Source organism: Mustela putorius, unplaced genomic scaffold (assembly GCF_011764305.1).
Source record: "Mustela putorius furo isolate JIRA1106 unplaced genomic scaffold, ASM1176430v1.1 tig00000450_pilon_pilon_pilon, whole genome shotgun sequence".
Lineage (NCBI taxonomy): Eukaryota > Metazoa > Chordata > Mammalia > Carnivora > Mustelidae > Mustela > Mustela putorius.
In genome coordinates this window covers 258,655-328,667 of record NW_025421385.1, presented here as the reverse complement: position 1 = coordinate 328,667, position 70,013 = coordinate 258,655, and the positions used below count along the sequence as shown (strand labels likewise).

At 58.4% G+C, this 70,013-nt stretch overlaps 1 protein-coding gene across 1 annotated transcript; it reads right to left on the bottom strand.

Moving 5' to 3' along the window:
• Window positions 1–56,168: 56,168 nt before the first annotated feature.
• DLL1 (delta like canonical Notch ligand 1) lies at window positions 56,169–64,497 on the bottom strand. Its single transcript, XM_045079976.1, has 11 exons — window positions 63,933–64,497; window positions 63,453–63,749; window positions 62,782–62,842; window positions 62,288–62,545; window positions 60,337–60,397; window positions 59,701–59,831; window positions 59,439–59,608; window positions 59,085–59,301; window positions 57,255–58,041; window positions 56,974–57,091; window positions 56,169–56,846 (listed from the first exon to the last, which is right to left on the bottom strand). The coding sequence occupies exons 1-11, from the start codon at window positions 63,984–63,986 to the stop codon at window positions 56,841–56,843; spliced, it is 2,160 nt and encodes a 719-aa protein (XP_044935911.1). The 5' UTR covers window positions 63,987–64,497; the 3' UTR covers window positions 56,169–56,840.
• Window positions 64,498–70,013: the final 5,516 nt, after the last annotated feature.

Genomic DNA, 70,013 nt, shown 5'->3' with positions numbered 1-70,013 from the left:
TAATCTGAAAGATTCTGCCAAAATACTACTAGAACTGATAAAAAAGAAGTTCAGTAAGGTCACAGGACATAAGGTCAATGTACAGAAATCTGTTATATTTTAATACACCAATAATGAAGCAGCAGGAAGAGAAATTAAGAAAACAATCCCATTTGCAATTGCACCAAAAATAATCCCATACCTGGGAATAACCCTAACCAAGGGGGTGGAAGACCTGTCCTCCGGAGACTGTGAAACACGGATGAAAAAAAGTGAAGATGATGCAATGAAATGCAAAGACATTCCATGCTTACAGACTGGAAGAAAAATATTGTGGGTTTTTGGGTTTTTTATTAACATATATTATTTGCCCCAGGGGTACAGGTCTGTAAATCATCAGGCTTACACATTGCACAGAACTCACCATAGCACGTACCCTCCCAAATGTCCCTGACCAGCCGCCCCATCCCTACCCCCAACTCCCCTCCAGCAGCCCTCAGTTTCTTTCATGAGATTAAGAGTCTCTTATGGTTTGTATCTCTCCTGATCCCACCTTGTTTCATTTCTTCCTTCCCTACCCCCCACAACCCCCCACCCTGCCTCTCAAATTCCTCATATCAGAGAGATCATATGATAACTGTCTTTCTCTGATTGACTTATTTCACTCAGCATAATACCCTCTAGTTCCATCCACATCATTGCAAATGTCATTGCAAATAGCAAGATTCTGTTGCTTTTGATGGCTGCATAGTATTCCATTGTATATATACCACATCTTCTTTATCTGTTCATCTGCTGATGGACATCTAGATTCTTTCCATAGTTTGGCTATTGTGGACATTGCTGCTACAAACTTTCTGGTGCACGTGCCCAGAAAAATAAATATTGTTAAAAGGTCTACACTACCCTGAACAGTCTACACATTAAATGCAATCACTATCAAAATAGCATTTTCACAGAATTAGACCAAACAATCTTAAAATTGGTATGGAAATACAAAAGATCCCAAATAGTCAAAGCAATCTTGAAGAAGAAAAGCAAAGCTGAAAGGCATCACAATTTCAGATTTCAAGTGGTATTACAAAGCTGTAGTAGTCAGAACAGTATAGTACTAGCATGAAAAATACACATAGATCAATGGAACAATAGAAAATCCAGAAATAAACCTACAACCATATGGTCAACTCATCTTCAACAAAGTAGGAAAGAACATCCAATGGGACAAAGACAGTCTCAAACAAATGGTGTTGGGAAGACTGGACAGCCACATGCAGAAGAAAGAAACTGAACTATTTTCTTTCACCATACACAAAAATAAAGATGGGCTAAGTGGGTGATGGCTAGGAGGGCACTTGGGATGAGCACTGGGTGGTCTATGTAAGTGATGAATCACTAAAGTCTACTCCTGAAACTAATGTTACACTATATACTAACTAACTGGGAATTTAAATAAAAACTTGAGAAAAAAATTAATTTTAAAAATAAAAAATAACTATAAATTCAGGATGGATTAAAGACCTAAATGTGAGACCTGAAACCAAACACACAAAAAAATCATTGAAGACAGCAATGCTTGACATCTACTGTAGCAACTTCTTACTAGACATCCCTCCTGAGGTAAGGGAAATAAAAAGCAAAAAATAAACTATTGGGACTACATCAAAATAAAAAGCTTGTGCACAATGAAGGAAACAAAACTAAAAGGCAACCTATAGAATGGGAGAAGATATTTGCAAATGATATATCCAACAAAGGGTTAGCGCCCAAAATATATAAAGAACATATACAACTCCACACACAAAAATCAAAAAATCTGGTCCAAAAAAATGGGCAGAAGACATGAACAGACATTTCTCCAAAGAAGACATATGGATGACCAACAGACACATGAATAGATGCTCAGCATTACTCATCATCACGGAAATGCAAATCAAAACTACAAGGAGATAATTGCCTCACACCTGTCAGAATGGCTAAAATCAACAACGCAAGAAACAGCAGGTGTTGGAGAGGATGCAGAGAAAGGGGAGCCTCTTGCAATGTTGGTGGGAATGCAAACTGGAGCAGCCACTCTGGAAAACAGCATGAATTTCCCTCAAAAAGTTAAAAACAGAACTACCCTATGAACCAGCAATTGCACTACTGGGATTTATCCAAAGATACAAGAAAACAAAATCAAAGGGTATGTGCACCTGGGTGTTTACCGCAGTAGTAGCTACAGTAGCCAAGATATGGAAACAGCCCACGTATGCCCAATGACAGACGAGTGGATAACGAAGACACGGTAGATATGCACTGAAATACTACTCAGCCATCAAAAAGAATGAAGTGTTGCCACTTGCAACAACATGGATGAAATTAGAGGGTATTGTGCTAATCGAAATAAGTCCGTCAGAGATAGACAATATAACTTCTGTCGTATGTGGAATTTAAGAAACAAAACAAACGATCATAGGTGAAAGAAAGAGAGGCAAACTCTCGGCTATGGAGAACACACTGATGGTCACCAGAGGGCGGTGGGTGTGGGGTGAGGGAAGTGGGGGATGGGGCAGAGGAGTTCGCCTGTGATGAGCCCTGGGTGTTGTACGGAATTGTTCAATCACTGTAGTGTACACCTGACACTAATAAAACTCTGTATGCTTAAAAAAATAATAATAAAGTCCTTTTCTAGTATGTATCTGTCATTAGAATTTTTTTGGAGGCAGTTTTCATTGAATTTTTTTTTCCTTTGAATGAACCATGCTTTCATGTTTCTTTGTATACTATTTATTTATTTATATATTTAACCATAGAACATTTGAACTGCGTAATGTGCTAACTCTGGAAATCAGATTCTCCCCCTTTCCCAGAATTTGCTTTTTGTTTCTGTTTGCTTGTTTTTGCTTTGGTTTCTTGTGGGTTGTGTCTGTGCTGAGGATCAGCGTGAGACATGAATTTAATGTCTTCCTATGACGTGATGACCCATCTTTTCTGAGCATCTTCATGGGCGCGCACGGGTACTTTCTCTTTCTATCCCCATATATGCAGTTGTGTTTGACGTCTTAGTCTTTGATGCCCAACTTCTAAAAGAGGAAAAAGCAAAAACTCAAGGGGGAGACAGGAGCTAGAGCTTTAAACCCCCTTGTCCCTCCAGCCAAAGGGAGATGGGTTTACAGCAATGGGGGGGCACCAGCGGTGGCTGCGCTCCTCGGTATCTGAGCCTGTGCGCAGAGCACGGGGCTCACATTCAGAGCACAGGCTCCTTGCTGCCCAGCTGGGCTCCCGCAGTCTGAGTGCACGGCCGTCTGCCGCGGGGGCTGAGGGAGAGGCATGGGTAGCTGCCGCTGTGCTAGGAGCTGACAGCCACAAGTTCCCCACACGTCACTGCCCGTGCCTCCGCCGCAGGCCTTGCGGGGACTCCCGAGTTCCGAAACTGTCGCATCAGACAGCCTCCACCTGAGCACCTGCCACACAGGGGGAGGTCGACGCCTGGTGCCCGCTGCGCACCCTCCCAGAACCCTCTGGAAACACAGCCTTTCCACAAAGTGGTGCTTGCCAGTATTCACAACTAGTATCCTTAGAGACGTCTTTTCTATCTGTTCCTGCACGGAGATTATTCAATGCAGCACATGCGATGGACACGCTCTTTCACGGAAACTACCGTTTGGAGGCAATGACCTCCCAGTCCTCAAAAACTGTTTTATTGTCGCTGCTCAATAGGTAAATGTTTGCTGTGATGAGAGAAAACGATGACTAGCGTATTTGTGTGTATCGATACATTTTGAGACCTCAGTAAAACGGACAGTGTTTTCACCAACATGGGTTGTCGGAATCAAACCGAGACAGATTAGAAAATGAAACGAAGCCATCATCGTGAAAACGAGATAGAAATCCAACCTGAGGTCCGCCTCCATCGAAATTCCCAGAGCTTTTTCATTCCCGTCTTCAACTGGAAAACCAGGTGCAGAAACGGACGCTGAGGAAGGCGGCGTCATCCTTCTGTCGACTCCCCTGTCACACGGCGCGTGCGACAGGAGCCTTCGACTGGTGCTCTCCTGCCGACCCTGACCGCAGCCAAACTAAGCCTGACGTAGGACGAGGGTCAGGGAGTCATTCTGGTCCAGCCTAATGTTGTCCCGGGACACACAAGGCGGCCACTGGGCTGATTACGTGGGAATGTGCCAGTCAGGCTCTGGGGCCCCGTAGGAACAGCTCTGTGCTCCCGGCATCTGGACCCTGGGAGCCAAAGCACAGAGCAGACACTGGCTCCCAGGGAAGGGGCTGGCACAGCTGACGCAGGACCACCCGAGGGCAGGATCTGGGTGACCAGACTCCAGGTCAGAGGGCCACCTGCAGGGCTCCCTTGGACCCTGTATGGAGTCACAGGGCATGCACGGCTGGCGGGACCCACACAAGGCTGAGCACGGAGGTCGCCGACACAGTGACCTCAGAGCCCTCCTGAGGCCGCTGGGAGCAGGTGTCCCACCGGATTGTGCAGAGCCCTCCGAGTGGGAGCAGTCCAGGCCAGCTTCCCCTCTAGGCCTGGCACAGAGCTGGTCAGCCTCTTCCATGTGACAGACACCTGGGGCTGCTGGGGCAGAGGGCGGAGCCCCTGCCCTCCCACAGGGGCCTCCCCCGCATCTCTTGCTACTCCCTGTGAGTCCACACCGGCACGCCCTACCCTCCTCCAACGCCTTCACCGACAAGGTCGCCCAGTCCCCTGCAGTGCCCAGAAGCGTGGCGGGTCCCCCATCTGCGCCCGGTGGAAACCGGTGGGCCTGAACTCAGAAGAGCCACGATGCCCCCATGGAGAAAGATGAAGAGCCTACAGATGGGTCTCCCTCGGCAGACAGGGCCGAATCCGGCTCCCAAGGAATCTGCTGGCAGAAAACCAAATACGGAGGAATGGTTTACGCTGGTTGTCTGCACCAGTGCCCAGGGGGCAGCCACTGGCCACCGAGGACTAGGCACAAACCCTTCCGCAGCCTGACCCCCCTCCCAGCTTAGAGACCCTCCTGCAGGTCAGACCCGCCCACAACAGGGCCTGGGTGACTCTGTCCTCCCTGTAAGCCAGGAGAGCCCGGGCAAGCTTCCCCATGCCTCCTCCTCAGGTGCGAGGGGTGCTCTGTAGGTTTGGGGGCTGAGCGCCGGCTGGGAGGGCCTCCCCGCGGGAGACAGCAGGAGGGCGCTCCGCCCGTGGTCCCGAGCCGGCCCTGCGAGGTCGACCCGGCTCGCCCTGCAAGTTCAGAGGCCAGCAGGGACTCCCAGCCTCGTGGCGTCCGTGGACGTGGTCGTGTTCTCGGCTCTAACCTCTTACATCTGAAAAATGCCAGTAGAGTTTTAACAATTACCTTCATTTCGTTGACGAAACTCTCTTCGGAACGGAGAAGGGGCTGCTTCTCTCGCCCCTCACCTGTAGCGCTCTGCTGGGGTGCCACGGTGAGGGTTCACGGCCCAGAACATGGAGGCCCCAGGACACGTCTCGGGCCCCACACACCACAAGGAGCGCTGCGGGCGCTCACGGTGTCTGCGACCAGGCATGTGAGCGGGTGTGAGCGGTTGTGAGCGCGCGTGCCCGTGCTCTGCGTACTTGGGAACACACTCCTGCCAACTCTTGTCCCCTCTGCTGGCTGCGGGGAACAGACTGGCCCCCACCCTGGGGTCTGGGCTCTGCATCCGTCCCCCCGTGACAGCCCTGCCCACGGCTGTGCCTCAGACCAGAGCCAGAGAGACGGTGAGGAGCATCCGCTCCCACCGCTGACACGGCTGCGCGCAGAAGGGGCCTGGGACGACAGAGGCGAGCTGACGGGCCCAGAGCCAGGACGGTCGCAGCCACCCAGCATGGCCTCCCGCTCCCGGGTGGAGGGAGACCTGCCCCCTGTGGGCCTGGGACCGCTGCCCCAAGACCTAGCCCTGCTCAGCAGGCGGGAGGCATCTCAGGGCACAGAGGTCCAGGCTGAGGCCCGCGGAGCACAGTGCGGGGGGTGGGGGGAGGAAGCACCCGGCCTGGGGGCCGCGGGAGCACACGGGAGCACACTCTGCCGAGCGCAAGGTACTGCCCTGAAGACACATCTCGCCCCGTGGCCCGGTGACCCGACTCCCACGTGCTGATGGCCGCAGCCCGACTTTCTGGAAGGACAGCAAAGTCCAGGGAAAAGGAGCCCCTCCGAGCCCCTCCGAGCCCCTCCGAGCCCCTCCGAGCCCCAAGCACCCAGTCCAGACTCGGAACTGGTGGCCCAGCCGCTCAGAGACACAGACAAGCAGGATTCGCAAGATTCTGACCAGAACGAGTCTCCGCCAACTTATCCGGCCCCGGTGTGGCCCAGCTCCCAGCTAATGGGACAAGCTGGCAAGGAAGCCCCTCTCCCGGGGACGAGGGCTCTCGGGAGAGTCTGGGAATCGGGAGACGGACCCCACAGGACCCCTCGTGCGTCCCTCTCACGGGTGTCGCCTCCAAGGGTCAGGAGACGGTGCTCCCACCTCGTACTTTCAGGCGGCCCCGCAGGCTCCGGAGTCCAGAGGGAGCGCCAGGCCCCGGTTCTCCGGTTTCCTCCAGCAGGCTCCCTCTCTGAGTCAGGGCAAGGCGGCAGGCGCTGCTCTCTCCGGGGCCGTCCGACCCTGAGCAGCTCCTCATCCACACGCCCGTCCCTGGGGGCAGATCCGGTTCCCCTCGTGTGTAACGGGAGCCCGGTTGTTGCTGCCATCCGAATCAAACAGATCACTTTTCCCAGAGAACACGAGGCCACACTGAAAACAAAGTAAAACAAACCCACAGTCCTGTCCCCACCCACGGAGGCTTATCCTCCACTGGGTTTCCTTTGGCTTCTGTTCACGGTAGGAATGTGGAAACGCTGAAATTCAGTCTCTGCCCTGGACACATGGGATTTTGTTTGTGTTTGGGGAAACCTGAGGCTGAGCGGGGGCGGCCCCAGCCACAGCACCCCCAGGACATCCGCGCCACAGCCTGCGGGAGAGCGGCACAGCCGAGCCCGTGCTGGAGACCACAGACCCAGAGGCGTCCGTCCCAGGCCGGGACGCCCGGTCACTGCACCCCAGGGCCATGGGGATGGACGGGGCGCCCAGACCTGCAGGAGGGTCCTCGCCAGCGTGGCCGCAGGAGCCCTGTCTGAGCCAGTCGAGCCGTCACACACCAGTGTCCTTGCTGGGGGTATGCGGTGTCTCTCCCTCACAGCGTGGTCTCTGCACGTGGCTGTCTGTTGAAGGACAGATTCGCACTCTCTGAAGACCAGCCCGGGGAGGCTGAGCTACTTGTGGGAAACAGGAGGATGACGCATGTACCCAGGATGTGACGACCGGCTCTCCCGGACACAGAGAGGTTCAGGCGCTCTGTGGGACGGCAGAGACCCTGAGCAGGGTTTGCTCAGACCGGAGGCAGTCGGATTGCAGGACCTTGGAGCAGAGCTGGACCCCATGAGACCCAGCGCTGCCCAGGCACCTGACCGCGCTCACTTTCCTCCAGGCTCATTGTCATCTTTGTTCTACCAGGAGGTTCCATGCCAGAAAGTCATTTTAACTGAAATTTCCTTGCTCCCACCAAATCCTGAAGCCTATCATCTCGGCAAAGAACCCACAGTGACTCAGGGTTTGGATCTGGGTCCACCAGGAGCATCATGGTGGGTGGTGGTTCAGGGTTTGGGGTTTAGGCCATCTGGACGCGAATCCCAGATCTGCCACACACACCAGATGCGTGACACTCTTTGGGCTGCTCATCCCAAAAGGGATATGTTAACCGTGTCTCCCTTGCAAAGTTGTCGTGAGGCCGAATGAGCCAACGACTTCAACAAGCCTGGAGGACGGCCTGGGGCCTTCAAGCCCCTGTGAAGCCAACAGGAAAAGGACGTCTACTCAGGACCCCATAACAGTGTGAGAGAGTCCTCCCCCGGGACAGCAGGCGGTGGGCAGCGCGGGTGCACACCAGAGGTCCCGTGTGCAGGAAACCTCTGGGGGGGGGCCGGCCTGGCCCTGGAGCAGGCTGCGGTTGAGCCCTCAGTGCGCTAACAGATGCCCCGGACTCAAGCAGCCGTGGAGGATCGCTCGATGAGAAGCAGAAGCCAATCATGCCGCTTGTGCCCAGACACACGAGGCTCGGAACTCTGACAGTTACGCGGGGCACACGGTCTGGAGAGCCCGGGAACACGCGTCAGACCCCCTCACAGGACGCAGCCCTTCTCTCGGACTCAGCAATGGGGCTCCTAGTGCAACGTGGGCTGTGCCCTTCCCTTCGAAAGGAGCAAGTTCCTCCCCGTGAGACGAGGAAGAATGGGGAGAAAGCTCCGGAAAAGAGGTCCTGAGGATACACTCCTCCCCTCCATGACCCGTGCACACCGGGTGACCGTGTCCTTTGCAACCTTCAGGTTGAGAACGGGGCTGAAGACATCCCGGCACCTGAGGCACGTGCGCCTTTACCCTTTCACTCCGTCACGGCAAAGCGTGCGACTCCCACGCATCAGGACACGGGTCACTTCAGACACTGGGAGCACAGGGGCATCTGGTTCCGCTGAACACCTGCCTGTGCTCTGTAGAGGGTCCCAAACGCACAGCATGACCGCTGCCAGGAGTTGCTCACTCCCCGGTTAAGAAGGAGGAAGAACCCTTCCGGCTCCTCGTAACACAGGGAGGAAGGAGGTCACTCTGGTCGGGGGTGACTGAGCTGGTCCTGAACTGAGGGCGTTTCCAGCCGAGGAAAACCCCGGAGTTACCTGACACTGGAAACGGCGCACTGACCTGAGCACCGTGGGTATGGACGTCCCTACGCAGGCTGGGACAGCAGAACTGTCCAGAAGGAGAGACGCCCAGACCAGAGGCTGGCTCAGGGCCATGATGATGGTGTTGGCCGGGCAAGGGGAGACCCCGAGTTCAGGTGGTTACATGTGGGAGACAAGGAACACGGTTCCTAAAATGGGTCCAAGTTTCTAACCTGTTAGCGTCTCAGCACTATCCCTGGAAGCTGGAGACCCTCCTGAGCCACCCTTCTTAGCCTTAGCCGCGTTTCGCAGTTGGTCACTCGCGCCAGCTGTAGGAGTTTAGTGACTGACCCTAATTGTAACGTCCACTCCGGCTGCTACTAGTTCAACACTCATTAGCGGCGTTATCAGAAAGGCCAATGACCCTCAGACTGAGACCAGCCAGGATCGAGATCCTGAGTCCGGCCCTGCCCTCCGGCTGCTGCGTCCCCCTCTGGGCCCACCTCGACGCTCCCGTTCACCCTCCAGACCCAGGGTTTCAGGGGTGACCCTTCCCCAGGAAGCACTTCCCTCCTGTCCCTGCCGCAGGGACTGGCACAAGCATGCTCTCTCCTACGGGGTTAGCTTGCAGAGACCCAGAGACGGCACACTTCACCCCGGAGCGCATGCAACCCGTGGGCGCAGGGCACACACGACCCAGCCAGGAGAACCAACCCAGTCACGCTGGGGTCCTGCTTGTGGGGTGCGCACGTGTAACAAGGAGAGTCACACCCACTGGGGAAGCTGATCTCACGAGGCCCGAGGATGCCCTCTGGGATTCGTCCAAGAAGGGGCCATGGAAGCCTCACAGGCCCAAGAGCAACAGGGCTGGGGGCACTGACTCCCCGGCAGTGGGGTCAGGCCAGGGTCTCGTCATGTCAGAAACTACATCTGTGGGTTCGGATGCACCAGCACTATGAGAGCAACGCTCTAGGCAGGTCTTCTGTAGACCCCAGGAAGGGGGGGGACAGGATAGTCCTGGGACCAGAGGCCTGCCTGGAGAGGCACCCAGGAGGCAGCAACCCCGTTACCAGAAACACTCCGCACCCCAGGCACTTCCTGTGTCGGCTCATGCAACTCACGTCACGTGGCGCGAACACTTCTCCCAGCTCCGTGCAGGACAAAAAATACCTAAAAAGGAGTAGCTGTCCTTCAGGAGGGAGCCTGTCCCCCAGCTCAGGGGCCTCTGTGGAGGCTCGTGTGTATTTTTTAATTATTTTTATTAACATATTATGTATTATTTGTCCCAGGGGTACAGGTCTGTGAATCATCAGGCGAACACAGCTCCAGCACTCACCATAGCAGGTACCCTCCCCAGTGACCCTCACCCAGCCTCCCCACCGCTACCCCCAACTCCCTCCGGCAGCCCTCGGTTTGTTTCCGGAGATCAAGAGTCTCATGGTTTGTCTCCCTCCCGATGCCACCTTGTCCGGGTTCACATTTTAAGATCAATGTGAACTCTGCTGTGCAAAGCCAAGGCAATACACGCGCCCAACCTCCGTCGGCAGCAGCCGCGAGCCTCGAGCGCCGTGTCTGGAGCTCATGGGAGCTGTTCCTGGTGCTCGTAGCCCCAAGAGCACCCCCCAACCCCGCACAGACCCGGCCGCTCCTCTCTGGCCTGCCCAAACTCTAAGGTCGATAATCAGAGCGGGTGTGATTTCACCCAGCGTGGCAGTTCCGAGACTGGCTCTGTCCACCTGACCACATAGCTCCGTGCGGGAGGAGAGCCCATCCGGCGGCGTCGGGACTGACGGAAGCATCCTTCCGTTCTGTGAATAACAGCAAATGCGAAAGGGAGAGGGTCTGCAGCCCCGTTCCCCGCCCCAGGCTGCCACCCAGAGGCACAGCGCCACACTGGGCACCGCCATCTTTGCCGGCTTGCCGTAGCTGTGGTCCCAACTGCGGACCATCAGGGAGGCCATAGGACCCCCACTCCCCACCGTGTACCAGGGATTCGCACTTGTGGGATAAGCAGGAACCTGTAGCCACCACGGGTGCCGGGAAGCCCCCTGCGCCGGGAGGCAGGACGGTGGTCCTGACTTGACTGGTCACGTCTGGGGTCACGGTCACCTTACAGACGACGCAGGGACCTGTGAGCAGACGCAGACCAGATTTAAGGACGACAGGCTGAGGGGGCACAGGCCCGGCCCCATGGAGGCTCAGTGCCCAACTCCGGGAAGACAGGCTGCGTCCCAGGCAGGAGGCAGCGGTGGCTCCGTGTGCAGAAGCCCAGGGTCAGTGAGGCGAGGAGCCACCGAGTGACGACTGTCTCCGTCGTGCAGGTGGTCGATGCCCGCATTTCCGGGCTGTTTCAAAAACAGATTTGTCGGTGCCCCTGACTAGCTCAGTGAGTAGAGCGTGCGACTCTGGGTCTCAGGCTGCTGGCGTCGAGGCTCAGATCGCAGAGACATGACTTCCAGAAAACAGACTCATCAGTGGAGGCGGCCAACGGACTGCGGCTCCCGTCACAGGTCTGTGTGTAGAGAAGTGCCTGCTCGGCGTGGAACAGCACAGCCCTGGCCCTCGTGGGGCCCGAGGACGGGCCACCAGGCAGGGTGCGCTCGAGACCACGCAGGCTGGAGAGACGCTTGGAGAACAAGAGGCCCCTTAACTCAGGGTTTCTCCAGGTTCCAACTGAGAAGAAAGTCCAGACAGAGTCGCGATGGGTGAGAAGATTCCGGACCAAAGAGAAACAAGGAACTCTGGGAGTCCTGCGCAGCGTGACAGAAAATGCGGCAGAGTGGGCTTGTCCTTCGGGTATGCGGGCCTGGCCTGGCCGGACCCACCACCATCTCCACCCCCTTGTGGCTGTGTCCCCATGGGCTCTCCATGTGTTGAACCTCTCAGCTCAGGAACAGACAGGGGTCCGGTCGGTCAGCAGCACTCCTAAGGGAGAAGGGCCGTGGACAGTGGTCCCGGAGGGGCCACCCGCCTGACCTCCAGGGTCCGTGCTCACAGGGGATGGTGGTGCCCGGAAAACACCCAGAACCACACCTCTTGAGAGCACGTGTGTGGCCTGCGGGCGGCCCCAGGGCCCCAGCACAGAGACCCGACCCTCAGCACCTTCATGGGATCCTGCACGGTCCCCCGGCATCACCCCCGGATGTGCATGCACTGTCTCCCCAAGGCCGAGCGGGGCCCTTCCACAGTACTTTGGGGACCAAAGCAAGAGGTGAGAACAGACTTTCAAGGAAGACGGAACCAGGTGGAGTATTGTGCTAACCTGCCCACCTTCTCGTCGGGGCCAAGGGTCGGGCAGCGTCTTAGACGCTTCTGATGGGGCCGGACCCCGGGGTCTGTGCCGGGGAGAGGCCACCTGGGGACAGTGTGGCTCCCGGCAGGGCGGTCTGTGGGCACCGGCTCAGCTCCCAGCCCCAGCTCCGTGGCCCCAGCTCCGTGGCCTCAGCTGCCGCCCGCCCTCGCTCCCAGCACGTGGACCGGCAGGCCGCCGCTTGTCTCTCGGGTCACTGGGAGTTCTGCCGCCCGTGCTGGCAGCCCTGCCCTCCGGGCGCTGGGCACAGGGTCGGCGCAGGTCCGCACACGCTCTCGGTGGGCGTGCGGCCGCTCAGATCGCCTCACCTTCCCTCTGCCCTGCATTCCTAGCTCTCGCCTGCAGCCCCAAATTCCTGCCGTGCTGGAGGCAGGATGTACTCTGGGCGCAGGTACACAGCTCAGGAATTCACGCCCGCCCGGCCTGTCCCAGCCTGAGCCGGGGGCCCGCGGGGCCTGGCGCGAGACCCGGCCGCTCCCCAGGCAGACGGCTCGGAGGCCGTGACTCAGGAGGGGAAGCTCCTGGGCCACAGGCTGTCAACCCGAAACCCAGGGGGCCAGCCGGCACCCCTCCTTCAGGTCCTGGAAAGGGGGAAGGGGCTCCCGCTTGGAAGCTGAGTCAGCGCGCAGGTGCATGACCGCCGCGGGTCGGCTCGGGCCAGTCTCACCTCCAGGGGTGTGCGACCCGAACCGCGACCCTGCCCGGAAGCCTGCTGTCAGCCCGCAGGAATGTTCTCTGCCGGGAAGAGCCCAGGTGACAAGAAGCCGCGTCCCTCCCGCCCCCGCCTCCGCACCAAAGCGCTGCCTCCCCAGACCAACACCTTCAGAAGCGCGGCCCCCCGGCTTGTTGGAGCCCAAGCCGCTCCCTCCACGTGGGCGCGGGCCCTGCACCCGCCCCCGAGAGCCTCCTGCCACGGCCAGTGCTGGCATTCCCGGGGCTGGTGGGTGGCCGGAGGGGACGGACAGGCCACAGGCCATGGGGCCCGCGGGGGCCTGTCCCTGGTGTGCGGCCAGCACGGCGTCTACGGGCTCCGCTCTGCCTCACTGAGAACCTCGTGGCCATTGCACGTCCCAGATGTTGGGTTCCGTCTCCTTTAATGAAGGGCCTCGACAAACACAGGCTTTTTAAACTGAATCATTTGTCATGCTTTTACAAAGAGAGGGTGGGTCTCCTCGAAGCTGCCATCAGCTGCCACGGCCCAGAGCATTGGGCAGGGATCTCACACAAGGTCTCAGTGCCAAACCGCCCCGAGCGACCACGGCTCCCGCGGTGGGAGACATCACTGTCTGAGCCAATGCCCTCGCTGTGCGTAGTGAGGAGACAGTGGTATTCTGGGACGTACCTGGGCCACCAGGCGGCCGCAGGAAAGCCAGGACCATGCCCGAGGCCTATCGGGTGTGCCCCATGTCTGCTTGCTGGCCACCTGGGCTGCAGCTCGGTGTCTGACTCCGGGTACCCATCAGTGATGCTCACACCGGTGGGAAGAGTCGTGGCCACGAAAGTCAGGGTCGGTCCACCTCCTAAGCCTTCTCTCCAAATCCCCAACGAGCTCGCGCTTGCCGCTGGAGCCTGACGTCGGGGCGACCCTGCTCCCAGCACCCACGAGGTCCACGCGGATGTTGTGACCAGCAGACGTGCCACGTGTACAGGCTGGTCTCGCGCCCCCGAGGACGCCACGCTGAGGGATGCAGGAGAGGGGCTGTTTCCCAAGACAGCCCCTGTGGTTCGCATGACCCTCGTCACCGCCTTGCCTGTAACGGGCAGTCTTTAGTCTGCCCCGGGAAAAGTGCAACTTCAAGGTGTGTTCAGCAAACTCCTAAAAGCTGAACTCGGCGTGTTCAAGAAGGAGGCCCTGGGAGGCTGTGGGCGCGCCCTCCCCTCTGTCCTGCCACAGACACTGGCGCCAGCACACGGGCTGACACTGTGCGCCTGCAGCTTCGAGGCCACCATGCGCCGGCCACACTTCCCCAGAGCTTGTAAGAGCGCATCTGCCGGCCGTCCTCACACGGCAGCCACAGGCTCATGCCTTCTGCCGCCCACTCCCTCCTCCCCGTGTGTGCTCAGAACACAACTGTGCCCCGTCGGGGGCCACCGCAGTCAGATTTGCCCGGGACTGGTCTGACCTCAGAGTCCCACGTGTGGAAAGCTGCCTCACTCCCCGCAAACAGGATGCCGGGTCCCTCTGACCACCTAGCCGTACGCTGCCCTTCATCCTACATCAAGCAGATTTTTACAAAACAAAGGCTTTTGTAAAAATTCAAGTGAGGATTTTGGTGACATGGGCCCCTGGGTGGCTCGGTTGGTTAATGACCAACTCTTAGTTTCCGCTCAGCTCATGATCTCAGGGTCGTGAGATCGGGCCCTGTGTCAGGCTCCGTGCTCAGCCTGAAGTCTGCTTGAGATTCTCTCTCTCAAATACACAAATAAATCTGAAGGGAAAAAAAAAAAGAAAATTCTGGTGACAGAGAACAATGGTGAGAAATGTGTCCTGGCTCTTTGATGGGGAGAAGACAGGAACCAGGCATTAGAACGCTCTCTACAGCAGCTCTGGAGGTGTTGTCAGTTTTATTTACATGTGATAGAGCAGCGTGTTTTCAGGGAGAGAAAGTAGAAGCCCCCACAGGTCTCCTGGAAGGCTGAGACAATGCCAGCCCTGGGCGTCCAACGCCTGCTGGGCAGTGGGCACCCACTCCTCACGTCCTCATCGCCCTACGGACTCCTCCCCAGAGCTCTGCTGTCGGATCGAACCCTAGAACCGAAGCACTGACATCTGCCGGGACACCGTCACCATCGACACCACTGGGCGGGGACCAGGACCCAGCATCAGCCTGGGAGGGTGTGTGGCCCGCAGCACACCGGACAGGCAGAACTCCCGAGCGGCCGTGTGTTTCCAGAGGGGGTGAGAGGAGGTACCTGCAGTCAGCGTCTAGGACAGGAGGGTCTCAGCAAGGCCGGGCGCTCCCTGCAGGAACACGGCCTTCTGGCCACGGGGCAAACGGCAGCCAGCACAGCCCTCTCCGCTCTCAGGGCAGAAGCGCTGGACCGGGGCAGTCTGGGAGGGGGTGGTTTGGGTCCATTTCCACATCTGCTCTGACCTTAGGGGATGGAAAGCACCGAGTGGAAATGTGCACAAGTGCGTACATGCAAGTATGTGCACGAGTGCGCAGCCGATTTATCCGTGTACACGCACACACATGCGTGCGCAGCGGATCTGTCCGCGTACACGTGCACACACATGCGTGCACGGCCGATCTGTCCGCGTACGCATGCACACACGTGCATCCGCGGCTGATCTGTCCGTTACACGCACACACACATGCGTGCGCGGCCGATCTGTTCGTGTACACGCGCACACACATGCGTGCATGGCCGATCTGTCTGTGACACGCGCACACACATGCATGTGCGGCCGATCTGTCTATGTACACACGCACACACATGCATGCGTGGCCGATCTGTCCGTGACATGCGCACACACATGCGTGCGTGGCCGATCTGTCCGTGTACACACGCACACACATGCGTGCGCGGCCGATCTGTTCGTGTACACATGCACACACATGCGTGCGCGGCCGATCTGTCCGCGTACGCATGCACACACATGCGTGCGCGGCTGATCTGTCCGTGACACGCACACACACATGCGTGCACGGCCAATCTGTCTGTGTACACATGCACACACATGCGTGCATGGCTGATCTGTCTGTGACACGCTCACACACATGCATGCGCGGCTGATCTATCCGTGACACATGCACACTCATGCGTGCACGGCCGATCTGTCCGTGACCCGCGCACACGGTCACATGTGTTACATGTACACGCACGGGTGACACGTGTCCAGGTCGACGGAGGAACACGAATGACGGCCCGCTGATGGTCACAGCACGTCAGGGTGAGAGGTGGGCCGAGGCAGGCAGGGCTACCCCAGGGAGGCCCAGAAAGGAGAGGAGGGCGGGCGGCCAGGAGCACAGCTACACAGGAGTGACTGGAAATCGGGAAAAGGGAGTTGGGCCCCGGGTGGGGGCAGAGGCGGGGCAGGTCCTGCCCTGAACCAGCACGAGCCTGAAGGATGAGCTCCGCAGGTTCAACACGGGGGTCCTAGGACTCCGTGGGGCTGCCGTCCCCTCTGACGCGGCCAGTGCTGGTGCCGTCTGTCGTGGCCGCTGCTGGCTGCCACAAGCACGGTCCTGGCACACACGTGCATGCCCCAAACACACCCACTTCTCCTGTATTTCCAACAGGCCTGCTTCAAGCCTTTACCAGGACTCAGTGTCCAAGAAGCCACACACTTGAGAATGGGGAACAGTTAAAACACTCGGGGAGTTTGCTGTTCCAAAGTGGCGAAGCGGCAGGGACTGACAGGCTGTCCTTGCGCACGACTCACCTCCGCATGGCACAGACACGGGCCTCGGCGCACCAGCAGCCGCGCAGAAACGCCCAGAGACGGCGCCGCGGAGCAAACTCCTGTTTGGAAAACGCTTTTGCGTGGGAGGAACAGTTGGACACCAAGAAGACTCGTGGCTATACTTGTTCACAGAAGAAGAGTAAAACTCAGATCAGGAAACACGGACCGAAGTAGATGGAGAAACGGAACAACACGGACCCTGCTGGCCCCTTACCCCCTCCGCTCGGCCACCCCCTCTCAGGGACGGTTCCCGGTCAGCAGCCACGTAAGAACAAGGGGTCTCTGTGCTCACACCAGGCTGAAGTGGCCTCCCTCTGGGTCCCACACCGTGAGACCGTCTCTCCCACAGGGAGACAGTCTCTGTCTGGGTCCTCCCCACAGGGAGACGGTCGCCTCCTCAGTTGCTCTTTTCTTGGTGTCCGTGTGAAAGGGCTGTTGTCAAGGGACAAGCAAGCACGGATGCCAACTGCGGAGGCCACGTGCTTCGGAGGGAATATCAGGATGTTTGCAGAACCCCGGGATGAGGGCGAAATGCAGCATTCGGACAGCACGAAGTGTGTGCGTCTTCCTGGTGGGAGGTGCAGTTCCCACCCGAGGCCTGGCTTGGAGCAGGGTCCTAACCTCACGGAGAACCTCAGAGCCCCGTGCCGGCTCCGAGCCGTCCGAGTCCGCGGCGCGCCCTCCCCGAGTCCGGCCCAGGCACGTCTGGGAGCAGGAACTCCCCACAGAGGGCGAAATGGATACTCAGACTTGTCTACGTCCTTTCTAGTTCTTTTCCTCCTGCAGTTGTGTGAGCTTCCCTCAGCGATTCCGACGCAGGTCTTCGGAGGGAGAGTTCAGAGAAGGAGGAAAATGAAGGCGTTGAGGGGCCGGGTCCAGCGGGGGGAGGCAGAGCCGGGCTAGGAAGCCTGCACTCCCCGTCTTCCTCGCGGAGCCATTTAAACACAGAGTTCGTGTTCCTCTCCTGTCCCGGGAGCGCCGGAGGTGACCCTTCGCTGTCCTCCCCAAGCCCGCGGCCCAGGGAGGCAGACAGCCCCCGACCCAGAGTCCCAGGCTCGCTGTCTCGTGGGAGGTGCTACCTTAGTCGGGGAGTAAGTCAGTCCTTGGGGACGGGTGGGGATGTCACCCCCACCCTGGAGACATGGGCACCCTGGGGACACAAATCGTAATACAGGGAGGCTGTGGCCCCTGAGATCAAGTCCAGGCACAAGAAGAGAATCGTCGAGACCGCCACGGTGACAGTGACATGTGTCCGTGTGGGCCACCCTTGCCTGCGTCACAAAGCCTCGTCCGCTCAGCAAGTCCAGAGGCTGCTCGCCGTCCGCACCTCGACCGCGCTTCCACCGCCAGACCCTGAGACGAATTCAGAGAGAGAAGCTGCCTGGGGCTGGCCAGGGGCTGCTGGAGCCCCACACACTGCTCCTGGCTCAGGCGCGAGGGGTTCAGGCACAGGGACTTGGCAGCCATCAGATGCCAGGGGAAGACGGAGACCTGACTCCACAGACCGGCCGGACACTGATGCACCCCACAGATGACTGGCCTCTGGGGTCCTGGGGGCACAGGGCCATTTCTATCACCTGAAGCCAGACATCTGCCCACGCAGAGCTACAAGCATCAGGAGCAGAACCTCGGGGGGTCCTGCCCCAGCCAGCGGCGGCGGAAACATAGTGAGTCCAGTGCCCCCTCCCCGTGCAGCTCAGAAAAACTTGCTACCGGAGGAGGGAGAAAGCTATGCCCCAAGCGCTGATGGGACATCGAGGTGACAAGGGCTTGTTCACGGTGGCCCTTCTGCCCGGCAAGGGGATGCCCCGTGCATTGCTTCCTACAGTGTTTGTCTTCTACCCGGGACTGAGGCCCAACATCTGGCCGTGAAACTGTCCCATGTGTGTCCAGACTGTGTTGGGGCCGAAGGAAGAGCAGCCCCTTCACCGCCGGAAGGTCCCTGGGAATCAAGAACTAAAACAGCAGTTTGGCCCTCGAGCCCCTGCTCGTCGGGCACTCTGCTCCTCCGTGAGACGGATGTCCAAACCCGGAGACCCTCCGGACCCCGTGTCCCGTGCTTCTCAGCCTGCTGCTTGCCCGTCTCTCCCCCAAGAAGACTAGGACCAGAGAGTCTCGTCTCCCCCAGGGCAGCACTGACAGCCCTGCATGACCGGACTCCTGAGTGGCTTCAATGAAGACATCGGTCCCCACCCAGGGAGTTTGGGACCCGGAGTCATATCCCTGTGGACGCGTCTTACGTCCCAGATGCTCGAACTCCCTGATGTGCCACAGGGCTTGGCAGGGTGCAGACAGAGGGGCGTCCCACGTCCCTGATGGTGGCCCACCGGACTGTCAGCACCGGGTGCTGGCGTCCTTGCCATAGACGTGGGTCTTCCTCAGCTGTTCGGAAGCCGAAGTCTCCAGCCGGGAACCGTCGCAGCCTCTGCCGGCAGTGCTGGTGTCATTGTCCCCGAGGGGACGTCCAGCCTGGGCACGGGCCCTTTGAGCCAGAGCCATGTGGTGAGCCCGTGCACCTGCCCCCGGCCATGAGGGACGAGCTGGTTCATGGGAGAAGAGGCTTCCGGCCCTTGTGTGGGACCAGCGCTGGGGACCATCATGACCTCACTGTCACAACACACAGTCTGAGGAACATGTCCTTCATGAGCAGGAGGGCAGGGTCTTGGCCCCCACACAGTGAGTGCCGCTGTCACTATTCCGGTCACCCTATCTGTCCACAGAGTCATCGTGTGACCCTCCAGCTGACGCAAGGCTTCCTTGGAGCTGTGACCCGAACACACACACCTGCACCCCGGGGTCGGGAGTCGGCCCCAGCTGTCGGCCTTTCTTCCGTCTGAGCACCCGAGTTTGTCCTCCAGCCCCAGGGCCGTCTGGCTTCTCTGGGTCGCGTCCTGGGTGGGCACGAGCACTCGCTCGGGGGCTGCCTCTTCCGGCCCGTCGACACTGTGGGGGTGCATGACACGGGGCACAGGGTCAGACAGAGTGCAAAAACCCTGGTGTGTCCAGAAGGCCCCGGGAAGTACTGCGGGGCCTCGGGCGTGTGGGCACACGGGTCCCGCGGGGAGCTGGCCGTGCGCCCACCTCCCAGGGCGGCACTCAGGCAGCGGCAGCTGTCTTCGGCGGGGCGCCTGGCTAACAGAACGGGCCGGCCAACACCCCGGGATCTGTGTCAGCCCAGGGGAGGGCTTCCCAGGATGCACGGCGGCCTCGCTACGGTATATACAAACTCTACCTCGCCAGCCACTCCGCGTTTTCTGTGGCTGTTCTCGTCGTGCTCTGTCGTGCTGCCATAAACAGCAGCTTCCCAGACACACCCAGTCTCACCACGACGTGGGCTACGGCACTGGCATGGGAGACGGGGCCCGTCGCCATGGGTCCATTCACCCTGAGTGGCGCTGAGTGACAAGCCAGCCTTGAAGATACTCCCACCACCAGCAACAGAAGTACAACCCGGGAGCTTCAGACTGAGGAGCACCCAATACGCAGGCCACGGAACATGCCACGCTTCCCAGGATGTGTTAGATTACTCGTAACTCAAACTGGCTTTCCAGTCTTTTATAAGAGGGCCAGACCACGGGTGCACAGAAATACCTACACTTGAACATCAGACTGTGCTCCGTCCGCCCTGGTCCCCTCAGCCCTGAGCTCTGTGAGGCAGAGCATGCGGCAGCCTCGTGTGCTGCCCATCTTCTGGAACCTTCTGCCGGACCATAGCTGCTCCAGGCCCCCCACTTACCTGCAGGGCTGCACCCTTCTGTGGCTCCCACCGTCTGAGACTAGCGAAAAGCCCTCCACGCCAAACATGAAAATTCTGCTGAAGTAGTTCAGCTAATTTTCCAGCAACACGCGGCCAACCCTTGGCCAAATCTCACCACCCAGACTAGACTCTGTGAGCACACCCCGCCTTCATGGGAATCTCAGGAGATCCAAAACAATCATGGACTTTTATGGGAAGTGATAGCAACTCCATCAAAATACGTCGTTGATTAATAAAACATTTACCCAAAAATTGTGGCAATAAAAAAACGTGTTTGGAAGAAATAAGTCCGATTCCACCAAATGCAATAGCCCCAGAGAACAGGCAGTTTCGTGGCTGCTGTTTTCCGTATTTCTGTCTTCTTTCCTCTCCTTTTTAAACATGGCCCATTAGATGGATTTAAATCTCAACCAAGGCATTTTTTTAATGAAAGGGACACTTTAGTTTGAAGAGCAGCGGATTTGAAGCAGAGACGCCCTGCTGGGCTCTGATCAGCTATCGATCAGGGAGGGAAGCCGCCCGTCATCAATGCTGAATAATGAGCCTTCAGCCGTGGACTGAACGAGTGCATTTGTTGTAGAAGGGAAGCGGCCCTTTGTGGAGACCAAAGGCTCTGGTCTCTCTCGAGGAAAAGAAATGTTAATTGAAAAATTCCTTAAATAGGTAAAGGCTCTGAAGTTGCTTTACATAAAAGGTGTGAAATCACAGAGGGCAGGGAAGAGAGGGCCCTGCCCCTGCCGGGAGCCCTCTCTCCAGCGGTGCTGATTAGCTGCCCATTCACAGACGCCAGGGGCTGACGGGACGAGCCCTTTCAGCCAAAGGGACCAATGGCAGCTGGGCCTGGGAAGTCTGGATTAATTGGTCCCTTGACAGGGAAAATTAGAACAAAGAAGCTTCCCATTAGATGCCGAGAAATGAGACCTGACGGTTCCCATACATAACCAGGGCCCACAGCCTCCATCTTGTTCGTCAACAACTTCAGAAAATGAATCGTGTTGCTGTCAGTGAGGTTTCTCAGACCAGCCTTAAAATCACGGGACAGTGACTTCATCTCAGAGCATCTCTGCAAATGCTGCCCCAGGCAAGAGCTGAGCACCAGGTGTAGACACAACCGAGAGCCCACCGGCCAGGATGGAGCTGGGGGCACAGGGAGGCACGGCAGAACCATCCCAGGAGAAGGCTGTGGTCCCGCCCTGGGGCCCTGCCCCGTCCTGCTGTCCCTGCGGCATGGGGCCCAGACGGTGCTGTCCCCAGAGCCCTCCTGGGCCTCTGCCCACACCCCCTGCCGCCGACTGCTACATCTTCCGGCCATCGGCATCAGCCCCAATACCAACCAGGAGGCTGAAGCCTCGTGGAGGCCATCGGCATTGGTGCTGGCTGTGAGGACAGTCCAGGTACCCAGACTTACGGGAGTGACACGGGCACGGGCCCGGCACAGGGTTGCAGCCACACGGGCAGGCCTGCCGCGTCCCCGCCCCCACATCCTGGTCCCCTGACACCACGGGTGGGAAGCATGAGGGCCGACCAAGAGTGAGATGTGGCGAGACTGAGTCCGGCTCTCAGCTGTCACTTCGTGTTAGAACCTATTACTGACCACGAGCGGCAGCTACAGCCCAGCCGTCGTGTCCCCTCCTCACCAGAGAGCAGACGTTTTCGTAACATACAGCGTCTGTCCTGCTAAATTGAAATGAAATGCACATTCATGAATTCTAACTTAAAACTGTCGCTTCTCACTGAGGAAGGAGAATGTCCTGACACCCATGTGTCTTTTGTCCTCGTCCCGACCTCCAGACTCTCGGCAGTGAAGCAGAGGTAGCCCGAAGGGGCCTTGTGGCCTCCTCGGGGGGAGCGAACGTCAGACGGCGGCCCAGTCAGAGTGGGAGACGCCCTTGCGCAGAGCCCACCTCGGGTGGAAAACAACCCAGCTGCCCCCAGAAGAAGGGCCTGTCCTCTGTGGTGGACAAGTCTGAGGCGGAGAGAAGGGGCCTCGTCCGGCCAAGGGGCACGGTCCCACGAGGCACAACCACGGTGGCTCCCAGATGTTCTCGAGCAGAAGCAAGTCCAGCCCAAGCCAGGGGTGTCGGGGCTGGGGTTCCGCCAGCCGAGGGTGGAGGCCTGTGGGGAGGTCGCCTGGCCCACAGAGTCCTCCCAACGTCACTCCTGACGGCACACGGAGCACATCCAGAGGCAGGAGTCCACGTCACGTCCTGGGAGGTGGCTGAAGAGGCATGAGGTGCCCTAGTGGGTCCTTGGCAAGTCCTGCAGTCGAATGGGAGCGGGCCCACGGGGAGCAGGTGGGGACCCCGGCGGGGGAGCTGCCGGAAAGCCCCTTATTCTTGAGAACTCTCTGCCAGTGCCTCCCAGGGAGACCTCACTCCCGGCGGGGCCTGTTGGCTCCTGTCCACTCTCCGGGCCCCGGTTCAGACGACACCTTCTTCTTCAGGGACACGCTCCATGCCCACTGCTGAACCCAAAAGAGGTCTGGTGTCTCCTGTCGCTTCTGATAGCCACTGACCCTGGCCTTCCTAGCTCAAGGCCGGCGGTAATCTTGTTCTGTGAGGGAAGACCGTGTCCGCCTGACCACACAGCGCCTACTCCACGCGGCCCTCCTGCCCCGGGACCGAGGGGCTCCGGGGCGGCCCCGCCTGCACACGGCATCTAGCAGACGCCACGCCACACGGCGGGGCCACAGAGGAAACGGGGGCATAAGGACCGGGGTGCTGAGCGAGCCAACCGAGAGAACGGAGGATGTTCCTGGTCGACTCCGCGGTGCCGCGCATCCTTCCAAAGACGTCCTCCGCGGAGAGCGGCGGCGAGCCCAGCGGAACGCGCTTCTCTTCTGAGCGGAGGATGTTTCTGGGGCGCCTGTGAGCACCGCCGGGGTGTCGTCCGGGTGGCTGCCGCCGCCGCTCTGAGGACGGGAGCCGCTCTGCAGGCGGAGGCGTTGTGGGCCGCCGTGCGGGCTCCTGAGCGTCAGAGAAATGGAATCGCGCTCCGGCCCCAAAGCCATGAGTCAGAAGAACGACCCACAGAAGAAAGACTACAGGCTCCAAACACCAGAAACTCAGCCACGAAAACACTTCACATAAACACGTAAAAAAAACCGCTGCCGTTTGTAATGGCAGAAGAGACGCAAAACCCTTAAACAACCACGTTTAGAAGAAACTGAACAGACGCGAGCAGGCCGCCGGGCGACCGGGACTCCCACGCCTGGGTTCCAACCAACCTTACCTCGAAGTGGCGAACTCCCGGGGGTTCCCTTCGGCCAAACAGCTTCATGCTCTGAGAGACTTGACCTCTTTGACGGTCTGAGGGAAGGAGCCGGCTGCTCCCCGGAAGCAGGCCCCGACGTTCACCCACACTGAAGAGTGTCCCATGCACAGGACAGCCCGGGCGGGCGGTCCCAGGCACTGCCCCCTGCCCCCGAAGCCGCGGGTGCCCCCAAACCCTGAAGGAGGGCCCTGTGGACCTGGAGGAGCGTCTACCAAGTGGGTCTCGGCCCCCAAAGAGCCAGGAAGAGAGGAGCGAGCTCGAAGGAGCCTGAGGCCCGTCCTGAGAATCCTCTGCTGGGTTCTCACCGTAGGCGAGGAGACATCACTGGGCCTCCTCTGCGTCAAGGGAGAACCCCTGCGTCGGGGAGGGCCCCCCACACACCCCCAGGACAAAACACCAGACGCCACGTCAGACTGCTTCGGACTGGACAGTGGCACCCGGGCCGGCAGACCCGGAGACACACTCCCCGGGGAGCATGCCCTCCCCGTCAGACACGCAGGCGGGTCTCCAGCGAGCTCTGGAGCCTTTCCAAAGGATCCACAATGAGTGTGTGTCGCCTTTATGCGCAGAGATAAAGGGACGATTTTGTTCATGTTCCTACACGTACCCCACTTTCTACCCTTGGAAAATCAGCCTAAGGAGATTAATTGAGCTATAGCTAAGAAAATATTTTCAAAACAAGTTCATACCAGCTCTATCCAGAAAACACTTTTATCATTTCAAACATTCAAGTAAACATTAAAAAGGCAAAAAAGGTTTAAAAAGCAATCGGAGGAAAAGGAATGTTATGTAGGAAGGATAATACTTCAAGAGCAGAGAAATTTTTCCATCATAATATAAAGTGGAAAACGGGAGATGTAATGATGTGTGTGATCCATAAGTTCGTAAAAACAGATAAATGCTGTGTGGAGAGAAGCCTGGAGATACACACTCAGACGGGACCTGAGGACGGCGAGCTCAGGTGGTTCGGTTTCCTACTTGGGCCTTTTTCTAGATTTCCCGGAAAGACCAGTTACTGCTTTTCAATGGGAACATTTATTTTCAAGTATAAAAATCATACCTAGATTTTTTTGCCTCAAGGGGAGAAATTTACTCTTCAAGGTCATAGACATCAAATTCCTGGCTCTGCCCTAGTGGCCCAGCAGACACCCAGCCTGACGCTGCCCTGGGAGCCGCCCGGAGAGAAGGGCCACCCGGCACGGCTCCTCCTGCACACCGGCCCCACGAGGCTCAGCAGGAACCCAGCTCCGTGCCGGCAAAGCGGCTGAAGATACCCCCGTGCGGGTGTTGGGAGGGAGTCTCTGAGCTGTGTGGGCCGGCGGCTGTCACGACCCTTGTGGCCTCTCTCAGCCCCTTTCTGAAAGCACCCGAGACCCAGGGCTCACTGTTCACACGGCACTTTGCTAAGTGTCCACGTAGACTCGAACATCACATCCGCCAGGACCCCTGGAACACGCAGCAAACGCACCTAACTGGGACGTCCCTTCTCCCGTGGGCACCGGGACCCCGCGCACAGATGGTGTCCGAAGCCTCCACGAAGCCAGGAGCCAAAAGGTGGTGAAAGGTGCCCCTCGCCACAGAAAGGGAGCGAACATCTGCCTCGTCATAACAACCGACTCCACACAATGGGGCGACGGTCGCGTACCAGACCAAACGTGGGATGCTCTCAAAATTCCACGCTCGGAGTCGGCCCACTCAATTATTTAAACACACACCGAATTAACAAAATATCCAGCATATGCTCTCTTCAGCTCTGCTAACCCTGACGCAGGCTCTCAAGGCGGACGGAGGGCCGGCCTGCAGAAGACGAGGGGCCCGCGGTGGTCGGCTCGCCCCGCGCCCAGGCCTGAGCCCGCAATTCCCCAAAGGAACGTGTGATTAATGCTGCCAGCGAGTGTGCCTCTACCTGACCCTGATCTCATCAAACCCTGCTGCCACCATCTGCCGCTTTTAATTCCTCTGCAATATTTGTATCTGCCGCTCCCTCCGACAAAGGCGGGGGTGGGGCAGAAATGCTCCTGCACGCCGGCGGGGCTGGTTGGCCGGCGGAGCGGCGGCCAGGAGGCATCTGTTGCTGGGAGCCCGCAGCATCTGCTACGATTTCTCACTTTCCCCGCATGCTGTGGGGTACGGTTTCTCCCCAAGGTGGGCCGTCCGCGCTCGCCGTCAGCCCATCATTGTCTGCCCCGCCTGTTCCCACGGTGCCGGCCTCGTTACCATGCTGCCGGCCTTTGCTGGCTGGCTGTCTGTAATCCAAGATATTGTGTCATTGGGCAATGCCATTAACCCTTCTCCGACGCATCAGGACATTCAATTAAGCCCGGCAGGAGAAGCAGATTGAGAGGGAGGGCCGTCTGCTGGGGAGGGACAGCCAGGGCGAGGAAGCCAGAAAGTTTACCAGGACAATGACGGCAACCCGCAGCACCGTCACGCTAGCCCTGGCTTTCCGAGAGGCAGGGGTGCCCTTGGACAGGGCGGCTCTCCCCCCTCACGCGTTTTTCACGCAAAACGCAGTCAAAGGGTTGTCCTCCGGGTCCTCAGTGCGGCTGTTAAGCCCCGTAGGAAAACGTGTGCGTGAGAGCCGCTGTTTGTGTGCCTGACCTGCCAGCACCACACCAGCGGGTGGCGGCCCAGCGGCTGGTGCTCAGAGGCCCAGCTGTCACTTCCCGCCCAGGCGTGGCTTCGCCCGGGGGCTGTGGGAGACGACACAGGGGACCATCCTTCCTCCGGGGAGCCGTTTCCGACTTCAGTGCTGGGTCCCAGGGGAGCAGGCATCAGGGAAGGAAGGAGTGTGTGTGCCCACAGAGGGTGTGCCTTCCCGGAGCCAGGAGGCTGGCCTCGAGGAGTGGCCCGTGAGCCCGGCTCACAGCTGGGCTGCCCTCTGCCTCCCCCCACCCCACGCCCGGGGACAGGTGGGCGCAGCTCTGTGCCCCAAACTCCCTGCAGGGCACCGGCGACGGAGAGAAGCTCTGGTTCCCGCCATCATGTGGGTTTTGTTTGAGACCTGGGACCCCAGGCCACGTTCTCACTTTGCCCATGGCGCCCAGATTTGAGAAAGGAGGTACTTGGCAGGAGGAGACGTTCTGAAATGAATGCGTTCTTAATGCCCCCAGGTATACTGTGCTGAGTAGACTCTCGGTAACAAGGCCGTTGCAAAGTCATCAAAAACCGGCAATTTGTAAAAAGAGCGGGACATTTATCAGATGCCTACTGTGTAGTGACAGTATATGAACAACGCTCATGCCAAATCCGGAGATGACGTGGTCGGCCCACTTTACAGATGACAGGTGCCTCCGGAAGAACTTCCGGCCAGCCCGGTGCGGCTCCCGGGACAGACAGGAGGGGTCGCCGTCGCATCCGGCCTGGCTTCTTCCCCAAAGCCCTTGATATCACAAAACCTAAATGCACAAAATGCAGGGGACCCCCAGCTAGGTCAAGGGCAGGCAGAGCCTAAACACCGGACGGTTCCCGGACAAGGTGACCCGGTGTTTTCGCTGTCTCGGGGAAGACTCCGCAGGCCAGAAGCGCGGCCTGAGGGCACGAGGCCCGCCCCTGGGCCCCACCACACAGCCCTGTCTGTGGCGGCGGTTTCTCCCTGGGGTCCTGGCCTGTGGGAGCCGAGCGGGGGTGGCTGTGTCTGTGCCCTCCTGGGCGGGGGCGTGGGAAACCACATTTACAAGTTGGGTCGTTGGCCTCCATTCCCACTAGCACTTCCCGGCCACATAAAACCCAAGATCAGTGCCCAGGCGCTCGGACGATCGTGCTGCTGCCTGCCCAGAAGGTCCTGGTCCCCGGGAAGGAGGACCCCCAGCTGCCGGCCATCTCTGCCCTTTCTTAGACCGAACCATGTGTCCGTGGACAGAAAAGAACCCAAAAGGAATGGCTTTCGGAGCAGGTGGTGGCCTCTCTCTGGCTGGTGGGGCACGTGCATGAGGCCTCCCCACTCGGACCCTCGGGGGCCCGGGCCACGGGGGAGCAAACAGAGCGTTGGCGTCTCGTGCTGCACCCCCGGTGCCAGCCCCGTGAGCGGGCTGCCTGCCTGTGACTCCCGGGGACCCGTGTCGCGACCGTGTCAGGGGCTCCCTCAGGCTGCCTCAGGCCGCCACCCGGTCAGCCGCCACCTTCGTCGGCCACGGAAAGAGGGACGGTCTAAGGACGAGGGCACCGGGACGGAGACGCCGCCCGGCCTCCCGCCTTGCCGCCACCCCGCTGGAACTGTGCACCCGGGGGTCTGGAGACACCCCGCAGCTGCTCCACCCGCACAAGAAACACATCTGTGTCCCCAAGCAGCAGGGTGGTGACCAAAGACTGTCCTTGGGCCCAAAGGGGGTACCCTATCTGCTCTGCTCGTCTCTCGGGGCAGCTGGATGGTCCTTCATGAGCCGGCGAAGGACGATCATCCCAGAGCTGCAGGTCCGTCCTGGGTCCCTGCCGTGTGGCCCACCGAGCTTCACCCGGGTTTGCGGAGGGCGGGCGGGCGGTGGCAAGGGAACGAAGCCCACACCCGCCTCACAGAAAGAACGCCACGATGGCCTGAAGGGAAGGGCTGACCCGGCAGGCCACGCACAGGCCCGTGTCCACGGGCTCCAGCCTCCCAAGGCTGTCCACGGCCTCACCGCGGAGCCGCTGCCGCTGGCCCTGCTGGAAGCAGCTTGGGAGTTTTAAAACACACACTAATGAGGGCAAGCGCTTGGCTCCCACAGAGAGGAACGCGGCTCCCTGGCAGCCGGCAGCAGCCCCGCTCGGCCGGGACACAGTCTGCGAGGCCGCTCGGAGGGGCCCACGCACAGCTGCACACCGCGTCTCCCCCGCCCCCGAAGCAACAGGCCCGTCTGCTGCGAGCTGTCACCCCTACCCCACCATGGGCGGGACACCCCCAGGCAGAAACCGCAGCCGTCCAAATCAGGCCTGCCAGCCGCTGAGAGAGGAACTCCTGACGGCCGCCTCCTAGGCCCCGCAGAGCACGGGGCAGCACAGGGCAGTGTGGGGAGGGGGCAGTGCAGGGCAGTGTGGGGAGGGGGCAGTGCAGGGCAGTGTGGGGAGGGGGCAGTGCAGGGCAGCAGGTGGGGAGCAACCCTGGGCGGAAGACAGCAGGCAGGAGGCAGCAGGCCTGGGTCTAGATCCCCAGGAACACGCGAAGCAGAAGCCAGCCCGTGTCTTGTGGATCTTTGTTCGGTCGACCTTGGGGACACGGGGCCCGCTGGGGTGATTCCTCCTCTGGCCCCACACCGGGTCGGCAGGAACAGACATCCAGAGAGGCAGGAAAGATGCAGAGGCACAGACGGTCCTACGGGAAACGCAGCTGCTGGTCCCTTCGTGATCACGGCCGCTTGTCCGCGGACGGGAGGGCCGAAGCCGTGCTCTCCGTGAACACTCGCGCGCATGGCGGCCCCGGGGAGGCCCCAGGTCCCAGAGGAGGAGCAGGTCCCACCCCTGGTCGAGCGGAGGTGGAGGTCAGCAAATAGGGCAACCAAACACGTGAAGAGTCGGGGGGTCTCCCCTGGGGCTGGGGAGGAAAGGTCTCGGCCCCTCTGGGGGCTCCCATACTTGGCAGCAGCAACCCCTCGCACCCACAGACCCACACACGCTCCCTCTCTGCTCTTGTATCTAGGTGGGCGTTCGGGATGCCTCCTCCTCAAACCCGGCCCCGGGCCCGCCCCTCTAGAGCCCCCCACCCCTGTCTTCTCCACCTCCCACCGGGTCGCTGCTTCTCTGTGGTTGCTCCGGTGAGCTGTTCCCTCCTCCAGGCCCCCCAGAGGGGAAGGGGAGAGATGGGGTGGGGACGGGGTCAGACGGGCAGGCAGGGGAAGGTCTGTAGTTTGCTGCTGGCCCCGAGCCCACCACCCTCCCCCACTCCGGCCCCCAATAGTTCTCACAGTCAGGCTGGCACCGATGACCACGGTGGGGAGAGGGGTCACCGCCCAGCTGCTCAGACCCCTCTGCTCCCCTGGCCGTCCATCCTTGTAAGGCAGGTGTCTGGCTGCAGCCAACAACCTACCAGGACGGGAGAGGAGATGCCCAGAGCAGACAGGAGAGACTTAAAACGCCTGTTTACTACCCTTAGCGTAGCCACTCCGTGTCCTGCTAACAGATGGGAGGGAGCCCACAGCACAGCCCAGGCCTGGGGACACAGTCCCTCTCCTCTTTCTGCTTCCTACCAGGTGCTAGACACTGGCAGTGGGACCAGGATGGGAAGTCCACCCCACCCAGCAGACCCAACCCCAAAACCCACAATAAAACCAGTGCCTCTGACTTGGGCTCCGCTTCTAACCTGAAGGACAGAATCTCATGCTAACTTGAGAGTGTTGTCGTCCTGGCTGTTACCAGAAGGCTCCTGAAGAGGCAACTGGGTGGGGAAACCGAGGCAGGGCCCCGCTGTCGACAGCCTCCCCAGGGAGCACCCCACACGTGAACCAGGACACGGCTCGTGAGTACGGGCACAGGTCCCTTCCGAGATGCCGGCTCCAGGGCAGAAGGCGCTGTTGGCCTCCATCCCCGGCACTGGGACCGTCTTCCCCTTTGCTTTTTGCTCTGCTCCTTGCAGGCATCGGCTAGTGTGCATTTTTAAAGGAAGGATCTGTTCGTCTTTGTTTCTCCAAGGCCCTCTCCATGATGGAGCAGCTTCTGCCCACGAGGGCTGCACACTGGAGCTGTGCAGGCAGGGGCCGCCCCCGCTGCTCAGGCACCAGCGGCCAGCCAGGGCCAGGACCCGACCTGAAAAGCCAGTCATTCCACCGGCCGGCCTGTGGCACCTGGGAGTGGTTTCACTTTCCTTAAGCGTTATTATAATTCATCTAAAGAAAAAATAATTTTTATTTACTTAACTTTTTGGACACACTTGACACACTTCACTTTGAAAACCAAAGTCGGGGGAGTGGTCGTTCCAAAGGCTCAGGGCCAGGCGGCCAGGAAGCCAGTGCCCATGCAGGGGCCGCAGGTGGGGGCACCTCCGCGGCCCGACTGCGGCCGTCCTGGCTCTGCTTGTGGGGACAGCCTCCCCCGTCCTCAGCACGTGCCACGGGCTGTGAGAGGACATCGTGCTATAAAACAGAAGTCAAAATGGAGAAACCGAGGCACGGAGCTTGACCTTCTCGAGACCGTGGGGAAATCACTTCACTGTCTGGGAGAAAGCCCTTGGCTCCCACGGGACCCAGTGGTTTTGTGTCTATGTATGACTTTTTTAATCAGGAAAACCTCAGGGCTCGCCCATGACAACGAGGCTGTGCTCTGACACTCACGAGAAGAGAACGTGTTTCCCAGCAAAGAGCTGTCCAGGCCGCCCATGAATAGATTCAAGAGGCAGAAAAGACAAGAAGACCCTGGGGGTTGGTCTCGTGTTCCAGCGCGCCCAGGGCAGACGCCCACTGTTAGCAAAAGCAGACTCTGGGCAGACAGTCAGGGCCACGAAGAGTCGGTGTTTGTCCAACCGTCATCAAGGATGCTCTTGGGTTTCCAACACGAGGAAAGCCCGGGCACCTCATTCACCATGAGCCCCGGTCGTGACGGGGCCGGCTCATGCCTCCAGGGCGGCCAGGGGCCTTGGGGACAGGCCCTGGACGGGGCCCTCTGTCCTGCGGGGAAGGGGTGACCACATGGCGGAAGTGAGGGCAGGTAGAGCAGGAGTACAGCCTCGGACCTGCGGCCCTTCCAGGCCCGAGAACCAGCAGCCTGGTGGGCCAGCCCCGCGTCGGGCTCTGCATTTGGGTGAAGCGCGCAAGAGTGCATCTGGCGTGCGGGTCCCGCCGCGTGCGAAACGTCGGGCTCTAACCCCCAGCGCACATGCACTGTCCAAGCCCCCAGGGGCTGCTGTGTCCGTGGCCTCCCCATCTGTCGCCGACCCCAGGAACCATCCTCGGGGCGGCCTCTGCACTGGGCAGCTCCTGCCGCACAACCTCCGGGCTTCCAGAGCCCACCTCGAGGCCCGAGGAAAGCGCACGTCAGCCCGCGACCCAATCCCACCGACGTGGGGGACGCTGTGTGTGGGAAAGCCCGGAGCCCGGCGGCAGCCTCGCCTCTCCTGGAGCACCCTTGTCTGCTCGGTCCTCCTGGTTCTCTCGGGAGGTGCTATGAGCGCCACCATCCACAGCAGAGCCACCCTGGAATCCCCTCGGGGGCAGAGCTGCCCCCACCTCGCCCTCAGGTGGTGAGAGCAGTTTGACAAACACACGCGGTTTGCAGATGGCTTTTCTGCCGCCTCCACCGACCACCGCGAAGCCGCCATCCTAATCATGAATCAGCCGCATCGATCGGGTTTGGCGTGTGTGTCAGGGTTCACAGAGTCTGCCCCGACCCTCAGCGGACCTGCCTGCAGCCCGACTCTGCAGACCCAGGTGCGCGACAAGGTCAAGCTGCGACAAAAGACACTTTGGATAAACAGAAAGAAGGGAGGATTGTCGGTTTTCCCCACAGTTAATCAGGGAAACAACTCAGCCGGGAAGCCCAGAGCTGTCCCTTTGCAGACTGTTTTCCAAGACTTGTCTTGGACTAAAACACTAGGTCTGCAAAGTCAGATGAGCTGGGGGTTCACAGGGCCAAGGCCTCCCTTGTCCCGTTCACCTGTGATGCTAGGCCTCGTCACTGTTACTAGGCCTCATCAGGGGGTACACGGATCTTGTGGCCGTGAAAACGAGGGCAACCCTGAAACCCTATTCCAAGCCCAGGGAAGGGAGCGTTGTGGTGACCCAGCACAGCCGCCGTGCTCCGCAGCGAGCAGACGGCCCTCGGCCGTGGTCCCATTCAGGGTGGTGGACGCCCTGCCGGATCTCTGAACGCGGTGACCCAGGGGGCTATGACCCGGGTGCCTCTGTGCGGAGCCTACCGGCCACCCCCCCCACACACCAGGTCCACAGCGACCACCCAGCCTGGGGAATGCGGCCGGACCAGGAAGCCGGTTTGCAAGTAAGCCCAGAACCCTGACACTGAGACTGAGAAAATCAGTCTACACGTAAAATCCATCAGGAGGTAATGCTTTTCTTAGAGTGGAGAAAGCACGTCACAAAGACAGTGTTCTGTACGCCTGCGTCTTCTTCTCACTGAAGGTTGTGAAGACCCCAGGGAAGTGTCAGGACGTGTGAACGTCACCTGCGGGGTGGGTGGCCTCGTGAGCACAGTCAGGAACCAGGGCCTCGGTTTTCTGTGTGACCTTAGGAAATGTCACTGCCCTCTGAAACTTCGGCCCAGAGACAGGACTTGAATTCTTCTTGGTTGAAATTTCCAAGAGAAAGCAGAATCTTACCAGCTTGCGGCGTCTGAATTCTTAGGGCCAGAAACCGCCGTGGCGCTGTTGGCTGTCGACCTGGGTCTCCGGCTGTGAGAGCACGCACGTGCAGGAGGACGAGCCGGCGGCCTGCGATTATCCTTGAGAAGCCGCGAGCAGCCGCCTGTCATTGGGAATGAGGACAGGTTCCGCTGCAAAGCCCACGTGCGGCCGGGAGCCAAGATGGTGCTCCTCGGGAAAGACGCGTGGGTGTGACGTGGCTTGCAGGCACCTGCCCTCGTGGGCAGAGCGTTGGGGGACGGGGCACGTCTGCAGAAACACTCGCTGTTTTGTCCAACATGACCGCAGGCGTGGATTTTAGAAATCTGACGCAGGAAAAACGGGATACAAATACTAATTCAGCACTTTTCATGTTTTTCATCTTCTAAATCTACTAAACGTGCAGCCCGTAAGCACCTAGCATGTCCCAGGAACTGAGCTAGAGCGGAGGAGAGATGGAAAGCCATGTCAGCCCTGGGGGAGCTCACGGGCTTGGGACTCTGACGTGTGAGCGGCCGCCCCAGAGGAGGACCCCTCAGAGAGCCAGGTGGGCAGGGACGGCTGCCTGGGCAGGAGCCGTGAGCTGGGCTGGAAGGAGGGGCGTTCTCTGCGAGAAGCGTGGAAACGCTCACCGCCCAGGAGGACGGGGTCTGCGGACGCAGCCGGAGGAGGAACCCCGGCCAGCCGGGAGGAGCGGGTCCTGGAAGCCCAGACCCAGTGTATGTGCTCTACCTTGTACCCACGGGCCTGGAGCAGGAGCCAGCCTCCAGGCTGGGTCCTACTTGCACTTTTCGCCGGGAAAGCAAGGGGTCCGTTAGCACTCCCAAGACAGCCCGGACTGCGCGTGCCAAGCCCTGCACAGGTACACGGTACACATGGAAACCCACTTAAGGGGACCGACTGTGCTGCTTAAAGCTCCCTAAACCGCATTGATTTCCCTACGGCTTTCTCCAGCTTGGTTCTTCTATACCTGAAATAGCAAAACGCATTTCTCTGAAAATATTTTGTGTCAAGCTTTTTAGCTTTTTAGTAATTTGCCACAGCCTTCCCCCAACCGAATTCCAGAAATACTAAGGCTTCGCTTACACTTGTCCTTTAAAAGGAACCATTCATGTGCATGTGGAAGGAGACAGACGGGTAGGTGCCTCCACTCCACACCCCAGCCCCAGAAAAGCCCGGCAGCCCACCGGGCAGTGCTGGAAACCCCACACCCCATCCAGGTCCCTCTCCCCTTCCCGGGTGCCTGGACCCAGCGCCTCTTGTTGGTCTGAAGAGCAGCCTTCCCAGAGCACAACAGCCAGGAGGGAGCTCTGGGGACACTGCCTCCCTATCACCCAGGACCACACGGACCAGGGAAGGCAGGGGGCTTCTGGTGGTTTGGAACCCAGGGCTCCTGGAGCTAAGTGCTTCTGATGCTTCTCACTGTCTCCCCACAGAACACCTGCCTGAAACCCCCGTGGGGACATGTTGTAAGGAGAAGGCACAGGGAAGGAGGCTAGCCCTCCAGCCTGTGGCCCCCAAGAAGTGCTTGGGGTGCAGAGCCATGAGCTCCAGGAATGGGAGCAGCTGGGAGGGTCTCCCTGAGACCAGAAGTGAGGGGAGCTCTTCCCGAAGGAATGGCTGAAGGCAGGCACCCCCCAGCCCTCCAGGCAGCCCTTCACCTGCTCAGAAGGCTGTCGGAAAGTCAGGTGCCTGCCACCCAAGGCCGGGGCTGAGGGTCTGGGGCCACTCTGACCCCGCAGCTCCAGGTCCCCACCAAGAACAGAAGACCCTGCTCTTCTGTATTTCAGGAGCTCTGGGCCCCACATGGCCACTTCTCTTTGGGGCCCTCTCTGCCTCTGTCTCTCTCTGTGCATCTCCCTGTCTCTGTCTCTGTCTCTGTCCTTATCTCTCTGTCCTCACATCCCACAGCAGGACAGACTCCGCCAGACCCTAGACTGCTGTCACCACTGATCTGCCATGTGTCTTGGGGCCGTTTCTTACCGTCTATTCCCAGTTTTATCTGTAAATTCCTACCTACCTTCCTTGTAAGTTTGCTGACGGAGTCACTAGCATATTGAAAGAGTATTGTTCAATCCACGTGACACTCATGCTGATGATTCCCACCTAGTACATCTCTTGCATAGAGTAAGGTTGGCATTGACGCCCCCCCCCCAGTTGCAGGAGTGGTGGTCTCGGCATTCTGCGGCCGGGGCGCAGACGGAAGGAGCCCAGCGGGTCGGCCCCACGCATCCCCCGGGATCCTGCCGTGAACCAGGAGGTTGATCAGGTCTTCCCCCACGCAGCTGACTGCTGCTCCCGAGCCTTCGGCTTCTGCCGGAAGTGAGAGCTGCCTTCGGCTCACACGGCATCTGCAGACTGTGCCCTGAAGGTAAGACACAGATTCATGGTAGGGGAAAGTCACTCCCTGGAAATCGTCTGCTTCAGGGAGACGCTTCTGACACTCAGGTTAAGCCCGGTCAGCGGCAGGCGCTGGAAACGTCTCCCTCCGCGTTGCTGTGCATGTGCTCTCTCCCCGGGCCCTGACGCCGCCCCACGTGTCACCCACTCCCGCCCTGACCCTCCGCGGGGACGGGGGCCAGGCCCGGCCTTGCGTCCAGAGTTGCCTCATGGCCATCTGCAGCTCTGCAGAAGGCCCTCACAAATGTGGCCAGAGTTGGGGGGGAAAATGCAGAACATCCAATCCAATTTGGATTTAAGATAAACAATGAAATGTTTCAGCGTGAGTTTGTCCTAAGAAGTATTTGGGATGTACTTAGAGCACAAAATTACTTGTGATTTATCTGAACCGAAGTTTAGCTACTGAGATCCTGTTTTTTCTGGGAACTGTGTCCTAGAGGCCTTTATAAATGGATTCGCATCAATGGGGGGAGGGGCTGTTCCTCCCGGAGGTGGGGCAGGTGCAATGATCTCACGGCTCTGGGGTCGCCAGGATACTGTAATTCGTTTACCTTTAGCGACCTGAACACCGCGCAGCTTGAGGAGAAAGGCAAAGCTCGTGCCAGAAGGGTTCGTTGTCTGAGTGGAATGACACGACCGAAGCAAGAGTCCGGCTCGTGGACAGCGCTGGGGACTGAATGAAACGCAGCCGCTAAACAGGCTCCACTCCAGGGCCCACCAGGGCCCAGCCTGCTTTGGTGACATTAACTGTCCAGAAGCCGCACCTGGCACTTTCCAAATAAGAGACGAGGCCACCTCAAGGAGTGGACAGGCCAGCACCTCCTGAGTCAACGGTAGTCCTCTCTCAGTGGCCCTGTCCCCCACCCCCGCCAATGCTGTCAGAGCCCCCCAGGCCAGCAAGCAGGAACCTCTCCGTTCTCCACAGGGACGGGCCGCGAGCACGAGGAGGCCGTGTGCCCATCGCGGCCTGTCTATCCGACCTCCCGCACCAGTACCCAAGGTGTCGGGTGAGAGCCCTCGGGCACTCTCCCCCTGGACAGAGGACACTGGGGTCTCTGAAGTGCCCATCCAAGGAGCAGGGAAGACCTTCTTCCTACACGGGATCGCCTGTGACAAGAAGGTGTTTCTGCGGGTGACGTTCCCTCGGCGGAACCACGAGGACAGGCTCCCTTCGTGGTCGGTGCCTCCCGGCACTCCCGTGCCCTGCACACACGCTGTCTCACTGACACTCGTAAGGCCGTAGAGCCTCCGTCCCTCAGCGAGCGGGGCCCTGTGAGCTTGGGGACTTCTGGAAGAGACAATGAGCCAATCGTGGACTTAAAACATCACCAGGATCGATAGGGAATTGTTTGTTAGGAGTGATCGTATCAGGAGGCTGCTGGGGTTCCTGTCCAAGCCTGCCTCCGCGCCTGCGGTACCTCCCCTGGAGTAACTAGAGGAAGAGGACCCCTGACGCGGAGCGGTCACCGATTCCTGAACGACGTCGCTCAGCTGAGACGCCGCCCATCGCTGGCTTCCACACAGGTGGCCCTGACTTTGCCGGCCGGCGCTCCTTGCCACTCAGGCCTGCGTGGCTTCCTCCCGCGGCTTCTGTCGTCCTGAGCGTGTGCACGGTCTGTGCAGGTATCTGTCTCGGGTCCGAGGTGCTCACAGAGGGGCCTGCCTCACCTGGGGTGCAGGCATGGTGGGAGGCAGGGTGAAGGCCGTGCAGAAGTGCTGCCGCGGCCCCCGACAGCAAGTGGATTGCTCGCCCACCAAGCCCCTCGGAGAAGACAAGTGAGATCCTCTGTGCGGAGCCGAGAGGAAGGCACCGGAGGTCAGTGACCCAACACGTCACTCCCAGGCCTCCTGAGAGAGGAGAGGCCGATGCGCAGCTGGTCGGCGCAGGCCCAACCGCCAGGCACCTGCCGGGACCCCTGGCACCCAGCCGGGCTTCCTACCGATGCAGCCTCAGACTCAGCTCCTGGGAGACGCACCCCTGCTCCCTGGCAGTGAAGCGAGAGAGAGAAACACCACCTCTTACCCATAGGTCGCGTGCCTGTGGTGAAGACGACACACCATCGCACTCCGTATGCTTTGAACTCGCCGGAAGAAGAAAGGTGCAGTGGAAGCACGGTCAGGAAACGCATCACGTTCTGGAACCGCAGTCCATTCACTAAAATCTCGCCGCTGCTGTCAGAGAAGAGAAAGATCAGGGGCAGGAGTGACCCCTCCTGTCTGAGCTCTTGCAAGCTCCCGGCCCCCCACCCCTCCTCCGCCTTCTCCCTCCCCCCCTTCTTCTCTGACACGTCTCTCCACGTAGGAATGTGTGAGATGTCAGCACGGCGCGCACCCAGGTGCCCCGCCGGTGTCCAAGTCTCTCTTTCCAGGTCATGTCAGCTACAGCAACTGCCTGCAAGCGTGCATTTGTGGTGACTTCGGCCCCTGGAAACAGAAGCTCGGGCGCTGTGCAGTCAGCTGCTCCCGTCTGTCCACACGTCCAGGGCACAGTTGGGCTTCGGGGGCCCCGTGGGCACAAACCCATAGGTCTGGTTTACCACGATGCAGCAAAAATAAATCCTCACACCGATAAGTGACCAAATCAAAATAGCATTTCTTTTTTTGGCTCATTGCTGTCACACGAAGACCTGTCTTCAGGCTCAGCTGAGACACTTGCTTGAAGAACTCCTGATGCCGCCCCCACCCGGCTCCCAAGGAGCTACGGACAGAGGACGCGGCCCGGCACAGGCCAGCCTGCCCCCCAAAGGCACCTGTTTTGAAAATACTGCATTGTCCTCATGTTCTTCCATGGGCGAGCCAAGCACGGCGTCCACGTGGGGACTGGCGCCTGTGCCGAGGGCCCCAGAATTCTCCAGGATGGAGCTGCAGACGCCAAACTGCGCAGCACGCACGGGAACCCCAGGAGACTCCCGTTCCAGTGCAGACGGCTTCTGCCTGGGAGGCCAGGAAGCTTTCCTGGAAGCTTTCTTCCTGCTTGAGCCTTGGAACAGATAGAATCTGACTCCGTGGAAAGCTCCTCTCAAGAGACAAAGTCCATGCAGTTGCGGAGAACGACACGGCCGCAGTCACACGCCTGCACCTCACGGAACCCTCACAGCGACGCGATGAAGAACTGCTATCTCCTTCTCCAGATGGGGAAACTAAGGCTCAGAGAATGCAAATAAGCTAATCCAGGTGACCCAGCAAATGAGGTCTGCCCGATTCCCGAGGCTCCCTGTCCCCTGGCCCGCTCACCTGGCTGGCCTTCCACAGCTGCTGTCCTTAAAGTCTGGGTGTTTGTGGGCTCAAGGCCAGGACGCGGGGGAACAGACACTCCAACTGTGGAGAACCAGGCCCTGTGTGAACATCACAATACCAAAGAGGGGGCGCCTGGGTGGCTCAGTGAGTTAAGCCGCTGCCTTCGGCTCAGGTCATGATCTCAGGGTCCTGGGATCGAGTCCCGCGTCGGGCTCTCTGCTCGGCGGGGAACCTGCTTCCCTTCCTCTCTCTCTGCCTGCCTCTCTGCCTACTTGTGATCTCTCTCTGTCAAATAAATAAATAAAATCTTTAAAAAAAAAAAAAAAAAAAAAAAAAAAACAATACCAAAGAGGTTTCACGCTCCCCGGGCGCCAGGCCCTGTGTGGAAGGCCGGCTGCCACCAAATGCCCCGTAACTCCACGCCTGCTCATCGTTGGCAGCTGGCAGCTCGGTTAGCCACTTGCAAAAAGACAGGAAAATCTTGGTGGGGGAAAAACACATTTCTTCCGCTCAAAGCCCTGCATTGATTACTGCCTTTAAAAGCTAATGACCTGCTTCGTGTTTATTTACTGTGTTTTCTAATACTCAGTTATTGTTAAAAATCTTTTAATTACAAAGTACAATAAATGAAATTAAATCCCTAGGCAATTTGTCTGAACCATGCAAAAATCCATGCTTGGCCGAGAGCCCTGGACTCAAAGTCACATCTGAAGTTTCAGGAAAGAGAACGAAGCCCCAGAGAGGTGTGTGGCGAAGTCCCCATCCTCCAAGGACAGCCCTGAGAAGAGTGTCAAGGACAAACCGGCCGCATCACCTTGGAGAAGATGCTTCACCTCAAGGAGCCTCCGGTTCCTGGAGCCCGGAACGACAACACCCGTCTCAGAGCCGGGGGGCGCACAGAGCCGGAGAGGTGACGGCCGACACATGGCCAGTTCTCCCAAATGGCGGTGAATTTCTTCAGTCCAGCTTCACCCATGTTCCGGGGCAGGAAGACTATTTGGGGAATTTCCACAGTTTCCCAAAGCTCTGAGTCCTCAGGTGACTTTGAGTGAGTTCCAGGCACTGAGGCTCACCTTCCTCACCATTCTGGGCCCTGGGGCGTGGGACAGAAGGAAGAACCGAGGTCTCCTCTTTGCCTCCACCACCCCGGACACCGACACAAGCCGGTGCTTTCTAAGTGCTCCAAGTGAGTCAGGAAGAGAGTGGCACAGGATTTGGGATGCTTGGGTTGGTCATCTGAAAGTAGGGGGTTGTCATGGGGACCCCCAAGGTCTCACCCGGCCTAACAGATCAGCTAAAACAAGTGTCTTTACTTCAGGCCGGATCACATCAAATCAGCCAACCGTCCAACAGTCAACAGCCACTCTCTTTGGCACTTGAATATGCCTCTGATCAAAAAACAGGAGAACTTAGGAAAGTAAGAGTGAACACGGGCTCTGTGGGGAAAATGGAAGAGGTCTTCGGTGATGAGAAGACGGAGTACCGCTGTTCTGGGCGCTTCTGAGAGCCCTAGAGGGGCCGAGGACCCACAGCTACACTGCAAGTGGTTGCTTCTTACGTCACAAGATCAAACACTTGCTAGGAAAACAACAAATGTTCTCCTGCATAAAGGTGGGACAGAAGTCCTAGCCCTAATGAGAAAGCAGCCACATTTGCTCATGGTCAAATAGCATGATTGAAGTCATTGCTTACCTATTATGTCCTAGAACATCAATCATTTGTTCTAAGGCAGACATTCTCCTCTACCAGAGGGACTGAAATCAGTGCGGGTGTAGATGGAAGAGATGTAGCATTTGCCGATGTGTGTCAAGGAAAAAGTCGCGCTCACGCTCTTGGACTCAGCAACCAGCGTGGGTGGGGGGCGAGGTTTTTGGCCACCATGTCATCATAGTAGTGAGGTTTCCCAGATAAAGGGAATGCTTCATGGGGTGTTAAGCAGTGATGGTTTTGAAGACGATGGAGCAACACAGAAATTGCCAATTAATTTAATGTGGGAATAACAGCAGGTGTAGACCTGTCTTTGTAGGCTATGATTATAGCCTCAGAAAGGATGCAGGGCAAGGACACCAAGTTTTGTTTCTCCAAACTTTCTGTAACATGGCTTACTTTAGAATAAAAACTAAGACTGCTTTTTACAACAAAGAAGAGTTTGGGCTTTTTCCCTCTTGGTAGTGTTGAGAGGTGGTCCCACTTGGTGGCCCAGTTACTTAACCTCTCTGGGCCTCCGTTCGTCACATCTGGAGAGTTCCTTCCTGCTCTGACACTCCCTTTTCTATTCTACTCTCTACACGTAAATGATGAGGAAGCACTGGGAATGTTCTCAGTCGTCTGAACCAAATCATGCCCTGCACTTTCTCTCACATATCTGTGGAACAACCTTTACTCCTTGGAACGTAATCAGGACCTTTTCAGGGGACCTGCACACAGCTGAAGAAGAAAACAGTGCGCTCACACCCGCAGACGGGGAGGGGGCCGGTTCATGGGGGCGTCCTGAGGCCGCTGGCTCCCCCAACCTTAGAAAAGAGGCGTGCATGGAGGAAGCCAGCCCGCGCCCCCCGACAGCCAGGGCGACACAGCTGCTCTCACTTTCTGAGCAATGCCCAGGCTACAGAGGTCCAAACTGTGGGGTCGGTGTTTTGAAGCACCCCTCCCTGGAAATCAGGACTTTGAAACCTGGTTTCTGCGGAGAGTTCCGTTTCTCTGAACTCTGTTTATTGAAGTGATTGCCCACCCTCTTCCTATCCTGTGCTGACCCCAGGAAAGAGCTTCTTTTTTTTTTTTTTTAAGATTTTATTTATTCATTTGACAGACAGAGATCACAAGTAGGCAGAGAAGCAGGCAGAGAGGCAGGCAGAGGGTGGGGGTGGGGGGGAAGTAGGCTCCCTCTTGAGCAGGGACCCCGATGCGGGGCTCAATCCCAGGACCCTGGGATCATGACCCGAGCCGAAGGCAGAGGCTTCAATCCACTGAGCCACCCAGGTGCCCCAGGAAAGAGCTTTTTTCCACACATTTCCATTCTGCGACTTGCGTCATCTACCACTCGGCCACATGTGCGTCTGTGGCGGGACCTCCACAGAGAGGGAGTGGCGAGGGGGCCCTCTGCTGCAGTGGACAGAGCCCAGCCCTCCCCTCGGCCCCTAGAGGAGGCAGAACGGGGGCACCCAGGGGCACAGGGCCCAGAAGCAGGAGGCCTGGTGCCGTGGACGGAGCCCGGCAAGAAGCTCGCAGACGGCAGGACTGGGTCTCAGCTGCCCCTACTCTGGATGCGAGGCTCCAACCTGGGACCCCCATCGCGGGTGTGAGGCACGCTGTTCTCTGAAGGGTGGCAGGCGAGGCCTCCCCTTGCACAGGAGTCTGAAGCCAGTGCCCTGTGACCTTGAGGCCCGGAGGCCTGTGCGTGGTGGGCCCATGGCCCGCCAGCGCCGCTGCGTCAGGCTTCTCAGGGGAGCAGGGACATGCAGGCGGCCTCGGAGGAGAGATCTCCTGGCCTGGAAACAAAGCACGCTCTGAGACTTCCCTTCTGAAACCAGCCCGTTCGTTAGCGTTCTTGGGAAAATCAGGCAAAGACTTGACAATTTCAGAAAACAAATTCACAATGTTAACTTGTGCTTTTACTTGACATTATTTACTTCTTAAAAAATTAAAGCTCAAATCCCCAGAATACAGATGGTCAGGAGGGAAGCAGAGGAGGAGGGAGGGACAGATCGGCCTCAGGAGTGGAGGGGACGCGGCAGCTCAGGCGTGGGGACAGTTAGGTGGCGAGGTCCCCGCGTAACAGCCGCTGCCGCCGTGGTCTGATCCCGCCGCCGCACAGGGCCGCGCCCCGTCCTGCCGGGACGTTTGGGTTACAGTTGTCAATACGATCACTTTCTTTTTGTTTTTCAAGGAGGTCAAAGGTTGGGGGCTGGGGGCTGAAGGGGCGGAGAGATAGGGCTCTGAGATGTGGTTTCTTGGAAAACACCCCCAAGGGAAAAATACTTCTGTCACAAAATGTCAATGCCGACCAGATGTCACTGGCTTTTTTTTTTTCTTTTTTTGCATGTGTCTCTTAACAGCTGGCAAGAATATCAGCTCAAATTATTCACCACAAACACACTCTCTGTTTGTCTCCAGATAAAGGGATTTTAAATCCTATTTGTCAGCAAGGGATGGTGAAACTGTGGGACAGACTTTTCTAGACCAAAGGACAAGTACCTTTCCTCCCTCCCTGGTCCTGAGGGGGTGCTCAGAGCCTCCACACCGGCTCCAGACTCCCGCCAGGTGACGGGGATGGAGCCCTGGGCTGGCTCCCTGGTGGACAGGCCCTTCAGCAAAGACCACCTGGAAAATGGGTACCCGTGTGGCTGTCCATTCAGCCTTTTTAAACGGATAAAATCCGAACTCCCTTGTGATTTAGAAGCGTCCCTAACTCCTACAGAGTCCACTAGCACGTGGCGTCCAGTCTAGAACATTCTGCCGCCGTCCGCCCACACAGACGGTCCTGGAGTGTTTGCCGGGTTCCACGCACAGCTCCCACAGCTGGCCTGTATGGAATGCCATTTCTGCTTCACTTAGACTCCCTGAGCACTTTGAACAAATGGATTCTCAGAAAATATTCACTGAAGAAAAACGTACTCACAGATACGCTTTTTTAAAAGTCATCTGATTGGCAGTAACGAAAGCATGTCTGGTAGGCCTTATTTGGGAATAGGATCTTTGCAGATTATTAAGGGTGGAGATGGGCTCATTTGGAGTAGGGTGTGCCCTAAGCCCAACGACTGTTGTCCTTGTAAGCAGAACGACCACATAAGAAGAGGAGGCAGAGATGGGGGTGGGGCCCCCAGCGCAGAGACACCCAGGATCGCCACCACCATGGGGAGCTAGGACAGAGGCAAAGGGCAGACTGCCCTCAGAGCCCTCAGGAGGAACCTATGCGGCCCACAACCTTGGTCTTGGACTTCTGGCCTCCAGAGCTGTGAGAATACATATTTCTGTTGTTCAAACCCACCCAGTTGGAGAGAATTGGTTTTGGCAGCTCTAGGAAACTTGTGCAGTATGTGAGAAGCATAGAAACTTCTCACATACTCACATATTCACATACTCTCAGTTCTCAGGGAAGTGGCCACACCCGAGATAAGAGCCTACAAAACCACTCATTTCTGCAGTCTCTGGACGTCCTCTGGAAGCCCCCCACGTGGTGACCTGAGGCCTGCTCTGAGCTCCAAGGGCGCACCTGCCACCTGCCTGAGCAGGAGAGCAGGGGAGCAGAGGCCGCAGCCCCGCTCCAGAAGGGCCTGCCCTGGGAAGATGCCCTGTGGGTGGACGCGGGTACTGGACAGGCTCACGGAGCGAGAGGCTATGTGACTGCCCAGTGCCCTGAAAGAACGTGTCCTCAGTAGCCACTTAGGAGCTCGTGCCTGGAATTGATTGGAGGGCTTCCCGTTTTGAGCTGATAAACAGCAGAAAAAGGCAAAAGACCAGTCACTCATTCTTCCGCACCAGGAAGCCTCGAGATTTTGTCCAAAGTGGAAGATCTAGCTGGCAGTTATTGTCTACGCATCATGGAGACCAACTCGTGCTCTAGCTGGTGGAAAGGTGTGCGCCCGGGAAAGGGCTGCCAAAACCCCACAGGCTGTGACGCATGGGTCCAGGGGTGGGAGCTGGTGCTTGAAGGAGGGACACTTGACTCTTAGCCTTAAACATGTCTGTGGCCACCAGTGGGCCTCATGCCACCAGATGGGTTTTCTTCGACCAGGTCCTGCTCCTGAAGACAGCACTCAGGGACACGGGGCTCAGAGGAAGGGGGAGAGCCTCAGTGGCCAAACTGAGGAAATACCTCCAGCGATTTAAGTCGCGCTTCTCCTGAACTGCAAATAGTGGATGGAAATCAAGTGCCCAGGCCTGGCATGAAGGCACCCCCAAGTCTGAGAGTCTGGTACCTCAGAGTCCTCTGGGAACAAGGATCCCAGCTCGGTAAACACTGGAACCTTGTTTTATCTCCTGTCCAGGGAACACGGGGCACCTCACATCTGCCCTGGGGCCATAAATGGGCACCCAGGGCCCCAGTGTCGTGTTTGCTCTTCTCGCCCAGCACAAAGTAGCCCCTGCAGTGTGTGCAGGAGAACCCACCACAGCTCGTCCCAGCAACAGATGCCCGCCGGTCGTGCTGGGCATGGCAGAAACCAGTCAGGGCCACCCCCAGGCCCACCTCCGTGGGTCCCCTGCCCAGCCACGTCATCTCTGGCCGGCTGCCTAACCTGGGTTTGTAGAAGAGTCCGTGGAGAACCAGATGCTCTTTCAAAGTGACGGTGGGGTTCAGTAACTTAGAGGTTTTTCCCACTCGAGCTGCCTCATGATTCAGCTTCAAAATACGAAAACTGTTGCTGCAATAAGAAAAGGAAGAAACATTCCTTGAATATTTCAGAGCAAAGTGCTCTTGAAAGCCCCTGGTTCCCCACAGAAAACATTTAAAAGAAGAAGATTCATGAATCAGGCGCAGCTGCTCCCGGCACCTGTTACTTATTCCCACATGGACGTTCTCGTGGCGTTTTGGAAAGAACTGAGCATTTTTCCTGGAGAAATCCTCTGGGTTCTGGAGTACACAGTTGACTGCACCCAACTGTTGCTGGAGACAAAGGGCCCATGAAGCTGAGCGGAGCCGCCCCCTGGACCGCCAGAGACAGGCCGCCTCCTGTCAGGAAGCCTCGGACCATCATGTCACTCTTAAATCATCTCCTTGACCAGAGCAGTTTCTGTCATCCTTGCCGACGGCTCTCTCCGCCACCCGTGAACGTGGCTGCCCCTTCCGCAGAGGACTCTGGGAAACGGAAAGAACCACTGCTTCTCTGCTGACAGCTTGCTCGGGAGTGCTGAGAAGCAGCCACCACAAGAGGACCCTGGGCTCAGAGTGACGGGGGACACAAAGAGGCCGTACACCGGCCGGCCACCCAGCCGTGGGCCAGGGAAGGACGCAGCCCTGAGCAGCCGTCAGAAGGAGACTTCTTGCCATACACAGACTCAAAAAACCTCTCTTTCCCTCAACCCTTTCCTTGGTCCAGAAGCCGACGGGGAGCACGAGAGGCTTCCCGCCGGTCCTGCTTCCTGCGGGGGCCGTGATGTGGGAAAACGCAGCTAGCCCAAATCATATTGTTCTGAATGGGTCTCTCAGACTGATTTGGAAGCTTCACCTCCATAGTAGACCAAACTGAGAAAGCAAAGGTATGGAAGAGTTGTTGGACCCTGGGGCAAGACGGTTCTCAGTGCAGCTGAGAGGAGCCGGCTCCAAGCCTCACCTGCCGGCGGCAGGTCCTGGAGTCACATACCTGAGCGTCCATGTGGCTCACAGCAGTTCTGAGTTGGGCCTGGACCACCTGTGTCTCACAGCTGCCTCACCCCGTGTGAACTCGGAGCTGTTGATCTTTCCATCTCCATCAAGTTCTTTATCCTCTTTGCCCTTGTTAGTGAGCTCTGAGGAAGGACTGTCAGCATCATAGGTAAAGTCTGCATCATTTCTAAGAGACCCAGTCCCAGGACCGGATGTGCTCTGATGGCGTAAGGAAGACCTGAAAATGTTTGGAACCCATGGCACTGAGCTAGGCACACCTAACAGGGTGGGCAGAGGGCCAGCAGCGGCCCCTCCCTCCTGATAATGCAGCAGAAAAACTCAGCATCACAATAAGAGAAACAAAGCTCTCAGCACCAAAAAATTCCCTCCTGACCCCGCATATTTGGCCTATATTCCATGATTCTCCGTCCCCTCTTCCACAGTGTCAGAACCTACCAGTTGCCAGACTTCAAGCTTCACTACAGAGCTGCGATCACCAAGACAGTATGGTACGGGCACAGAAACAGACGCATAGATCAATGCAACAGAATAGAGCGCCGATGGGACGCCTGGGTGGCTCAGTGGGTTAAGCCTCTGTCTTCGGCTCAGGTCATGATCTCAGGGTCCTGGGATCGAGCCCCGCATCGGGCTCTCTGCTCGGCAGGGAGCCTGCTTCCTCCTCTCTCTCTGCCTGCCTCTCTGCCTGCTTGTGATCTCTGTCAAATAAATAAATAAATCTTAAAAAAAAAAAAAAGAATAGAGAGCCAAGAAATGGACCCTCAACTCTATGGTCAACTAAACTTTGACAAAGCAGGAAAGAATGTCCAATGGAAAGAAGACAGCCTGTTCAACAAATGGTGCTGGGAACACGGGACAGACACAGGCAGAAGACTGAAACTCGACCATTCTCTCACACCTCACACCGAGATAAACTCAAAACGGATGAAAGACCTGGATGTGAGACAGGAGTCCACGAAAATCCTAGAGAACACAGGCAGGCAGCAACCTTCTTCCTAGAAACATCACCAAAGACCAGGGAAGCAAGGGCAAAAATGAACTATTGGGATTTCATCAAGATCAAAAGCTTCTTCACAGGAAAAGAAACAGTCAACAAAACTAAAATGCAACCTATGGAATGGGAGAAGATATTTGCAAACTACACTGCAGACAAAGGGCTGGTATCCAAGATTCATAAAGAACTTATCAAACTCAACAGCCCAAAAAACACAAATAATCCAGTCAAGAAATGGGCAGAAAATATGAGCAGACAGTTTTCCAAAGAAGACATCAAAATGGCCAACAGACACATGAAAAAAGTGCTCCACATCACTCGGCATCAGGGAAATACAAATCAAAACCACAGTGAGATCCCACCTCACACGGGTCAGAACTGCTAAAATTAACAAGTCAGGAAACAACAGATGCTGGCGAGGATGTGGAGAAAGGGGAACCCTCCTACACTGTTGGTGGGAATGCAAGCGGGTGCAACCACTCTGGAAAACAGCATGGAGGTTCCTCAAAAAGTTGAAAATAGAGCTGCCCTACGACCCAGCAATTGCACTACTGGGTATTTATCTCAAAGATAAAATGTAGTGAAAAGAAGGTACACAATGCACCCCAAAGTTCACAGCAACAATGGCCACAGTCACCAAACTGTGGAAGGAGTCGAGATGCCCCTCAGCAGATGAGTGGATAAAGAAGATGCGGTCCATCTACACAATGAAGACGACCGGCCATCAGAAGGGATGAGAACCCACCATGTACCTCATGTGACGGGACTGGAGGAGATCACGCTGAGTGGAGTAAGTCAGTCAGAGAAGGGCAACTATCATAGGGTCTCACTCGTGTGTGGAATGTAAGAAACAGGGCAGAGGACCACAGGGGAAGGGCAGGAAGACGGAAGGGGGAGAAACCAGAGACGGAGACAGACCGTGTGAGGTCTCGACTCTGGGAGACAGACTGGGTTGCTGGAGGGGTGGGGGGTGGGGGGACGGGGTCCCTGTGTGACGGGCGTAAGGGAGGGCACGGGGTTGATGAGCACTGGGCGCTCTATGCCACCGACGAATCGTTGACCGTGACATCAGAAACCAATGATGTACTCTATGTCAGTTAACTGAATTTAAAATTAGCAAAAAAGAAGCCAGCAGATGACCGGCAGCAGATGGAAAGCTCATCTGCGGAGAGCTCACGGCCTGGGGGAGCTCTGTGGCGCTGGGAGGGTCGAGGCCTGAAGCCTCCGCAGGTCCAGGTCCTGCCAGGCCCACGGTGCTACCTGAGCCTATCCCGACAGACTCCCAGGAGGGGTGAGTAAGCAGAAGGGGGGAGCCTCCTGGATGGCAGAGCGCGAGTTGTCATGGATAGGACACAGTGGGGCCCTGCACGTGTGACAAGCACACAGAGGAGCTATGGGTCCCAGCCTCAGTTTCCCTGTTGACAGAATGGAAATCACGCGTCCTACTAGAATCCAGATTCATGCAGCACAGAGGCTCTGGGAAGTGCATCTATGGTGACATGTTGGAAATGGTCTTGGAAAGATGCTTAAACAGGACCCTGGCCACCAGGAAGCCACGTGGTGTGGGGGAGGTTGGACATGTCCACTGGAACTGTGGGAAATACATCTCATGGGAGGGCAGGGCAGAGCCCCCAGAACTCCCAGGAGCCCACTGGTGGGGGGCCGCAAGGCGGTGCAGGAGACGGGCAGGCTGGGCCTGGGGCCTCGGGGCCGGCTCCGGACAGAGTCTGCCCTGAAGAGGCCCGGACAGGAGGCGCCGCCGCGCAGCCGTGCCCGGAGGGTGGGGTCTGCAGAGCCGCCTCTGGCCAGGGACTCCTGTCCGCTTGTAGCTAGAGCTCTGCTCCCGCGGCTTCTCTATTTGGCATAATTAGGCTTTTACTTACACGGAATGTCTGCAGCATGACATCAAAGGTCCTTTGTAATAACAGGTTACCTGAACCCGTGGAATCCAATCATTTGAACCATAAGGTTGAGTTTAGGCTCGGATTTAATTTTTATTTGTTTGTTTGTTTGTTTTTTGTTTAATAGCGCGTGCGCGCGCGCGCGAGAGAGAGAGAGAGAGAGAGAGAGAGAGAGAGAACACAGCAGGGGAAGGGCAGAGGGAGAAGCAGCTGTCCCGCCCAGCAGGGAGCCCGACGAGGGACTCGATCCCAGGACCCTGGGATCATGACCTGAGCTGAAGGCAATCACTCAGTCACTGAGACACCCAGGCACCCCAGGTCCAGATTTAATTTTTGAATTTATTTATTTATTTGAGTGGGGTGAGGGGTAGAGGGAGAGACTCTTCAAGCATGCAGTGGGGTGCAGGGCTCGACCCTGAGACCATACCCTGAGCTGAAACTCAAAATCGGCTGCTCAACCAGCTGAGCCACCCGGGTGCCCCAGGCTCTGATTGAGTTTAAAGTGTTTTCAAATTGGTTGGATAATCATTCAAACATCACCTCTTTGGTGTCAGGTGGGAAGCTTGCGGGCAGGGTTTTAGTTTGGGGCGAAGGGCTTCGAACGTGGGCCGTGTCGCCGTCTGCCACACGGACTCCAGCTGGCCTCCCGCGGTCTTCAGATGCCCATGTCTCTACACTCTGGTCTCGAGTGCCAGCCAGCTTGCCCTGATCCCATAAGTCCTCTGGGCTATGGCCAGCACCAGGGTCCACCTCGCTGTCCCCTCCTGGCCCTGCGTGACCGACTCACGTCTCCCTTCAGCAGGACATGGAGAATGGACAGACCTTATCCCAACTTCACCAAAAACGAGCCTTCTAGCCCGTGCCCCCCACTGTCTGTGTGGTGACACGTGCCGGGGCTGTCTCCGACCACACAGTCAGCATCCACGGCGGCTGCCAGCTTCAGGGGGTCAGCACTGGGAAATCGCAGGTGTTTCTGTCCTCGCCTGTCGCTGAGCCCTGCCCCTGCCCCTCAGCAGACCCCACGCCCCCGCCGGTGGAAGAGCTTCCTGCCTTGTGGGTGGGGTGCCACGGGCTCGTCTCACAGAGACCGGCTGCCCCCAGGGCTTTCTTCAGCGTCTACAGACCCAGAGCAGCATAGGGCAAAGACAAGGGGGCAACCTCTCGGCACGCTGGCCCAGAACATGAGGAACCCCAGGACTCGGGGGTGACTAGCCGCACTACCATGCGCCCCGAGGCCAGGTGTTCAGAATCCACTCAGCCGCCCCAGGCCGTCCCCACGGAGTATCCGGGAGCACACGTGCTCAGACACAGACTGAGTTAAAGTGAACGTGAGTCGTGGGAGAAGCCCTTCTCTGCGCCAGATGGTCTCTCTAAGCAGGTGTGTCTACACCTCGAACACGGGCGTCGCGGGGAGCAAGGACAGGGCTGGAGAGGCCAGGCAGCATCGTGAGGAGAGTAATAATAGGGTAGTTGCCTGGAAGTACTGCTGGTTTGTGCAGAAGTAAATAACTTCATATTTGTGCTCTGAACCCATCTTTCTCTACCAACGACCAGGAAGGCGGTGGGCTGGGAACAGGTAAGGGGGAACGCTGTCTTTTGTGAGCCTCATGGTGGACGGTGGCGAGATGTTCCTTGTTCTACCCACATAAGCTGCATCCGGGCCTCCCCAGCCTCTCCTCCCCACCAAACTGGTCTCAGCCAATCCCCCTCCGAGACCCTGTTCTAGCTGTGCCTTCCCCAGACACGGGGAGGACCAGGGGTGTCACAGCCTCTTCCTGGATCTCTCTGCAGAGCTTCCGGCCGAGGTCACCTCCCCACTGCTCTCACCTGTGTTCCCTACCGCGCCAGCCCCCCTGCGGTCAGCCCCCCGGAGAGGAAGCCGGTGACGCTGTCTGCGCCTGTGGGGACAGGATTCTCTGAGCCGAGATTGGCAAAGCCAGAGACTCCACAGTAGACCAGGGGCAGAGACCAGTGTCCACAGGGACCGGGTAGGTCCATGGGGACAGGGTCTGCGGGAGGCCCCATCCGACTCCACACGTTTCTGAGCAGAGCAAGAGGGAAGCAGTGGTTTGTGCGAGGGCAGAGGTAAAGCCCGGAGCACGGTGGGAAAAGATTCCCTTGCTGTGAGCTTCTAGAACCTGTCACTACCGAGGTCAGCTAACAGGGGTGGCAGGGCACTTTCCCTTTTCCCTGAGAAGGCGCTTCTGGGGGTGACGGGTACGTGCTCTGTCTTCACCATGGGGTGTGTCTCACGAGAGCAAAGATTTCACTCGTCCAAATGTGAGCGTCACGTGCTCGCATCTTACCATGTTTAAGTTATACCTCGAGGTTGTTTAAACAAACAAAGGTGGGGTGCCTGGGTAGCTCAGTAGGTTAAGCCTCTACCTTCAGCCCTGGTCATGGTCCCAGGGTCCTGGGATCGAGCCCCGTGTCGGGCTCTCTGCTCAGCGGGGAGCCTACTTCTTCTTCTCTCTCTGCCTGCCTCTCTGCCTACTTGTGATCTCTGTCAAATAAATAAAATCTTTTAAAAAAATAAAAATAAAAAGCCAAAGATGATTCAATTAAATAAAGATATAATAACAAAGATGAGAACAGTCGACATCGGGCAGCGTTGGCTACACGTACACTCAAGCGGTCTAGGAGGGAAGTCCAGAAGGAAGGGCCGTCCATCCGCATGGGCCTTGTGGGGCCTCCACGGCGCCAGTGGCCTGTCTAGTCCCCACGAGAGAAACTGATCATACTCACTCAGGAGTGTCATGAACTCTAAAATAATGTCATTTAAAACACCAGACACACAGCAGATCCTCACTACCAGGCATAAGGTCGCTGGTTGAAGGGAGGAACATGAACCGAGTGGCAGACGGAGAGGGCTTCAGCCGCCGTCGAACAAACTAAGATGGAAATGACTTGGATGTACTGCTCATCAGATTGGTCAGCAAATTTCAAAACCCTAATGCGTATTGTTAGTGAAGAACGGTTGGTTATAAATTTCTCTAGTAGGAATTTACAAACAGATAACAAGTGTCTTTATAATGTTTATTCCCTTTGACAATATAATTCTGCTTCTAGAAACTTATCATAAAGAAAAAAATGAAACAATCATGATTTAGGTAATGATGTTCAATAATATATGACTTAGACTGCCAAAATTTGGAAGCAATCCAAATGTCTAAGAACAGGGAAAGGTGGAATTTATTGGGGTATAATGGGGGATGAAGTCTGGTCCTTCTCCAGCAGAGGCTTCCCCGAGCTGCATCTGCGTATCGGTCGGTGGGTTTGAATGACGCATGTTTAAAGGGAAGTTCCTTGGGCAAGGCTCCATTCCATCCTTCAGACCCGAGACACTGGGGGCTCGGGTGTGAAGAAAAGATGTGGGAGAGCCTCACCCCAGCACGCAACCCTTCCGCCTGAGGACCTGACTCCCACTCCCACCTGTGGGCCACACCTAGCCATCGGACGCTCCACCCACGCTTCGGGAAGCAGGACCCTCTGTGTGCTCGGGCCAGGGCGACAGAACGCGGGAAGGTACTCGCCATGTCCACCGCCTTTCCCTGTGAGCTCCTGGCAACGACCTGGCATCTTACTCAGCCTTCACCCCGTTATCAGAACGGAGCGCCGCACAGGGCAGGCGACTGGGAGTACAGGCTATGGCGACCAGGGAGAGGCCGACAAGTTTCCCGGGTAAAGACAGAAGGAGCAAAGGAAGCAGCCAGACTTTTGACAAGCATGTTTCACTTTGTCTTAGGATTTCAAGGTCCAATTACCCCAGTAACCAAGAAACATTTTGTTAACCAGACTCATACTTTTCAAGAAGGAAAAAGAAAGAAATTTGGGAAAAAATAGTCCAAGATCGTACCTGTGACACCATCTACTCTCCAGGTACATAACACACGTGCACACACACACACACACACACACGGGTCTTAAGTTACTTACTGATCTGCTTGGAACCTCACAAAGGGAGAGGACTGTCAGTCCAAAGGCTTCCTTTGGCAAACTTGCCCAGGCCAAGGCCTGGCTCCCTGGGTCTGCGGCTTCCAAGTCCGGGACCACCCCCCCTGCAGCTCCTGCACACGTCCCCACCTGTGGGGAGTGGGGGGCCTGGGACAGGACAGGTGGCTCTGGCCACTCCCAGAGTCCGCTCCCCTTCTTCAGCCAGGAGCAGCCTGCACCCAGGAAGGGGGAGGGGGGCGCAGACCCAGCATGTCCCAGGCTGCCTGCTCCGGGCTGGAGGGGCCCCACCTGCAGGAGCCTTGCTCTGGGCTGCTGGGAAGGTCGCCCAAAGTAGCTGTGATAAAGATAGACCCTCGGCTCTTGGAACAAACCCTGTGGCAGGAACGGAGGGTGGTGACCATCCACATCCCACAGGCAGTTTGCTAAAATCAGCTTCTTGTCCCTGGGGGACGCATCCATGCAGACATCCGGGGAACCTCAAGCTATCATGACTAACTCGCGAAATAGTCCCCGCCTTACCGCGCATGGGCATCAAAGTGCGTCCTGCTTTCTGCAGGACTCTGCTGCACTCGGAGCAGGAGGCAAGTTCATGCCCTTGGAACTGGGTCTGAGTCAGGAGAGGGGCCTGAGAATCGCAGCCCGAGACCAGGGGCTCCTCCGGGAAGACAGAGTTGCTGTCATGGGGACCCCTCCTGCACTGAGAGCCTCTGATGGCCACCTCCACCTGCCGCTCTGTGTTGCTGAATGAACCCGCCGGAAACATTTTATTTCTCTCCGTTCCTCACCGTGCTGCCCCTACCCAGCACCCTGTCAACCTGCCAGGTCAGGACGGTCTAAACCAGGGCCCTCTCCCTCGGCTGGCATGTGCAGCAGCCAGACTCCCAGCCTCCCTGTCCTCCCGACCTGGAGGGACACAGAGCAGTTGGAAACCGGCATCTTGTGGGAGGGGAGGCAGGTGCACGCGGTAACCCCCCACACGTCACGCTCACGTGCACAGGTGAGGGTGGCCCACGAAACGGCACACGCGGAGCCTCGGGACACCCCCACAGGGGCTTCCAGATCCAACCCCGTCTACCCTGAACCCTCGGGCCCCCGGGGCCTGCTATTTTGGAAGAACCACCGACGGACAAGGGCTCCAGCAGAGGGATTTCTCCGTGGAAGGAAATCAGTGGGGCGGCCAGAGGGTGAGCGGGGCAGAGTCAGGCCTCTGACCCTTCCCCACCCTCGGCCTCCCCCCACGCCCAACCAGAGCACTGTGCGGGGCTAGCTAGTCCGAGTCTGGAATCACAGAGGGACCCCCCAACATTGCTCTCGGGAGTCAGGATCTGAGCAGGAGCAGGGAGAGCTTGTGCCCGGGGACACCTGCCGGCCTGGAGTCATGCTCAGTGCCCCTTCGACTCTCAGAAGTGGCCTGATGTGGACAATACATTGATGAGCTCATCTGCTTTCAAGAATATGGAATATGTTGGGATACTTGCAAAGCCCATTCTGTAAAAGACCTTAAAACTAGGAGCTTTGGTGCTCTCTGGGCTCTGCTCAATGAGGCTCCCCGAGTCCATCCTGAGACTGATGTTTTAATTTGACATTTACAGGGTGCCTGGGTGGGTCAGTGAAGCATCTGCATTTGGCTCGGGTCATGGTCCCAGAGTCCTGGGATCGAGTCCCTCGTCAGCTTCTCCCTCTCCCTCCGCTGTTCCCCCTGCTCGTTCGTCTCTCTGTCTCACCAGCAGATGAATGAAGTATTGAGCAGACGCTCTAATGTGACATTTACAGATGGCTCCTCAGCCTTCAGGCTTTATGTCCCCTGCAGCCAGAGGTCAGGGGCATGGGTCATGGCCATACAAACGCATGGACATTGAAGGGCCTGAGGTGACTCACCCTGAGGCTGGGCACTATGGCTCCCAGCCGTGTCTGCAAGTACCTGCCGGGAACAAGGAAGGAGCAACTATGAGAGCAGCTTCCCGGTCCTGGAAGAAACAGCCCAGGAACTAAGACCCACATGACCCCAGACCAGGATCGCCTCACCAGCCCTCCAGCCTCCCTGGGGCTTCAGTGAGACCAACAAGTGAAGTGAGGCATACGTGCTTTTCCTGAGACTTGCTCCCTCTAACTTTCCATCAGGACATCGTTTTAGCCAACTCTTCCTCCACATGCCAACCTCCAGGAAGCCCTCCGGAAACTCCAGACTGGGGTGCATCTACCTGTCACCCTGTTTTCGGTGTAACTTGACAGAGCTGGGCAGGGCCAGTCCACTTCTGAGAGTCGAAGGGGCACTGAGCATGACTCCAGGCTGGCAGGTGTCCCCGGGCACAAGCTCTCCCTGCTCCTGCTCAGATCCTGACTCCCGAGAGCAATGTTGGGGGGTCCCTCTGTGATTCCAGACTCGGACTAGCTAGCCCCGCACAGTGCTCTGGTTGGGCGTGGGGGGAGGCCGAGGGTGGGGAAGGGTCAGAGGCCTCACTCTGCCCCGCTCACCCTCTGGCCGCCCCACTGACTTCCTTCCACGGAGAAATCCCTCTGCTGGAGCCCTTGTCCGTCGGTGGTTCTTCCAAAATAGCAGGCCCCAGGGGCCCGAGGGTTCAGGGTAGACGGGGTTGGATCTGGAAGCCCCTGTGGGGGTGTCCCAAGGCTCCGCGTGTGCCGTTTCGTGGGCCCCCCTCACCTGTGCACATGAGCGTGACGTGTGGGGGGTTACCGCGTGCACCTGCCTCCCTCCCACAAGACACCACATTTCCAACTGTCCTGTAAGCTCCGGGGGTGGGAGGCTTATCGCCATCGCTGGACGGAGGCAACAGTGGGCCGCCATGTACTCCCTTTCCTTAGGCCAGGAAGTTCTGTTGCTCTGCCCGCTCCCCTCTGACCCCGGAAATAAGCCACCTGTCCCAACACGGACTTGTCATCTTAGGGAGCTGAGAGTGGGCCCTGACCCTTTGGAACCACCAAACCACACCAGTGAGGGGGTTCATTAAGTCTCGGAGACTGGCTCACAATAAGAAGCGGAGTTTGTGACCATGAATAATGAGTGAATGAACTGCGGTCTGAATCCAGACTCCCCAGCGACAAACATAGGCCCTGCCGCACACAAGCCTGAGCAGGGCCCGCAGGTCCACAGCCCTCAGCCCCCTCAGCCATGAGAGGCAGGAACACCACCGGCTCCCGGAATAGCCCCGGGAGGAGGGATCACCCCGGGCGGGCCTCGGGTACTCAGTATCTTACTGCTCGCTGTCCTCCCACAGCTGCTGGGTTAGAAGGCAACTAACTCTTTTGAATTGACTGGGTGTAACCCATAAACCAATGGATGAAGAAGTATTATTCTGAAACAAAGAGCCTCTTCCATGGCAATACACAAAATTCTCGTGGGTATTTGATCCCAAATGAGGCTCTGTTCCAGTCCCGTAGAGAAAGAAGGCTCCGAAAGTAAGTGACCAGCTCTGAGGGTTCTTGGCACCCATCAAATGCGTGTGCCGTGACACTCCCAGGGAGTTCAGGGGCCACACTGGGCCTCTCCTGGGGCTTCCCTGATGGTGACCGTGGATGGTTCTGAGAGCTGGGCAGAGGAGTGAGCAAAACTGCTTTCCATAAGCCCAGCGCAGCCAAGCAGAGATGTTTCAAAGAGAGAGTCGGAAGCCATTTCTGGGGCTGGGGAGTGAGCGCCGGTCTGATCCAGGAGCGCTGAGGAAACACACCTCTCGACGTCATTCATAATATTTATTTTGGAAAAATATCTTAAAAAGGATTTTCTTCATTAACAAAACAGTAAAAACCTCCAATAACATCTGCACAATATCCCATAAATACATTTATATACAAAAAATATATAGAACCGAAGTGCCTTTGTACATATTTACCAAAAATTTAAATTATAAAAAATGAACATCACAAAATACTCAAGCTTTACAGATATCATGAAAAATATTTTTACAAGTCCAAAAAATAACACACATTTTTTCCACCTAGAAAAAACACCTTTTAGTATCAAAAACGATGATGAAGGCAGTGTTCGCGTTTCGAACTCAAGAACAGACCGGCTCGTAAGGGTCCGAGACACACGCCTCAGGCGGCTCACGCTTGCTACGCAGCAAGTCAGTCCGTTCACTTAAATATATATCTTTTAAAAGCAACCGTCCATAGTGCAATGGAAACACCCGAAAAGGCAGTGCAACAGGCCCCCTCGGACGCTGCGGAGCGGCAGCCCGGGCGGCGTGCCGGCCGACCTCCGGGAGAGAACCGGCTCCGTCCGGATCGGCTATCAGCAGCAGTCCGTGGGTCTCCCTTTCCTCTTTCAAGCAGCATCCACTGGGGCATATATCCTTGGAATTTTATTTATTTTTAAGAGAATCGGGAATTTTGCCATATCACTTCCATTTTACACCTAGAGGGGCCCACAAGACAGAATGGGAGGTTAGTTCCAGAGAGAGGTCACTATCCTCTGACCCCTCCACCCGCTTCCGTCCTGAGGCCGGCCCGGGGCGCCGCTGTGCCTCGCACCGCACACTGACCTCAGTCGCTACGACACACTCGTCTTTCTCCTCCGAGATGACGTACACCGACTGGTACTTTGTGTCTCTCGCAGCGGGGTACACGGAGTCCGGCCTCTGTCTTTCAGACGCGTCTCCGCTGATGGGGGAAGAGCATCGCAATGAGCAGTGGAAATTGTTCCGGAAACGACCAGCGCCCGGCAAAGGGAAGCCGGCGGACCCGCCCGCCCGCAGCGCCCGAGTGTGGGGCCCCCTCGCAGCCCGGCCCTCCCGCGCGTCCCCGCCCGGCCCACCGCACGCACCCCCTGACTGTCGGGCTGCTCTTCTCCTCCGCTGCGGGGCCCTGAGGCTGGCACTTGCCGTCCCGCGTGCTGTGAGGGTCCCTGGCGGCGGCGGTGGTGTCCCCCTTGAGGTCCTGCACCAGGTTATAACCCACAGCGGCGTAGCGGGCCTTGAGGCCGTTCTTCTCAGCCCCGTGGTCCCCGTGGAAGTCGACCTTCTTGTTGGTGTTTTTGATCTGCGTGGCCCCAATGACGCTGACGGCAACGTCCTTCTCCCGCTGGCGGCTGGCCAGGTTGTTCATGGTCTCTGTCTCCGCAGCGGGCCGGGCCTTGTGCAGCCGCAGCCGCACGCAGACCACCACAGCGGCACAGCCCAGCAGCAGCACCAGCACCAGCACCACGCCGGCGCCCACAGCCACCCAGGGGAAGGGCACGGCCTGGCCCTCCACATACTTCTCAGTGAGATCCACCAGCACAGGGCCGGGCGCAGGCTCCGGCAGCAGGAACTGGCAGTTGGGGCCCCCGTAGCCCCGGGCACACTCGCACAGGTAGCGCCGGTCCCGCTCGTGGCAGGTGGCCCCGTTGTGGCAGGGTGCGTGCTCACACCTGCTGACGGGGACACTGCAGTTCCTGCCTGTGTAACCGGGTGGACAGGTGCACGAGTACTCATTCGGGCCATCGTGGCAGCTGCCCCCATTGGCACACGGGGAGGAGGCACAATCGTCCACGTTGTCTTCGCAGTGCCTCCCGGAGAAGCCGGGCTGGCAGCGGCACAGGTAGGCGTCCCCGAGGTCCACGCACTGTGCACCTGGAACACAGGACACACGGTGTCCACCCCTGCGCTACACCCCCACGCTACACCCCCACGCACACACAGCCAGCCCGCAGCCCGAACCAGCTGCTGGCTACTTGGGACACAAGCCCCAGGGCAGCAGTCTGGTCTAGCTCGGTATACTGAGAGTTGGACAGCTCGTGTGTCTGGAGCGGTCGTGTTTCGGCAGGCGCCGTGCACAACACACGCTCACCTTCACAACAGCCCACAAGGGGCCCAGGTGGCAGAGCCTGAGTGAGGCCGTGTGCTTGCCCTTGGCTCCGCAGTTAGTGAGAAGAGCGCGGTCGGAAACAGAACGGAAAAGGAAGAAAGGAAGGAGGGGAAAGACCTCTGTCCGGCCCGAGCCGGATCGCTAACCCTCCGGCTAGTCTGCCTCTCACGGTAAAGCCTCCAGTATTTCTGGAGCTTCCTCGGATAGAAACCGACAGGAGGCAAAGCTTGGCCCCACAGGATGGCCAGGCCTTCCGGACAGCAGGTGGAAGGAAGGGAACCGTGATTCTTCTCCGTCAGTTACCGGGGCCCGTCGGGGCCCGTCGGGGCTGCTTCGCTCCTCTACCCACTGGCGCAGCAGCGGGGGGTGGGGGGGGCCGGCAGACCACACTTCCGCACACACAGACACACCAGACGGCGACGTGTGGGTGACAGAGCCGAGCCGGGCTTCCCTCCAGAGACAGAGAGGCTGGGTGGCCATCGGAGCTCAGGGCACTGCGTCACAGCCCGGACCCGGGCCCCTGAGGTGCCGCGTGGCCTTGGGCAGCCTTCTCACCTCTCGCCACGGGCTCTCCCCACGGCCCGTGAGAGTCCACACTCCTGCCCGCCCTCCTTGCTCCCTGAGCATTTCCAGACTCACGGGTACAAGCTCTGTGAAGAGTTTCTGACTGTTTAGTTGAAAGGCTCCATAAACCGGGGTAGCAAAATGCCATGCTTGGGTTGAAATGAAATGCATGTGCTTTCTAATGCGTTCTTATCAGTGTTGAGCACTGGCCAAAGTCTCCGAGCGGACAGGGCTGCCCTCCTACCATTAGAGCAGGGTGAAGAGCTGCAGGAATCCACCTTCTTCTCACAGTTAAAGCCGGAGAAGCCCCCAGGGCAGCGACAGGTGTAGCCTCCCTCAGGGTTGTCCGAGCACCGTCCCCCGTTGAAGCAGGGGCCGTCGGCACACGCCATGGCACTTAGCTCGCAGATTCGGCCGTAGAAGCCAGGCGGGCAGGTGCAAGTGTAGCTGTTCTCAAGATCCTGCGTCGTGGAGAAGAGACAGAGCTCACACCCAGCTCCGAAAGACCCACGCCGTGCGGAGCTAACCCAGCTCCGAAAGACCCACGCCGTGCGGAGCTAACCCAGGCCCAGTCCGTCCTGCCCGCGGCCGGACTCACCGTGCAGCTGCCTCCGTTCCTGCAAGGGCTGGGGCTGCACTCGTCGACCTCAGCCTCACAGTCGGCTCCCGAGTAACCCGGCCGACAAGAGCAGGTGTAGCTCCCCTGGCCCGTGTTGGTGCACGTGGCCCCGTTCCTGCAGGGCTTGTGGTGCGTGCAGTAGTTCAGGTCTGCGAGGGGAAAAGACGGGAGGTGGGGGCTACACTTGGCGTCCTCAGTAAGGCCGGGAAGCCCGGGGCTGCTGTGTGGGGAGGGGGCTCACCCTGGTTGCAGAAGAGGCCGCCCCAGCCCTCTTGGCAGTTACACTGCCATGGCTGCTGGCAGGTGCCGTGGAGACAGCCCGGGTACCGAATGCACTGGTCACAGTACCGGCCCTGCCAGCCTACTCTGCACCTAGGACGAGAGCAGCACAGTCAGGCGGGCACGGGCGTCCCCGGGCTCCCGGACACACACCACCGAGTTGCGAGACACGGTCTTGCAGCAGCACCAACCCCACCGGCTCACAAACAAGGCAGAACACTGGTGTCTCCCTGGGAGCTTTCCAACATACCAAAGCCTCAAAGGGTCTGACTTCGGGGCATGAGGGCCACTGGCACCGTGTTTTTACAGACTCCCCAGGTGGTCCTAATATGCCAAAATGTTTGAGATTCCCTAACGTAGACCCATTTTCTATGTCAATTCCTTGCCAAGGAATCTGTAAGTTCCCATACCCACTGAGGCACTTAGGGGACTGACAACCACGACCCTACACGTTCTACACACTTACTAAGGAGAAACACCAGTATAACAGTCAGCTGATCCTACCAGAGTTTTTCAAATGAACACCCAGTGCTACTTTACAAATACACTAGGTGTAAAGGGTAACCAGGAAAGGGAAAAAGCACTTTTGCAGACTTACTTGCACTCCCCCGGCCTGTCACAAAATCCATGCTGCTCGTCACATCCCGGCAAGCAGATCGCTACAGGCAAAGAGAACACACAGGGTCAAGCCCCACCCCAAGTGCCCCCCAGCATCACGGGGGCTGCCACTCCACACGGGGGACACCAAACTTGTCCCGCTCCACTGGCGACCCCAGCTGAGCTCCTCCCATCTGTGGGGGACTGCAGGTCCTGCCCAGTAACCCAGGACTCGCTCAGCCCCAGGGCCAGCATTCTTCTTAACGCAGTGGCTCCAGGACAAAAGGGCACGGAAGCCCCCACCCCCACCCCATCCCCTTTTCTTCTGAGAGGGTCAGAAGTCCTTCCCCCTCCTCCTCCCCCACTTCCCAATTCTCTGCACAAAGCTCCACCTCGTAATACCCAGAAAGTGTGTGTGTAGATAAGGGTGGACAGCTGGTGTGCAGAGCACCAGGGCAGGACAGCTGCTCTATTGTCTCTGCTCCCCAGCAGCTGCCCGCGCAACAATACTGCTTCCCCCGCCCCTCGCCCCCCCCCCGCGTGCGCACACACACACACACACACACACACGCAAAGTGCGCGCGCACGCGCGCACAGACACACACATACGAACGCGCGTGCCCGTGCACGCCCTTCCCACCAATGGGAACCGGTGTGAGTTCCTGCCGCCTATCCCCAGAGAGATCTAATCGATGGCACGCGCTAGCTGGGGGCGGGGAGAGACTCCAGTGTTTGAATAAGAAGAAAAAAGTTTAAGTTTCGGCTACCCCGCCCTGAAGAAGAGGGAGGGAGCAGGCAGGAGGTCCCCGCGGGGTGGGCGCTGAGGCTGAGCAGGCCGCCTTCACCAGCTTACGAAATGTGTCCACAAGCTGCCCTGCGAGCGTGGAAGACAACACTGCCGGCTCCAGCCCGGGGCAGTCAAAACTAGGCCTCGGAGGCTGTGAAGACCTACCCAGGCAGTGATCAAAACCGGGAACCGCACCTCCCAGGCAAGGGGTTCTGGGCCTACCAAGGAGGGCTGGAGGGTCACCGGCTACGGGAGGACAAGGAAAAGCCCCATGGCTTTCTGGGGACCTCCAGAGCCTCCTGCACCCCTGACGGGAGAGGAGGCTGACACCGGGGTATATGACGCCTCCACAGGCTGGAGAGAGACCTCCAAGCTGAACTGGGCCCGGGGCCTGCACAAGCCTCCTGCCCTCCAAGGCCTGGCTTCCTGCACTGGGGCAGCCCCTGACTGCCTGGAGAATGCCGGGCAGCGGGGCAGGCGTGGCCCACTCATGTCTGTGAAGGTATTTCTTTGCCAGGCAGGGGGCTGTGCCAGCAGCACACAAGCCGGTGGGCGCAGGGCCCAGCACTGGCAGGTGGGCTCCTCCCCACCCAGCACCCGCAGACCCAGGCCTCCACACACATTCTCTCTTGTCCACAGACCCCACCAGTGAAAACGTCACGAGCGACGTGTGTGGGGGTCACACGGAACGTCTGCAAACGCACTCACTCTGCGAAGAGGCCCTGCACACCCGCTCTGGAGAGAAGCAAGCGCTGTGACAGCGAGAAGGAGAACGGGGAAGCCCGCCTACAGAACCGGGGGAGCCCGCCTACAGACCGGGGGAGCCCGCCCACGCGCACAAGCTCTCCTCTCCGGTCCTCCCTTCCTTCCTCCCCTCCCTCTCCCTTGGGCTTACTTCCTGACCCCTGGCCCCGGCTCCAAAATCCTCCCTGATTAAGAAAGGCAGCTTCCCATAGCGGAAGTGAAAATGTCTGGGCTGACCCCAGCCCTGCCACTGGCTAGCTGTGAGGTCTTCGCAAGTTTCTCCAGCTCTCTGGCCTCCGTGTCCCCACCAGAGCTTTCCTCCATTGCTGAAATCCTGGGACCCCCCCCCTGCTCACAGAACATCCCCCTGCTCCCTGGGAGCGGGCCTGGAGGTGGACCAAGGGAGGGAAGCAGAACTCACGTTCGGTGCAATACTGGCCTTTCCAGCCAGGGTTGCAGACTTTTTCTCCTCTCTCTCCACAGGTGAAGTGGCCAAAAGCATCATCTCGGGGTCGACAGAAGACAGAGCAGCCCTCCCCGTAGTAATGTTCGTCACACACGAAGCGGTAGGAGTACTTGAGGTCTGTTCGGCCGCTGCTGTGCAGGTCCTGAGACCACTCCTCGCCCACCGTCAGGTGCCTCTGTGTGGCCAGGCGGCTGATGAGTCTTTCTGGGTTTTCTGTAGGGAGAGGATGACGCCATTGGTTCTGACTGAGAGCCCAGGGGCTTGGGGCCCTGGGGGAGCTGGGACTGTCATGAAGGAGAAGGGGCCAGAGGTCCTCCGTCCTGAACCGCAGGCAGGAACTTGCAGAATGAGGGTCTACAGGAGCTTGTTTCTGGCGGGGACATGGAATCAAATACACACCAGCTGGGGAAGCAGTTCACTCAGTTTTGGGGTCTGGGGCTTGTTTTTACCTGTTGTGAGGTCATCAGGAGAATCTGTGTGGAGAGCTTCAATGATCAGGGAAAAGGTGCCCTGGAGGAAAGGGGGAGGAGACCTGAGCTAAAGCAGAAATGTTAGAAAACAAAGCCCAAACCCAGGCACTGGAGACAACCCAGCCACTAAGGGTCTCCCTAGCAGATCCATGGGGGTGGGGGTGGGGGTGGGGGGGTGCTGCACAGCTCTTGTCTGTTTTCACTTTCCTTAAGGAAATGGGAGAACTTTTTAAAGAGTGGTTTCCTGACGTGTTGTTTCAGCCTGTTAGTACAGGATATCACGTTTAAAAAAAAAAAAAAAGAAAGAAAAAAGCCCCGCAGGAGCACAAGGCTGGAGGGGGCTGTCATCCGTCGGGGGTGGGGGGCTGCACAGAGAGGGCCAAGCGCTGTCAGGCTACCAGGGTAGCTCGACACCCAACCGGTCTCGGCTCAAGACACCGAGCGCTCGCCCGCGGGAAGGCGCTCACGGACTGGGGCTCCGTACCCGGGCCAGACCCCGGCCCCGGCCCCGCGCCCCCCGCACCCCGGCTGTCACTCCCCGGCCGCCTGGCGGGCACTCCGGGCGCGCGGGCGAGGCTCCGGGCCGGCCCTCGCCGCCGCCGCCCCGCACGCCCCTCCCGCGCCCCCTCTCGCCCCGGGCCGCGGCTCACCGGCCAGGTGAAGCCGAAGGGGAAGCGGATGGGGTTGCTGAAGGCGGGGTCGGCGCCGGCGCCGTCGGGCAGGCTGAAGGAGTCGACGCCCAGCACCGGCGTGACCGCGCTGCCGTAGGTGCAGGGCGGCTCGGGGGACACGCTGGCCTGGTAGTGCTTGAGGCACACGCGGAAGAAGGTCCTGCAGGCGCACGGCGGCGGCCCCGCGCCCCCGCGGCAGCAGTTGCGGTTTCCCAGCAGCCCCTTCTTGTTGACGAACTCCTGCAGCTTCAGCTCGAACACCCCGGAGCTGCAGACCTGCGGGGACGGGCGCGGGCGTGAGGGCGCGCGGAGCGGGCTGACCGCGGGCGGCGCCGGCCCCGCGCTCCGCCGCTCCGTCCGCGCGCGGCCTGCGCCCCGGGTCCCCGCCGGGGTCCCCCCCCTCCCCCGCGGACGACCCACCTGCCGCCGGGCCGCGCGGACCCCGAGCTCACGACTCACCTGGCACAGCAGGGCTGACAGCACGGCGAGGGCGAGGGCGCACCGGCGGCCCATGGTGCCGCGCCGGACTCGCTCGGCCGGCCGCGCCCCCCGCCCCCCGTTCCCGTCCCGAAGCCGCAGGGAGTGCGCGGGGGTGGCCGTGCCCGGAGCGGCGCGGGCAGGAAAGCGCCGCCGCTCGGCCCCAGGCTGGGGTGACCCGGACTTCTTTCTTCGGGAGCTCGGTCCCTTCCCAGGCCGCGGTTCCGCGGATCCGCCCTTCGGGGGCGACGGCGGCTCGGGATGCACGAGAAGGAGCTCGGGGAGGCGGCTCGTGCGGCCGCAACTTTCGGTTTTCCTCCTCGTCCCTCGGACGCGCGAGTGGGCGAGGGTCCTCCGCTTCCTGGTTTTGTCTCAAGCTTCTTTGAAGGAAGGGAAAAGAGGGAGAGAGAGGGCGTCCGGAGATTCGGCTTAATTCCCAGAGAGCGCCGAGGCTTGCTCCGAGTCCGATGGGAAAGCCGCGGTCGGGAAATCCCACGCGCGAGGCGATAATCCCGGGGCCCCAGCGGAGCGCGCGCAGGGACGCCCGGCGGCGGCGGCGGGGGTGCGCGGCGCGCCCCGCGGCTCGGGCCCGTGTCACTCGGCGGCGGCGGCGGCCGTTCCCGGAGCGCCCTGAACTCGTGTCCCCTGCGCCCCCGCGGAGACACGCGTCTTCCCGAAGAACCCAGCCGGTGCCATCCACGTCAACAGCGCGGGGTCCGAGCGCGGGGCGGCGGGTGGCGGGCGGAGGCGCTGCGCCACGGCGACGCGTCCTCTGCGCGCCCGGGCCGGCCGCTCTCCGCGGGTGCGCGCCGAGGTCTGCGCTCGCCGGCGCCGGCTGCCCTTATATCCCGCCGGCCGCCCGCATGGCTAATGAGATGCAAATAAGCAGCCCCCCAATCTGGCGAGAGCTGTCACAAAGGAGCCACTTTTCCAAACCCTCCTCTCAATGGATCGCCAAATGGTCAGTGAGCTGTAAAATGTGCAACCTCCTCCCCGCCCCCACACCTCCCCGCCCCCGGCCCTCCTCTGCCCCCGCCCCCAGCCCCCCGCCTTCCTCCGCACCACACAAAACGCGCTCATTTACATTCCTGCAAAATGTTCGCCGCGAGAGTCCTCTCCGCTCCCGAGGCGGGGGCCGCGGCTCCGGCCCCTTGGCTCTCCCGCCGGCCACAGGCCCGCGGAGGCCCGCGGGGACACGCGGGGACGCGCGGGGACGCGCGGGGACGCGCGAGGACGCGCGGGGGCGGCGCGGCGCCTCCAGCCCCGCCGAGTGCAGCCGGCCTGGAGCGGCCGGACGCGGCCTGGGAAACTCGGGGCCGCCGCGGCGTCCGCCCTCCGTCTCCCCGCGCCGGCCGTGTCCCGGGGTCTGGGGCCCCGGGGCCGCTCCTTCTCCAGGGCAGCCCCTTCCTCCGGAGGAGCCTGGCGGGGGAGGCGGGCGGGGGGGCTGGCGGGGGCCGGGGGCTCGGTAGGAAGGGGGCGGGCGCGAGGAGAAAAGGGCAGAGGGCGGCGAGCGCAGCGGCAGTTTGGGGAAGTTTGGGAAGGTCCGACACCGACCAGCCACAGGCCGAGGACGGCGGCTCTGCGTCCGGGAGCGCAAAGCCCGCATGCAGGGCAGGGCTGGGGGCGCGCGCGGCGCCCCCGGGGACCCCGGAGTCCGCGCGCCCACAGTGTCCCTGCAGCGGTCCGAGGCCGCTGGTGGGGGCGGGGTCTGGGGAGCGATTCGTCCCCACCCCCGGCCGCCGGGGAGATCCCAACTAGTCCCCCCACCCCACCCCGCGTACACACGCGCGCGCGCGCGCGCACGGGCGCGCGCGCACACACACATGTCCTTCCCGGAGCGATTCTCGGCCACCACCACCTTTCCTGGGTGTCCAGCCCCTCTCTCCTGGGTATTCCCCCCTCGGCCTCCCTCCGCTTGGTAAAAAGTGAGTTTGGTGTGTGTCGTTCGCGTGGCTGTCATTAAGGCACTCTGTTATTGTGCAAGGCTGAATCAGTGGTTCTTTGTGCGCTCAGCTGTATGGTAATGCAGACCGCACCTGCTCCCCGCACAATGCCGAGAGAAAGAGCTCCCCTCCGCGCGCGCCGCGGCCTCTGCAACACTGTCCCGCACATGTTCTAAAGACCCTCCTGCCCAGCCCCCCCGACCCGAAATCTTTACACAGCCATCACCTTATTAGGTTTTTACACGTCCCTCAGACACTAGAACTTTTGTTTTCATTTTTTTTTAAGGGAAATGAGTTTATTGGGAGGGCCGAGAACACACGTATCACACAATGAATTATCTAAATTGCTCTCATGCTTTGGGGCTCAATGCAGAATAAGGTGGGGCATAGACTCCTAGTCCGGCATCCAGCTTTATGCTGGGCACACTTCGAGGTCTCTTTCCCAACCCTGTCTGCTCCTCCTCAGCCTCCCCCAGCACCACCTAGGGCAGCTTCATTAGGATGGAAGGTGTGACTGTTGGAGTAAATGTCACTCCGCTGGTGGCACAGCCCCAGGGTGCCTGGGCACAATGGCCTCGTCCCCGGTGTGCTATAGCCCCCTTATGGGTGGGACCTGGCACTGTCCCAGCAAAATGGGATTTTCATTGCAGCAGGTGTGGAGATCACACAGCATCGTGCCCTGCACAGGGAGAGGGGAAATACCGAGTAAAACCCTGTAAAGGGCAATCTCAGAATCGCTTGGTGAAGTAACCTATGACCGTCCCTCTGGCTGTTAGGCAACAAGACCCTTGATTCCTCCGTTCACAAACACCTGTAGTTTCTGGATTGACAGGTCTGTACACTTCAGGTTTTCCACCGCTGCGTCATCATAGAGAAGCAAAGAATTAGTCGGAAGTCATGTGCAGGGTGAGGTGAGAAAGGCAGGCTCGGACTCCAGCAGAACCCCTACTGTCTGGTTCAGAACAAATGGACACTTCAAAGGTACTGCCCCCCACCCCAGGATGGTAGCAACCCCAGTTTGGTCACCCTTTGCGGACTTTGCACGGATGTGCTACCTCCCCACCGGGCTGGGTCAGCATGAATCCTAATTTAGTCTTGCCACCTAGTGTCAGCATCCTTTTCCCGCTATGTCCATGTTTCCTCTGAAAGCCAATTTCTGAGAACTTTGCTCTCTACAGCACAGAAGCTGACGTGTGTGTGTGTGTGTGTGTGTGTGTGTGTGTGAGAGAGAGAGAGAGAGAGAGAGAGAGATGGGGGGAGAAAAAAGGGGGGAGGTGAGAGGGTTCCTGGAGCAGGGGAGCCACAAAAGAAGAAAGGAATGTGAGCTGTAAATCCTCTGTGCCTCTGAGACCAAGAGTAGATTTCAGTAAGAAATGAAATTTCAGGAACCTTTTAATTAGAAAATGGAAGTGGGAAACAGTCTCATGTGAATGCCTGTTTAGAAAACTGGAAATAAAAAGTTCCACGCGCGAGGGCTTAAACCTTGGGGGAAAAGACTTGCCCCAAATCTTTAACAAACCCCCCTCAGTATCAAGTATTTGTTCAACTGACGTGGCACAGATTTCTCGATTACAGCGGCAAAGCGGAACTGAAAGGCATCGTAAAATCCATCAGAACCCTTCCCAAAGCGCTCATTCTTTTCCAACTTAATTTATGCCACGCGATTCTGTATTGGGGAAATCAAGCAGAAAGCCCTTTTCTTCTCCTTCCTCCTCCTCCTGTTCTTCCCTCTACTTTCCTCCTCCCCGTCACCCTTCTCCTTCTCTCTCTCTCCCTCTCCCTCTCTCCCTCTTCCCCACCTCACGCTGGTCCCTCTCCCCCTCTCCCTTTCAAAGCTGAGCTGACGGGAGACTGTTTAACTTCTGGGTTTCTGTAGGGGCCTGTTGTAGTTTAACTCCGGCACACCAGTAGCTGAGATGAACAAAGGAGAGACTCGAGGTCCGACTATTCATCCTTTCTTTGCACTTTAATTTTCATTGATTGGGAAGACAAGGGGAGCCCTTAGGGATTCAGGCTGAAGGGGGATGACACGCCTTTAGACGCCATCAGCCCCCTAGCCAGCCATCTGCTCCGAACCAAATGGCGTTTTTTCACTCCCTAACTGCATGTCTCTATACTCCTGCAAAGAAGCACTCTGAACCCCTAAATGCAGGAGGCGCTCGAGCTGGGGTGTGGTAGAAGGCCGGCCTCCACTGGGCCCTGGCAGCCAGAGCCCCTCCCTGCACACCATAAATCCTACCTTGCTCATTAGGAAAAAGCAGGAAACTTTCTTTTAAATACTTTTTGATTTCTCAGCAAATTTACTGTACAAAGTGAGGCTCATTAGGCCTTAGAAGGCACCCAATCCATCAGACGCAGGAGAGGACAGAGATTTGCCGCCTGGTGGTGGTGGTTTATTTTTGCCAGGCACGGGTAGCTCGGAGCCTTCCAAACCCCATGCGCTAGGTACGCTCTGGTTGTATGCCCATCAGAACTGTACCTACGACAGCTGCTGCTGAGTTCTGTTCACCGGAGACCCTGATTATTTCCCCCACCACTTTATTAGGCCACTTGGGAATAAAAGCTCACAGCCATCATTTTATAAAATTAAATATGCCCATCTTCAATCATGGTGAGACCAAGTGCTGTGGTCACTCAAACCTGATTCAATCCCCTTTGCCCAAAGAAAAGTTCTGTTCTGAAGGTATGTGTGTGTGTGTGGGGGGGGGGGGGTTTGTGGGTGGAGGGAGGAAGGTCAGGGCACATTGCAAAAAACAATGCCCAGAACAGGCTGCTGACTGGGCCGCAGGTTCAGTTTTCTGTGTAAACAAGTCTGGAGACAAGAGTGGTGTTTGTTTTCTGAGACCAACTGAATGGGGTATACCCAACAGAGAGGTTCTCTTATTCCTAAGAATTAAGGTCCTTCTTCTGAACAACTAAATAAAAAACTTCCAAGCAGCAAATCTGGTGTTGATCAAACAGCCAGGTTACCTGAAGAAGTGGGGGTGGGGGCTAAAACACGTTTGTTAATCAGTATCACACCCCCCACCAGTGCCTCCCATCGCCCACCCCTTCTCCATCAGTTGCAGTTTGGGAATCTTTTTTTTTTTTTTTTTTAACCATACAATGCTACTACAGTACCACTGACTGTGACCCCTGTGCTGTATCTGCGGTCCCTGAGACTTACTCCGCAACCTCCCAGGGCAGTTTGGGAATCCCAAAGCTGTTAAAATCCCAGGGGAACTGACCGGTGGCTCCTCACTACAGGGAGCTCTCCAGGTATCTACAGGCGCCCTCCGCATGGTGTAGCTACTCTGGATATCTACTTCTCATTTCTTAAGCTGTCTCAAAGACTGCATCCCAGAGATCCGTGCACATTCACAGGACGCACACCGACCCCAGTGTCTACAGATTAGACTTGAGGGAGCCAGGTGTGGATCTCCCTGGTTGAGGATACACTCTGACCTAAGCCACCATCCGCACCCAGCAGGGAGAAGGGGGGGCGGGGCAGAGCCGGCTTCCGTTTAGACACTGGAGGCTTCCCTGTTGCTGGGGACTGAGCACACCTCCAACCCCGGGAGGCCCCATCCGGTGGCCTCTTCTGACCTCCTTGGCCGCAGCCCCCCAAAGGAGAGCTGGCCCCGCCGCCAGCCAGGACAGCCACTACGCGCCCCAGGTTGCCGTGGGGCGGGGTGGAGGAGGGTGACAGGAGGAAGCCATGGCCCTGACAGTGTCTCCGAAAGCTTTCCTTTCTAAGCGCAGGCCGGCCGCTGGAGCCCCCGGGAGTGGGACGGTGGCCTTCCCTGTGGGGCAGGGTCACGGCGTGTCGGATAACCTTTCTTTTGAGTGCGGCCGTCCGCCGTGGCGCGGAGAGGAGGGACTGTCCCAAGCCCACGTGGTTGGCGGGGGTCTGGTTTGGCTGTCGGGGTGCGGCGCACGGGGGGCGCCCCGGCTCCGCTGGCGCGGGGCGGCGGGTGGAGGCCGCAGGTCTGCAGCAAGTTGCAAAGGCATGTGCTGATTTGCATGAGAAAGGGCGAGTCGCGTGCTCAGCTGGCGGCCCCGGCGCAGATGACTGGTCCCCACCCCCCGCGCCGCTCCCCTCCCCCGCCCCGGGCCGCGGCCGCCGCTTCCCGAGCCCGCG

What these genes read in the sequence shown, in the direction of transcription:
- DLL1 (XM_045079976.1), bottom strand. Translation starts at nt 63,986, where the DNA reads ATGGGCCGCCGGTGCGCCCTCGCCCTCGCCGTGCTGTCAGCCCTGCTG. An exon ending in AGGCCAGTATTGCACCGAAC is followed by an intron (nt 60,398 to 62,287) that starts GTGAGTTCTGCT and finishes CTTTGCCTGTAG; the next exon opens with CGATCTGCTTGCCGGGATGT. An exon ending in GGAACGGAGGCAGCTGCACG is followed by an intron (nt 59,302 to 59,438) that starts GTGAGTCCGGCC and finishes TCCACGACGCAG; the next exon opens with GATCTTGAGAACAGCTACAC.